This window comes from Natrix helvetica, assembly GCF_964273705.1.
Source record: "Natrix helvetica genome assembly, chromosome: 11".
Lineage (NCBI taxonomy): Eukaryota > Metazoa > Chordata > Lepidosauria > Squamata > Natricidae > Natrix > Natrix helvetica.
The window spans coordinates 569,092-641,180 of record NC_138562.1 but is presented as its reverse complement, the minus strand read 5'-3'; the positions used below and the strand labels follow the sequence as shown (position 1 = coordinate 641,180).

General features: G+C 44.9%; 1 protein-coding gene across 3 annotated transcripts; it reads left to right on the top strand.

The window, feature by feature from the left end:
* Positions 1–16,026: 16,026 nt before the first annotated feature.
* LOC309397695 (uncharacterized protein C8orf48) lies at positions 16,027–47,945 on the top strand. Of its 3 annotated transcripts, XM_081963947.1 has the most exons (7): positions 16,027–16,161; positions 24,062–24,311; positions 26,053–26,172; positions 40,254–40,486; positions 44,337–44,489; positions 45,924–46,125; positions 47,827–47,923. In XM_081963947.1, the coding sequence occupies exons 2-7, from the start codon at positions 24,143–24,145 to the stop codon at positions 47,856–47,858; spliced, it is 909 nt and encodes a 302-aa protein (XP_081820073.1). In that variant the 5' UTR covers positions 16,027–16,161; positions 24,062–24,142; the 3' UTR covers positions 47,859–47,923. The 3 variants fall into 3 exon arrangements, with proteins under 3 accessions (XP_081820073.1, XP_081820074.1, XP_081820072.1); XM_081963948.1 differs by lacking the exon at positions 45,924–46,125 and having other exon boundaries at positions 47,827–47,945; XM_081963946.1 differs by lacking the exon at positions 47,827–47,923 and having other exon boundaries at positions 45,924–46,306.
* The last annotated feature ends 24,144 nt before the right edge of the window (positions 47,946–72,089 follow it).

The following is a 72,089-nucleotide window of genomic DNA, read 5'->3' as shown; positions in this document are numbered from 1 at the left end:
CAGAATTTCATTGTAGTTTGTTGAAACCAGTAATTGGGTCTAACAGAAGAGCATCCACCCAAGCTCAATCTCCTCCTTTAGTGATGGAAGGGGAAACACAATCTGAGGTGGAAAAAAGTGTAGATTTCAGGCTGAATAGGGGTTGCTTACAGTACTTAGTGCATTGGAAGGGTTACCCTTGGTCTGAAGTTAATTGGGTAAACAGTGGGAACCTGAAAGTGGAGAAGTTAGTAAAGCAATTCAATGGGCAGTTTCCTGAGAAGTCAAGGGGTTCCCCTGGGTGGAGAAGAGGTGGTTAATTTTGTTATGTTAACTTTTATGTTATTCTCTTTGCAGGAAACGTTTTTCTTTTGAGGAGAGGCCGCCTGTCAGGCCTGTAATTATATTCTTTTTAGGATCTTTGGCCTGCCACACTTTCTTATAATTTTCTATGCTGTTTCATTAGTGTAGTAGTTGGGAGGGGGGAATAGAAAGGAGTAGGATTGTAGAATGGATTGTTGACATTCTTTTGTAGAAGCCAAGGCCATCTTTTGTCTCCGCACATCGACACCTGGCCGGAAGAAGATGGGTGTACATGCCAGCGTGGAAGATGATGATTGGAACATGTGATGGATTTGTGGGTGTGGGGAGAGATCATGAACTTTCAACTGGTTGAACTTAGAGAATGTACTTCCAGAGTTGAAATTTCCATAGCTGTACTAACATGCCTGTGGAATAAATTGCACCATTAAGGATGTTTTGCCTTGGACAATGATTTATTTCTGCATGGTATTTAGAACCCTAACAGTTAGCCTGTATGTATCCGAATCTACAATCTAAATGTTGGAGATGTGACTGTGCTGATGCCACGTACTACCATATTTGGTGGACTTGTAAAAAAGTTAAAGCATTTTGGATAAAAATATGGTGGGTTATTCAAAATATTTTGAAAAAGAGGATAAAGTTTACTCCCCAGTTGTTTTTGTTAGATATAGTTTCAGATTGTACTGTTATAGAGACTAATTTGATTTTGAGCCTAACAACGGCAGCAAGATTGTTGGTGGCGCAATACTGGAAGAAGGAAGAGTTGCCTACCATCCAAGAATGGACATTAAAAGTAGTAAACTTAGCAGATGGCCAAAATTTCAGCGTATCCGAAGGACCACTCAGATGAGAAGTACAAGCTGGACTGGAGAAGATGGATTGACTATATTCAAAACAAATACCAGACTAAAAAATTTCAGTTAGCTTATGAATGAAGGCATAAGGAATGCTACAATTTATTTAAAGTTAGTTTAATAAAGGGGGAGTTAAAGCACAAGAATGGTAGCATGTTAAAATTAGTTAGCTTATGTTAGCGTATGGTTGTTAAATGTTTATACCCTGTATTCTGCTCTGGGAGGTCAGGGGGAGATCGGGTGGGAAGAGGGGTAGGGTTGGGGGAAGAGGGAGGGAAAGGGGGGAAATAATTGTAAAACTTATTTTAAAAATTTAATAAAAAAAAAAAGAAGCCTTCCCTGGACCCAGCTTCTTTAGCCAACTATCGTCCGGTCTCCAACCTTCGCTTTGTAGCAAAGGTTGTCGAGAGTATGGTAGCACGTCAGCTTCCCCAGTACCTGGATGAAGCTGTCTACCTGTATCCGTTTCAGTCAGGTTTCAGGCCCGGGTACAGCACGGAGAAGGCATTGCTCGTTTTGGTCGATGATCTCTGGCGGGCCCAGGACAGGGGCTGCTCCTCTGTCCTGGTCCTATTAGACCTCTCGGTGGCTTTCAATACCATCGGCCATGGTATCCTACGGCGATGACTTGGAGGGTTGGGAGTGGGGGGCACCGTTTTATAGTGGTTCTCCTCCTACCTGTTGGATCGGTCGCAGTTCGTGTTGACTGGAGGGTAGGGATCGACCCCGAGGCGCGTCACTTGTGGGGTGCCCCAGGGGTCGGTTGATTCACCCCTCCTGTTCAAAATATATATATGAAACCGCTAGGCGAGATCATCCATGGTTTTGGGGTACGGTATTATCAACATGCTGATGATACCCAACTTTTCATCTCTACCCCAAACCACCCAAACGATGCCCTCGACGTGATGTCCCGATGCCTGGAGGCTGTGCAGATATGGATGAGGAGGAACAGGCTCAAGATCAATCCCTCCAAGACTGAGTGGCTGTGGTTTCCGTCATCCTGATTTGTGCATCTTGTTCCATCTTTGATGATAGGGGGAGAAATTTTAGCCCCCTCAGAGAGGGCCCGCAATCTGGGAGTCCTCCTGGACACACGGCTTAGTTTAGAAGAACACCTGACGGCCGTGACCAAGTTTGCCTGGTACGTCAGTTGCGCCCCTTCCTGGATTGGAATGCTCTATGCACAGTCACTCATGCCCTCGTCCTTTCTCACCTGGACTACTGCAATGCTCTCTACATGGGGTTGCCCTTGAAGAGCACCCAGAGGCTTCAGCTGGTCCAGAATGTGGCCACGTGGGTTATCATGGGGGTACCTAGGTGCTCCCATGTTACACCCCTTTTAGGCACCTGCACTGGTTGCCGGTTGTTTTCCGGGTGCGATTCAAGGTACTAATTATGACCTTTAAAGAGCTCCATGGCTTAGGCCCAGGGTACCTGCGAGACCACCTACTGCCACCAGTAGCCTCCCACCGTCCAGTACGATCTCACAGAGTTGGCCTCCTCAGGGTGCCATCGGCCAGACAGTGTCGGCTAGCAACCCCCAGGGGGAGAGCCTTCTCTGTGGGAGCGCCTTCCCTCTGGAATGAGCTGCCCCCGGAGCTTCATCTCTACCTCCTTCCGACGCGCCCTAAAAAGTTGGCTTTTCCTGACCTGTTAATTTTATCTAATTTTTAAAATGTTAAGTGTTATATTAATTCGGTTTGTTTCTTGGATTGTTTCTAATTTTCTTTTAAGTTTTGTAATATTGTTTTTTAATGCTGTACGCTGCCCTGAGTCCTTTGGGAGAAGGGCGGCATATAAATCCAATAAAATAAACAAACAAACTCATGGAACCTCTTTATTCTGGCCACTGCAGCCAAAGCCTCATGGTGCAACTGGCTATAGTTCCACTTGGCGGTGGACAAGGTCCTAGAGTAAAAGGCTATGGGGGCCTCAGTTCCGTTGGGCATGCGGTGGCTGAGGATGGCTCTGACGCCAAACGGGGAAGTGTCACAGATCAGCACCAATGGCAGGGTCTGGCTGTACTGCACCAGGAACGTGTCCGCTGAGAGAAGTTTTTTTACCATGGCAAACGCGGCAGCCTTGGCTCTGCCCCAGGACTACTTTGCATTCTTCGCCAGGAAACGATGTAAGGGCTCAGCAACAATGGTTTTCTGTTTAAGAAAGATACTATAGAAATTAAGGAGCCCAAGGAACGGCTGTAGCTCGGTTTGATTGCGAGGTGTAGGGGTGTCCTGAATTGCTTTAATTTTTCTCGTGGTCAGGTGAATCCCAGAGCCGTTGATTAGGTACCCTGCAAATTCAACCCTTGATACGTTAATTTGGCATTTTTCCCTTTTGAGACGGAGGCCTTTGTCTCTAATTCTAGCCAAAACAGTTCGTAAATGTTTGAAAAGTTGCGCCTCATTTGCAGCCAAAACCAAGCTGTCGTCAAAATAGGGGACGACTCCTGGAATCCCCTGCAAAAGCCGTTCCATGACGCTTTGTCCAGGGGCAAATACTAACTCCAGGGGCAATACTAACTCCAAATTGCAGGCGATGACATTTGAATGCACCCCTGTGCGTCACAATGGTTTGGGTCTCCACTGTAGCGCCATCTACAGGGAGGAGGAGCTTCCTGAGGGAATGGCGGTCTGCCTCTGAGCTCCGTATGCCTACGGGGGCTCTTTGACAAGGCAGGGATGCTGCAGGCCCTCTTTTCCATCTTGAGGGCCGGGAATCTAGTCAACGACCACCCTGGCTTTTTCTAGGACCCAAGTTGGTCCTCCAGGGTGGTCGGACAGCCAGGGAGAGGGAGGAGAACGTGCCGGCTGGAGTTGGAGGCTGGCGGTATGGGTCGGGAGCCCGAAGCGGCGAAGGCCCGAGCGGCGGAGGGACGGCGATGGCCCGAGTGGTGGAGGAATGGCGAAGGGAGCGGCAGCGGCGACCCGAGTGACCCGAGCGGCGACGGCACTCGACCCGGCGACCCGAGCGGCGACGGCGCTGGCGCTGGCGACGCCGAACGCCAAATTTCCGGCTGCTGTGAGTCATGAACCAGCGGGGATCCTGGCGAGGGCCGTATGAGGGCCGTGTGAGGGCTGAGCAAGGCCCGAGGCGCCGGAGGCCGACGGGAGGCCGGCAGGAGGATCGTAGGCCGGCCGGAGGGGCACTCGGGCCTGGAGCAGCGGCTGGGGGTCGCCGAGCATGGGGAGGACCACTTGTGGCGGAGGCAGGCCATGACGGGGACGAGGCGCTGGAGGTTTGCGCTGGAGGTTTGGCAGGAGGAGGGAGGCCTGTGGCACTGGGGACAGGGCAGGGACCAGGGGGTGCCCTGGTGACTGGCAGGAGGCCTAACGCCAGGTTTGGCAGAGGATTCATCAGCCTCCTGCCAGCTGCCTGCCTGGCTGTGTCCATCCGCTCCTCGCTGACTATTCACCAACTTTCTGCCTTGTTTACTATCTGGTTGTGTCCATCCGCTCCCAGCTGTCTGTGCGTGCCTGTTGGATCACCCCCCCCCATCTTTACCCCTGCTGTTTTACTGTCCATCTGCCTACTCTGCTCACTACCAACCACCAACTATGGGCTATCTGCCCCTTACCACCCACCACTGACTGCCTCCCAGTCCCCATCTATAGACCATCTGACCAGCTTACCATCTCTCCCATCTAGGATGTGGACTATTGCACTTGTTAACCTCTTTCGCATGGAACCCTGGCTTGCTAACTTATGCTAACATTGACAGCACCCAGTAACGAGCTTTGGCTGCAGTTATAAGTTCATCATATATCTGAGGTCAGACCTGCTCCTACTGCGGGAGTCCCCCCTCTCGCAGGTATGGCCCTCCGCCCTTTCAAGGGCCCACCTTGATGACGGATTCATTAATCCAGAGAGGTGGAGGAAGTGGAGACAGGGGGGTTTTAACTAGATGTTTTTAAACTGTTTTAGGGGGTTCCAGGGTGGGGGGGAGGGTTAACCAGGTCAGGAGTGGGATTTGTGCCAGGCGAACAGGTGTGGTCGGTAGGGGAGTGAGCGGAGTGGGGGAGGGGCGGGAGAATGATATTTCAGTAGAGGGCCTTTTCATTCCAACGGTCGTAGGGTGGGGTGGGTGCGAGGATAGACAAAAATCTTGTAGTCGGTTGGGAGACCGTGGCCGTTGGACACGCCCGGTCACTTGTACCAACCCCCGCACTCTAGGTGGCCAGGACCTACAGAGCCAGGGCCTGAGGCTGATGTTATGCAACGTGAGGTCCGTTGTCAATAAGGCCTCCCTCATTAATGATCTGATTTCGGAGGGGGAGCCGTACCTCGCAGGGATAACGGAGACCTGGTTGGGCCATGAGGGGGGTTTACCCCTCGCGGAAATGTGCCCACCGGGCTACCGTGCATTCCATCAGCCGCGGGCCCTGGGTAGGGGTGGTGGGGTAGCGGTGATTATACGGGAGGGTCTGGAACTGAGAGAGTTCACTGTGCCACAGATATCCGGGTGTGAGTCTCTTGGCGTGAAGTGGGGCCCAGGGAGACAGTTGGGCTTGCTGATTGTATACTTGGCTCCTCGCTATGCATCAGCGGCCCTGCCTGAGCTCCTCGAGCTGATCGCAGAGATAGAGGTTGAGACCCCCAAACTTTTGGTTATGGGGGATTTCAACCTGCCGTCGATGGGTGAAGCATCCAAGGTGGCTCGGGAGTTCATGGCTTCCATGACAGCCATGGACCTGACCCAAATAATTCAGGGCCCCACACACGAGGGAGGCCGCACGCTGGACCTTGTTTTTGTCTCTGGCCAGTGGACGAGTGATCTGGGAATTGGGGATTTAGTTATTACGACCCTGTCATGGTCAGATCACTCATCTCTCCGGCTTGACTTCCCTGGCGCTGCCCCCCACCGCGGGAAGGCGGAACCAGAACGTCCTAGATGGTTCCGCCCCAGGCGCCTGATGGAACCGGATAGGTTCCAGATGTCAGGCCTGTAATTCTGTTCCTTTTAGGATCTTTGGCCTGCCACATAATTAAAACATATATATATTATGCTGTTTCATTGGTATAGTAGTTGGGAGGGGGGAATAGAAAGGAGTAGGATTGTGGAATGTATTGTTATGAATTTCTTAGAAGCTCAAGGTCGTCTTTTGTCTCCGCACCTCGACACCTGGCCGGAAGAAGAGGGGTGTACATGCCAGCGTGGAAGATGAAGATTGGACCATGTGATGAATTATGGGGTGTGGGGAAAAATGATGAACTTTTAACTGGGTGAATTCACCGGATGTACATTAGAGTTGAAATTCACCAGCTTAATGCCAACATGCCTGTCTTATTAAATTGGAGTTTTAAGGACTACTTTGCCTTGGACAATGATTTAATTCTGCATGATATTTGGAACGCTGACATTATTTCAAGTCTCCCTTAAAAATTTTTTTCTTTCATCGGGGTACTGAATCCCAGCTCTGACCCAACCCTGGGCAGGACGAAATTTCAGTGAAGATGGAGGAAGGAAAGAATGCAGCAGAGAAAGCTAAGGATGATGGATCGCTTATTTTTGTCGAAACTATCTATGCACCTTCTAAAGAAATGGTTCAACAAGCAGAGGCGAAGCAAAGGGAGCTTCAGCAGGGCGCCTGGCGAAAGGAACCGAAACCAAGATATCCCTCACAGACGGAGTTTGATCTGCGGGAGGAAGGTTCGGGATTTATTGCTTCTCAGGAATGCCTGCTAGAAGGAGAGGGCCCCCCCAAGGGGGCTCTGACGGACGACTGGAGCATGGGGAGAAGAGCAAATGAATGGAGATCTCAGTCGCTCTCACGCAGCCAGTTTTTGATGGGCCTTCCGGACCAATTCCGACGCCTAAATGTGAGTGAACAAAAACCCCTGGGGTCCCCAGAACCACCCGGGTGGAGCCTAGCAAAGCCCACATTATCCTTTCCCAGCAGAGAAACTTACCAAAGCCCAAAATGTACTCTATGACGCCTAAAGAGATGATAGAATTGAGGAAGTACATCGACACCAATTTGAAAAGAGGGTTTATTGAACCAGCAAAATCAAAAGTAGCGGCCCCAGTGCTCTTCAGGGAAAAGAAAGATGGGGGGGTTCGCCTCTGTGTGGACTTACGAGCTTTGAATGCGGTATGCGAAAAGAATACCTATCCCCTCCCTCTCATGAAAGATATGTTGAACCACTTGGCTAAGGGCAAGATCTTCACCAAGCTGGATTTGAGAGAGGCGTATTACCGTATATGAATCCGGAAAGGGGATGAGTGGAAGACCGCTTTTAATACTCCCTTAGGCAGCTTCCAATATAAAGTCATGCCTTTCGGACTACAAGGAGCACCCGCAGTATTCATGCAGTACATAAATGAAGTGCTACACGACCACCTGTACCGCGGAGTACTCATTTATTTAGATGACATCTTGATCTTCTCTGAGACCACGGAAGAACATGTGAAACTGGTACGGCAAGTCCTGAAAAAACTTCTAGCTGCCAAACTTTATGCAAAATTGTCAAAGTGTGAATTCCACAAGACCTCGCTAGATTATCTGGGATATCGTATCTCCAATGAAGGAGTAGAAATGGACCCAGAAAAAGTGAAAGCGGTGTTAGATTGGAAACCTCCAAGCACTCGCAAACAATTACAAAGCTTCCTTGGATTTGCAAACTTTTATAGGCAGTTTATTCCAACCTTTGCTGAAATTGCCCTACCATTGACTGACCTATTAAGAACGGGGCCTTCTCCTACTAAACCAAAAGCAAACCAACCATTAAAATGGACAATCGACTGTCAAAAGGCTTTTGAGAAATTAAAACGGCTCTTTGCCCAAGAACCCATATTGCAACACCCCGATCCAGAGCGACCTTTCATAATCCAAACGGATGCCAGTGATGTCGCGATAGCCGCGGTGCTACTACAAAAGAATAAAGAAGGCCATCTCTTACCATGCGCTTATATCTCCAAGTAACTCACCACTACGGAAAGAAGGTGGCCCATTTGGGAGAAGGAGGCATTCGCGAACAGGTGGAGCATGCTCACCTGGAGGCATCTCCTGGAAGGGGGGGATATACCGTTCGAGGTATGGACTGATCATAAAAACCTCGAAACTCTCCTTGCCCATCGAAAGTTATCCCCCAAACAGGTCCGTTGGGCCCAATATTTCCAAAGGTTCAAATTTGAAATTAAACACATCCCCGCAGGGAAGAACTTGTTAGCAGATGCACTGTCGAGAAAACCCCAGTTTGACAGTAAGAAGGAAGAAATTTTCCACCCCATCATATCTCCTTCTCACCAAAAGGCAGCTCAAGTCACCAGTCGAAGCCAAGGTAAACTGAGAACCGAACTGAAAGCAGCCCTCCAGACAGACCCATGGTTCAACAACAACAAAGACATCCTAACGATTAATGATGGCGTAGCCTGGAAGGGATCCAAACTGTACGTCCCTGCAGAAATGAGATTGCAAGTGCTACAGCGGAGTCATGATGCGAAACTAGGAGGTCATTTCGGATTCCTGAAAACTCTCCACCTCGCTAGACGTCAATTTTGGTGGCCAACGATGAGGTCGGAGGTGGAAGATTATGTAAAAAGCTGTGCTACTTGTGCAACAATGAAAACCCGTCCGCGAAAGCCCCCTGGACTACTACAACAAGTGGCCAACCCTAGCCGACCATGGGAAGAGATAGCAATGGACTTCATTGTCGAACTTCCAGATAGCAGTGGTAATAAAGTAATCTGGACAGTTATTGATTTGTTTTCCAAGCAAGCACACTTTATCGCTTGTTCAAGCCTACCATCCGCAAAGAAATTAGCGAAAATGTTTGTGAAACACATTTATCGCCTACATGGAGTTCCAAAAAGGATCATTTCAGATCGTGGAGTTCAATTCACCGCCAAGTTCTGGAGAGAATTCCTAAAATCGATCGGGTCCACGCAGGGACTCAGCTCAGCATTTCATCCCAGCACAAATGGGGCAGCAGAGAGGGCCAATGCGATGGTGGAACAGTATATCCGGTGTTATGCGGACTATCAGCAAGACAATTGGTCGGACTTGCTACCTTTCGCTGAAGTAGCATATAATAATGCGGTTCACAGCAGTACCGGATTAACTCCTTTCCAGATTACCGGTGGCATGGAATTCGTTCCCATGCCTGAACTACCTAAGGAACCTCCCTCATCCATGTCCCTGAATGAATGGCTGGAGGCACTAAAGAAGGGATGGGAGAATACCAAAAAGGCGCTAACAGATGCGGCAGAAGCCTACAAGAAGCAAGCTGATAAACATCGTTCCCTACAACCCCCCTTTCGAGTGGGGGACAAAGTTTTTTTGTCTACTAAATACATAAGATTAAAGATGCCTAGTAAGAAATTAGGTCCAAAATTTCTAGGTCCTTTCCCAATAGAAAAGATAATTAACCCAGTTACAGTTCGACTCAGCCTACCCAGACTCTTAGGGAAAATTTACCCGGTATTCCATTGTAGCTTATTGAAGCCGGTAAGGGAGTATAGCACGAGACCATCCACCCAAACTCCACCTCCTCCCGTAGTGGTAGAAGGGGAAACACATTATGAAGTGAAAAAAATATTAGATTCCAGGCTGTATAGAGGTCGATTACAATATTTAGTGCATTGGAAGGGATACCCTTTGTCAGAAGCTACGTGGGTGAAAAGTTGGGATCTGAAAGCAGATAAATTAGTGAAGCAATTCCATGAGAAATTCCCTGATAAGCCAAAGGGTCCCCCTGGGGGAGGAAGAGGTGGTTAAAATTTGATGGTTAACATTTATGTTATTCTCTTTTCAGGAAACGTTTTTCTTTTGAAGAGAGGCCGCCTGTCAGGCCTGTAATTCTGTTCCTTTTAGGATCTTTGGCCTGCCACATAATTAAAACATATATATATTATGCTGTTTCATTGGTATAGTAGTTGGGAGGGGGGAATAGAAAGGAGTAGGATTGTGGAATATATTGTTATGAATTTCTTAGAAGCTCAAGGTCGTCTTTTGTCTCCGCACCTTGACACCTGGCCGGAAGAAGAGGGGTGTACATGCCAGCGTGGAAGATGAAGATTGGACCATGTGATGAATTATGGGGTGTGGGGAAAAATGATGAACTTTTAACTGGGTGAATTCACCGGATGTACATTAGAGTTGAAGTTCACCAGCTTAATGCCAACATGCCTGTCTTATTAAATTGGAGTTTTAAGGACTACTTTGCCTTGGACAATGATTTAATTCTGCATGATATTTGGAACGCTGACACCAGATGGAGCTTGGGCCACTTCCTGTAGCCCTGACCCGCTTCCGGATGGAGGACCTGGTGGCCGCATGGAATAGTGCGGCTGCCGGGGCCTTAGACCGGGTTGCGCCTTTGCGGCCTCTCCTGCGGCAACGAACCACCCTGGCCCCTTGGTTTACCGAGGAGCTAAGGGTGATGAAACGCCACAAGAGACGCCTAGAGAGCAGATGGAGATCTTCACGCTCCGAATCTGACCGAACACAGGTAAGAGCCTATTTACGGACCTACCTTGTGGCATTAAGAGTGGCCAAGCGTCGACACTGTGCCGCTCTTATTGCGTCCGCAGACAACCGCCCTGCTGCCCTGTTTCGGGTGATCCACTCCCTCCTGTCACAGAGGCCGCGGGAAGCCCCCTTGCAGGGCAGAGCAGAGGAATTTGGGGAATATCTGCAGGACAAAATCGCTCAAATCCGGAGTGAATGGGTCCCCCTCAGTGGGCTAGGGGGGACGTCGGAGGCGAGTCTTGAGGGACCACTCTGGGAGGAGTTTGACTCTGTTGCCGCCGATGATATGGACAGGTTGCGTGGGCGACTACAAGCCACTACATGTTTACTGGACCCGTGTCACTCCTGGCTTATACTGGCATCCTGGGAGGTCACACGAGGCTGGCTCCTGGGACTAGTGAACGCTTCATTGGGTGAGGGGTCCTTGCCGGCCGCCTTGAAAGAGGTGGTGGTGAGGCCCTTACTCAAGAAGCCTTCTCTGGACCCAGCCGAGTTAGCTAATTACCGTCCTGTCTCCAACCTTCCCTTTTTAGCGAAGGTTGTAGAGAGTGTAGTGGCACAACAGTTCCCACGTCACCTGGAGGAAATTGACTATCTAGACCCACGCCAGTCCGGTTTCCAGCCCGGTCACAGCACGGAGACGGCCTTGGTCGCGTTGGTGGATGATCTCTGGAGGGCCAGGGATAGGGGTTGTTCCTCCATCCTGGTCCTATTAGACCTCTCAGTGGCTTTTGATACCATCGACCATGGTATCCTATTGCGCCGTGTGGAGGGGCTGGGGGTGAGGGTCACCGTTTTGCGGTGGTTCCGCTCCTACCTCTCCGACCGGACGCAATGCGTGTTGGCAGGAGAGCAGAGGTCGACCCTGAGGCCGCTCACTTGTGGGGTGCCGCAGGGATCAGTCCTCTCGCCTCTCCTGTTCAACACATATATGAAGCCGCTGGGTGAGATCATTCGTGGTTTTGGGGTCGAATACCATCTGTACGCTGATGATACTCAGCTGTACATCTCCACCCTGAACCACCCCAACGAGGCCGTCGAAGTGATGTCCCGGTGCTTGGAAGCCATACAGGTCTGGATGGGAAGCAACAGACTCAAACTCAACCCCTCAAAGACGGAGTGGCTGTGGCTACCGGCGCCCGGTTCAACCAGTGAGCTCCATCGCTGGCCATTGGGGGCGAGCAACTGGCCCCCGTGGAGCGGGTGTGCAATTTGGGCATCCTCCTAGATGCCCGGCTGTCGATGGATGACCATGTGGCAGCCATGGCGAGGGGGGCGTTCCACCAGGTTCGCCTGGTGCACCAATTGCGTCCCCTATTGGACCGGGACGCCCTTCGCACAGTCACTCATGCGCTGGTGACGTCCCGTCTGGACTACTGCAGCACTCTCTACATGGGGCTCCCCTTGAGATGCACCTGAAGACTGCAGCTGGTCCAGAATGCGGCCGCGCGGGCAATCACGGGGAGTACTAGGTACTCCCATAGAACACCTCTCCTGTGCGAGCTGCACTGGCTACCTGTGGTTTTTCGGGTGCGTTTCAAGGTGTTGATCACCATCTTCAAAGCGCTCCATGGCACAGGACCTAGTTACCTGCGGGATCGCATCCTACCCCATACATCCCTGCGACCAATTCGCTCTCACAGGGAGGGACTCCTCCGGGTACTGTCCACTAAGCAATGCCAACGGGCGGTGCCCAGGAGTAGGGCCTTCTCTGCGATGGGCCCAGTCCTCTGGAATGACCTCCCCGCCGATATTAGAACCACCACTGATCTCCACTCCTTCCGCAAGAAACTCAAGACCCACCTGTTCCAATTAGCTGGCCTGGCCCAATTATAGTTGTATTCTTCAATCCTCCTGGCAGTTATTTTAAATTTTTGGGGTAGATTTTAATGTTGTTTTTAATTTCATTATCATTGTACAGACTTTTATGTAATTCGTTTTTACGGGATTTGGATGCCTCCTCTATGTATATGGTGTTTTAACTTTTGACTGTACACCGCCCCGCGTCCCTTCGGGGAGAGGGAGCGGTTTATAAATTGAATAAATAAATAATAAAAATAAATTGTTGGTATGCCTGCGCCATGTCCAATTTTGCGAATACTTTGCCGTGGCCTAAAGAATGTAATAGATGCTGTACAATAGGTACAGGGCAAGCGCTTTGTTGTAATGCTTTATTGATTGTGCATTTGTAGTCCACACAGATGTGGAGAGACCTGTCAGATTTGGCAGGTGTCACTATAGGGGTCTCCCAGGATGCATGATCAACCGGCTCTAGGATTCCCTGGCCTATGAGCTTGTCAATTTCCAGATCGATTTTGGGGCAGAGAGTGAAAGGTACTCTCCTGGGTTTTAGCCTTATGGGGGTATGTTGGGGTCCAAATTAAAAGAGATTGGAGTCCCCACATACTTACTCAGACCGGTGCTGAAGATATCATCAAACTCCTTAAAAATCACTTCAGCGCTCTTGTATTTCAAGGCATTGATACCGGTCACTTCTAGGCCCAGGGCTTCAAACCAGTCAAGCCCTAGGAGGCTCTGCAGGTCGCCGTTGACCACCGTCACTGGGAGCTGGCTGCTGTATTTAATGAATTGCACCTGGCAGGTGCCCTGGCCCCACGATGGGGACTTGGTTCCCCTGGTAATCACAGAGGCGGATGTCAGGGGCACGTAGATGCTGCTTCTTCAGGCTAGGGATAGCCCGCTTGAGTGTAGACCACGGCATGATGGTCAGTGGTGACCCTGTGTCAATCTCCTTCTCGCCTGGAGAGCCCTGGATGAGGACTGTGACCATCAGCTTTTTTTGGCCGCCTAGTGTGGACTTGGCCAATTGAGGTGTGGTAGGTGACTCTGGTGTCGCCCTCTGAGCACCGTGGTGGCTTCTGCCATGTCCCTTGGTTGGGCCTCTGCTGGCGGTTGGATCGGCTTCTTGGCTGCCAGGTCGTCGTGGGGTGCTCGCTTCTGCAAACTTTGGCGATGTGCCCCTTTCGCTCGCAGCGCTGGCAGATAGCGCCACGAAAACAGCAAGCCGATCAGGCATGGTCTCCTCCACAGCTAGCGCAAGGCAGCAAATGCTGTTGAATTTGCGCGCCGGCTTGGTGCGGCTACTGCGCATGCAGCAGCTGTCATTTTCTTCGCCTTCTTCGCTCTCAGCCTCTGCAGCCTCGCGATGAACGCATGTGTTCTTTCACACGTCTTGTGGAGTGCTTTGGCGCTGCAGGGTTTCTGTTGATTTGACGGCTGACTCTGATGCCCTAGCTTCGTCCAAGACAATTTGTAGAGTGAGGTTAGATTTGGCGAGTAACCTCCTCTGTAAATTAATGTCTTGCACACCGCATATGATGCGGTCAAGAATAAGCCCATCAAGGTCTCAGAACTTGCAGTATGCTGCGGCCTTTTGTAGCACCGCAACATACTTGTTGATTGATTCACCTTCCTTCTGGTTGCGAATATTAAATTCATGCCGGCGGATGTGCTTAGACGGCTTGGGAGCGTAGTGAGTCCTCAGCGTCTGCTGTAGCATGGACCAAGCGACCGATTGTAGCGGCGTTGGTTCTGACAGGTCTTTGGCAGTTTCGAACACTTCCCGTCCACAGTAACCGAGGAACATGTTCTTCTTGCGGCCTTCAGAAAGGCCCATGAGGTTGTTGGCTTCGAGGAAGCAGTTGAACCTCAGCATATACGAGTCCCAATGCTTAGTGACTGGGTCATATGGAGTTGGTGGGGCATGCATGGCCATTTTGTGTTCTGAGGGCATTTTGAGTTTGCCGCTCAAAAATGGTTGGTCGAAGCTGTGCTGAGCTCCAGGCTGGATTTACTTGCTGGATTGCTCCACTCTTTTTGGTTCGCCTAGTTGCCTTCCAATCCCATCCTCATCGCCAGTGTTAGATCGGGTAATGGAAAGGCAAACACAGGCTAACGGTAACAACAGCTCTTTATTAACTCAGTAGCAACTATGTACAATCCAGTGAAAGTTGAGTCTGGCAGCAGCCCTTTTATAGGGAGCTGTCAGACCCTTCGACCAGTGAGATTAAACCTCTGTTCCCGCCGGAACAGAGGACCTTGGTGGAAACCATCATAACTGAGGCTAGTATCTAACAACAAGCAATTCTCTTTGTCTAGAGAGTTAATTCAGCTACATTTCTACTATTGTTTTCCTGGTTTGTCTCTTAATATTAAATTTTGCTGGTGAACTAGGACGGCAATATCTTTGGTCAGCTGCACAATGAGGCTGAGAGCCAGGAAAATGCTTAATTAGCTATCTTTTCTCCAGAGATATTTTTACAGGTCTGGTGGCAGCAAAGAGGGTTGTGATTTTGGGGTAGTTTTCCAAGCCAATGTCCTCCACATATGTTGGACTTTATCCCTCATAATGCCCAGGCAAGGAATCATAGGTGTCCAAGCCAAACACACTTCAAGGATTTGAGTATAGAAAGGATAGTTTAGAAGTAGGAAGAGAGATGAAAATTTAAAGGCTGTTCTGCCAGGTTTAGCTTTGGGAGAAGTGTGAATTTTATTTGTTTGTACAGGCATCTGCAGAAGGTCAAGAGAGGCACAGCACAGCATCATATTTGACCTGAAAAAAATAGATGATCATTAGAGGGCATCAGAGACATTTTTCCTCCATCATTTTGCTGCCCTCTGGTGGTTGTTTGCAGGCCTACTTTGCTCCAAACCCTCTTTGTGATGGATAAATTAACTTCTTTAAATAACTTCTTTATTAGAGACAATAGATTTTACAGAATTTTGCATACCAGGAAAAAAAATCACATGATTTGTGGATTGATGATTAGAAAAAACTTTAAATAGAAAAAAGTGAACTTTCTTTTGTAATCATAGAGCTTCTACGGTTATTCTACTTTCCTGTCCAATCAGCTGCAGAAATTGGAAAGACAAATGCTTTGGATCGCAGATGGAATATCAAATGAAGAATAGTGGAATGAGGAATTTGCTTGCTAGCTAATGTAGCACAACCAACATGGGTTCTTTTTTTCTTTTTGTGAATGGAGCCTCTTTGCTTGCACAAAAGTTCAAGATGGAGGAGAGGGTCAAAAAATGCGTCTTGGAATTTGCAGAAGTCCTTTCAGGAGCACCAGCGAAACCTTTTCCTTCTGACCCCCAAACTTCCATCTCCCGACTGAGGGCTTTTTTCTAAGGAATGTAATTCAGTCTCCTCCCCCACCAGGCGGGAGAGCGCCTAGTCCCGTGATGGTTGGCCCAGGGAACTGGGGGAATTGAAGTGCTGTAACTTTCTTCGGACGGATCCGATTGAGATCTCAGCGGAACTCAAATGCGTCGGAAGCGGGAGCGGGAGGGACGGAAAAGCTGAAACTCCCGTCGGCGCTTTAGCCATGGCAACGGGAACGGCCGCGCTCGACTTGGATTCGAATCCGGGCATTTTTATTTAGAGTGAAATCCTCCTGGAAGGGGAAAAACGGACGTACCGTAGCACCCCCGTCTCTGTGAATGGACGACGCAACGACCTCTTCATTTCCCTCATTTTGGAAAAAGTATTAGTTTGGAGGCGGTGGAAGGTGGGTGGGAGCTCGTTCTTTTCGGTCTTCTTGACTCACCTGGCAGGGTTGTTGTATAACTATGAACCATTGCTGCTGTGCGAGCTTGCGCAGAATAGCAGGCGGTAAAACAAGCTAGTATTTGAACAAGAGAAGTGCCCACAGGTTCCCCTGTTGCTTAACAACACAACAGCCCTGCAAGGTAGGCTGCTGGCTTTTCTCTCCGCCTTTGCAAGAGAGGTCAGTAGGATAACGTCTCTGGGAAATTATTTGCTCTGCATTTGCTAGATTTGCAGGCCACCATTTCCCCAGGGACCCGAATGGGTCTTTCTCAGCCTTTCAACAGCCCTGTGAGGTAGGCCAGGCTGAGTGATAATTCTCCAAAAGGCTCCCCATGAGGTTCCATGGCTGAGAGTGGATTTGAACTAGGAACTCTTGTACCAGGATACCTCCCCGACATTTTCTATGAAAGTAAACTGATTTTAGGGAAGCTTACTCTAAGGGAAATGGGCATCAGATCATAATCTTAGCTGGGTGGGACATTTCCATGGTACTTATTCGTAGCTTAATGCATTTCCTTTTCTGCAACATCTCCCTGTCATGTAGCCTGTTGTTGGTTTATTTAATGTGGCATGAAAAATGAGTACATGTAGTCCTTGACTTATGGCCAAAATTGAGCCCAGTTGCTAAGCAAGACAGTTGTTAGGTGAGTTTTGCCCCATTTTATGACTTTTCTTGCCACGGTTGTTAAATGAATCAAGTTAGTAATATGGTTGTTAAGGGAATCTGGCTTCCCCATTGACTTTGCTTATCAGAAGGTCATAAAAAGTGATCACATGACCCTGGGATACTGTAAGTGTCACAAATATGAACCAGTTGCCAAGCATCTGGATTTTGATTATGTGATCATGGGGAGGCTGCAACAGTGGTGTGAAAAACAGTCATAAGTCACTTTTTTGGTGCCATTCGCTTTGAACGGTCACTAAACAAATTGTTGTAAGTTGAGGACTACCTGAAATTTATATTCCTGAAACTCCTTGCTGTCTGGGGAATTCTGGGAATTGAAATCCACCTATCTGAAAGTTGCCAAGTTTGAGAAATATTGTTTTTCACTAAATCAGTGCCATACTTTGGATTCTAAGGGGAAAAGGTGTTTAGAAGTATTTGTGTTGGAGTTCTTGGCTATTCTTTAAACCAGATTTATATTTTCCTGGGCGTGTGATTCCTCATTTGATTCCAGGGGGAAAATGTGGTGTGTCCAAAATATATGTACTGTTGGTTTTGAGGCTGGCTATAGTTTGGGGAAACTTAATATGTGTTTTACTACGTAAGCCTTTTAAAGCTTTAAAGTTATGCTCTATTAATTTTGACTATATGAGAATAATTTGTAAGTTGCCTAGAGCCAGTAAGTGAAAAGTTAATAACATTCACATTACTTCTTTTCAGAGGACCCTTTTGCTGCTAAAATGAAGCTGCTGGTACATAAGCAGACAGCAACAATCCAATGCCAATAGGTAATCCTCCATTTAACAACCATTTGTTTAGTGACTGCTTGAAGCTATAAATGCCCTGGAAAAAAAAAGATTTATTACCAGTCCTCACAATTACAACTGTGGCAGCATCTTCATGGTCATGTGATCAAAATTCAGGTCCTTGGCAAAGGCCAGTACTTGTGACAGTTGCTGCAAAGTCCCCAGGCCCTGATTAGTTTTTGTGACCTTCTAAGCAAGAAAAAGTCAATAGGGGAACAACCACATGAGTCACTTAACAACTGCAGTGAATCATTTACTGATGGCAAAAGGGTCATAAAAGTGAGTGTGACTCACTTAACAACCATTTTCCTTAGCAATGGAAATTTTGGTCCCACTTGTGGTTATAAGTTGAAGACTCTAGTTTTGTTTTGCTATGAAAATAAACCTACAGTCCTCAAATTAAGACTACAATTGAGCCCAAAATTTCTATTGCTAAACGAGACAATTGTTAAGGGAACTTTGCCGCATTTTACATTTTACAATATTTCTTGTCACAGAAGTGAAATTTATCACTGCTGTTGTTAAGTGAATTTGGCTTCCCCATTGAATTTGCTTCTCAGGTTCCAAAAGTGGATCACATGACATTGCAACCATCATAAAAATGAACCAATTATCAAGCTTCTGAATTTTGATCACGTGGCCATGATCAACAGTTGTAAGTGTGAAAAAGGTCATAAGTCACTTTTTTCAGTGCCATTGTAACTTTAAACAGTCACTAAATGAACAGTTGTAAATCGAGGACTATCTGTATTGTGGGCTTCAAATATTTCAGCAATTGCTCAGTTGCTGGGTGGGTGTGGCTGTGGTGGGCGTGGCCTAGTCAGCCTCCTGCACCATGGCCAGGGCGGGGGGGGGGGGGGGCATTTTTGCCTGTCAAAAGCTGGCTGGGAAGATCTCAAAGGGCGATTACATGACCAGGATACTGCAATTATTGTAAATATATGCCAGGTGCCCAAATCTTAATCATGTGACCATGGGGATGCTGCAATATATGTGCAAGGAGCAGTTGTAAGTCACTTTATTCAGTGGTGGTGTAACTTTGAATGGTTGCTAAACAAATGGTCATAAATTGCGGATTACCTACTCAAGAGCTGGATCTGTAGTCTGTTCTGCAAAACTCGAAATCCAAACTTATAATATAAAGCACAAATTTAGCTCTTATTTTGAGGTAAACACAGTTAGAATCAAAGCTTCATTCTGCAATCATATGTACTTGTCTACCAAAGCTGCTGAAATTTCCTTCAGCATTGGGGCTTAGGAAATTTTGTTTGCAAGTGAACCTCTAGGTCAGGGGTGTCAAACTCAAGGCCCACATCCGCCCTGCGGGGTGCTTTGATCTGGCCTGCAGGCCCACCCTGGAAAGATGAAGGACTGGCCCTCAGTGCCTCTGCCAGTGAAAATAGAGCTGGGGAGAGCTGCATCCGTTTTCACTGGCAGATGGTTTCAGGAGGCCGTCACAACTGGAAAGGGAGCTCGTGAAGGCCCCATGTGGCCCTCCCAAGTTCCGTTTTCGCTGGCAGAGAGTTGCAGGAGGCCATCTCAGCCAGAAGCAGAGCTCTAGCAGAGTGCTCAGACTACCACTGGCACCCCAGACATGAGTCATGCCGAGCTGGCCATGCCCCCCGGCCCAAGATCAAACACAATCCTGATGCGGCCCTCAATGAAATCGAGTTTGACACCCCTGCTCTAGGTGCTGCAGCATTATTTTAATGTTTTTGCAAGAGAGAGAGGACGGAGAAATTTTGGAACAATTCCATTTTAGCATTATATGCAAGCCCTAAACTGATTAGTCTTAATTGTGCACACTTGAAAAATAAAATTATCGTTCTGAGTTGGCTTCTTTCCATTTGTTTGTGGTTGATGTAACCACAAAGAAGTGAGAAGTAAGTCATCTTCACAATAATAATATATTGAATAACCATGAGGCCTTCTCAGAACCTATCTATCTATCTATCTATCTATCTATCTATCTATCTATCTATCTATCTATCTATCATCTATCTCTCTCTCAAAGCGAAATGCCACTCATGCAGCATCACAAAATCTCCAGAGCCGCATAGCCTACAAACTTAAAATTTGGCACATATGTTCCTCTTGATTTTTAGATGCTTACTAAGAAAGGATTTTTCAAAATGACCATCAGATCACTAGTATTTCTTATATTATTATTAACACGCTCTGATGCTAAGGAGTTAGATGTTATACTCTCCCTCCCTACTTGAAAAGAACTCTGTTGCAACTGCCACTTGGGCAGTGCCAGCGCGTGACTCATCCGGTGTCAGGTGTGCAGTTATATTCCTTTTAGGATCTTTGGCCTGCCACACACTCTATGCTGTTTCATTAGTGTAGTAATTGGGAGTGGGGAATAGTAAGGAGTAGAATTGTAGAATGTGTTGTCATTCCTTTCTAGAAATCAAGGTCATTCTTTGTCTCTGCACCTCTGCATCTGACCGTAACTAGATGGGTGGAAATGCCAGCGTGGCAGAGGAAGATTGGACCATGTGATGAACTTGTGAGTGTGGGGGCAAGGTTTTGAACTTTAAACTGGGTGGTAACCCAGGAAGCTTTCAGATTCGGGATTGCCACAGATGTACCAACATGTCTCTCTCATTAATTGTCAGTTTTAGGATAGTTCTGCCTTGGATTCTGATTTATTTCTGGATGATATTTGGAACCCTGACATCTGGCCTGCAGGCTGGGAGTTTGGAGAGGAGCCAGAGGGAGAGAAGGGGATAGGAGAGGCCTCTGTGGGGCAGTCCTGAGGAGAGAAGGGGAGAGAAGAGGCTGATCATAACTACTCATTAATTTTCAAGCTGTAAGTGTCGATTTATCGAGCCCAATCACATACTTTCGTAGCGGAGCACGATTATTCAGCTAGTACAAAATATAGGTACCGTAGTCTTCAACTTGTGATACAGCTGAGCACAAAATTTCCATTGTTAAACAAGAAAGTTGTTTAGTGAGTTTTGCCCCATGATATAACTGTTTTTGTTATAGTTGTTAAGTGAATCACTGCAATTGTTATGTTAATCATATGAAGGAATCTGGCTTCCTTCATTGACTGTTTTGTTGGAAGCCAGCTGGGAAAGTTACAAATGGTGATCACGTGACCCCAGGACAGTGAAACCATTATAAATATATGCCAGTTGCCTATGCCTGAATTAGAGTGGGAGTGGGAATAGAATGGAATAGAATAGAACAGAACAGAACAGAACAGAACAGAATAGAATAGAATTCTTCATTGGCCAAGTGTGATCGTACACACAAGAAATTTGTCTCAATTGTGGTGCATAAGCTCACTGTACACACATACAACAATAAAGTGACAGGGCATAGATCATAATCATACTTACAATCAATAATCATAAGATATAAACAACAATTGATAAATCATAAGAAACCAATGAAGAGAATAGGTAAGATGAGGAGTGAGACAGTGCTGTGGGAATGAGATGTTCAGCAGAGGGAGGGCATGGGGAAAGAAACCCATATTTAGAGGCTGTTTTGGCCCTATAGCCGCGTCCTGAGGGGAGAAATTGATGTCCAGGATGTGAGGGGTCTGTACATATTTTCCAGCCCTATTTCTGGTTCGTGCAATATACAGATCTTCAATGGAAGGCAGGCTGGTTGCAATCCATTTTATTTTTTTGCAGTTCTAACTATCCGCTGAAGTCTGAGTCTCTCTTATTTGGTTGCTGTGCCAAACCAGGCAGTTATGATCCCAGAACCATGGGGATGCTGCAACAGTCTAAATGTGAAAACTGGTCCTAAGTCATTTTTTCCTGTGCTGTTGTAACTTTGAACGGTCACTAAACAAATGGCTGTAAGTTGAGGACTATCTGTACAAGACCATAATAAGGCTGTAGAGTTCTGGGAGTTGGTCCACGCATCTGAAAGTTGTCACGGTTGAAAAGCAATGGATTAGATTCCCCCTGCAAATGCCCCCTTGCCTGAAGCCTCCATCATCAACCCTTGTAGATCCGGAGTCCAATCTTGGCAACGGCCCAGATTCTTGGCAGCATTTTAAGAAGTCGTTTGTCATTGCCTTTGCCTTCTTCCTAGGGCTGAGAAAGAGGGACTGGTCTAAAATCAATCAGCTGGTGTTTGTCCCTAAGTCAGAGCTGGAAATTAAGTTTGCTGCTTCTAGTTTAGCACCTTAAGATATGCAGGCTCTTTGGAGTGGCATAAAAGCCTTGTAAAATGAATAAATAATAAATGAAATTTTGAAGGGCTATTCTGCAGAGGAAATTCTACTTTATGATACAGATCATTGTAACTGATTTATTTCCTTAAACAGGTTCACCACTTTGTATCACTGTGATTTTAGGTATGCCTTGCAAGAATTAAAAGAATTCAAAATAAAGTGACAGAGAGCACAGTCTGCCTTTTCGAAAACAAAAGCCCCTGCTTGTAACTCTGCTGTTTGAGCCTGGGAATTGAACAAATTTGAATTTCAGTGTATCTGTATATTGCAGTTATCTGGGGTGGTTCCACAGTATGGAATCTCCTCCATTCTTTCTTTTTTCCTTAATATTCTTAAGTCCCAAACTGGAAGGCATGGGCATGTGCGCCAGTGGGGGTTCCGGATCCTGGTGCAACCGGTACGGTGCAACGGGGCTGGGTGTCCACCATATGCATGTGCGCAGTGTGCGCATGTGTACTTACCGCCCGTGACGGCTCCACGACGCTCCAGCTGCTCAGTGGAACGTTGCGCAGGCGCCGTACGCTCGCTGCGCAGAAGCCCCGATCAGCCCAAATACAGGTAAGGGCAGTGGACCCTCCAGAGCACCATACTGGAACGGTACCTGGTGCTCCCATCAGGCCACGCTACGCCCGTACCAAGGTGTACCGGTCGTATCCCACCACTCACGTGCGTGTGTCGGAGCACCAAAAACCTGAAGATCAGCTGTCTGGCGTGCCTGTTTTTTGGCCATTTTGGGGGCTGTTTTCAGGCTGGTTTTCAGGCCCAAAACAGCCTGAAAATGACCCTGAAAATGTCCTGGGGTTTTTGGCCATTTTCAAGCTGTTTCCTGGTGCTCCGGTGCCTGCAAAGACCAGCTGGAAACCAGAAGAGCACCTGGAGATGGTGTATGTGCCCCCAGAGAGGGCCCTGACACCTGTGCCATAGGTTCCCTATCACGGGCTTAGACCACCTTGACTCTATTATGGTGCAATCGTATTATCAGGATTTCAGTTAAATGGTTCCTAACTTACATACATTGGTCTAAATAAATGCTGCATGTCTCACATGTAATTTCATCACAGGCATTATTATTATTCACAACCATGCAGTTCCACCTCCCTGAGATTTAAAAGCATAATATATTTTTAACAGTAGCTACATTTTAAACAATCTCTGAAATGTAACTATGAGTCCCTTCTTCCATAAACTGTTAACATTTAAAACTGTTTGCTTGTCTGGTAGTCTGCAAAACGCCTGGAGACGATACAGTAGTCCACAGTTGTCCAGCATGTCCTTCCCCTAAGTCAAGAGTGGGAAACCATTTTAAGACTCGTGGACTTCAAATCCCAGAAATCCTGGCATGGGAGTTAAAATTCACAAGCCATGAAATGGCCATGGTTCCCCACACCTGCCCTAAATGTGCCCCTTAGATTGCAGTTCAGTGTTGATTTATGTTCACTTGTGTCCAATACTTGGAGATTGCCTAGAAAAGTCCCCGCAGTTTTCTTGAGAAGGTTTTTCTCATGTGCTTTGCCATTGCCTGAAATGAAATGGCTGCCCAAGGTGACCCAGCTTCATCCCTAAGGCAGAACTATAGCTTGCATTCTCCTGGTTTCTAGCTCAGTGCCTTGTCTATTACACCAAATTGGTTGTCTGTCTGTGTGTGTGAGAGAGAGAGAGAGAGAGATTCTTCTGCCTGGACAAGTCCCTGCCATTTTCTTGGCAACGATTTCAGATGTAGTTTGCCATTGGCTTCTTTCTGGGACTGAGAGAAAGTGACTGGCACAAGGTCACCCAGTTGGCTTCATGTCTAAGGCAAGACAATTATAGCAATGCAGTTTTGGTTCTTAAGGTCTCACATAAATTGTCACAAAATCCCCCAACTTTTTTTATTTTTTGCTTTGCAGACTGAAATGGTAGGCATTTGGAATTTAACTGCATAATTTAATAAATAGAATAGAAACTGTTGATTTAGTCATTTTACCATGTCAAAAGGTAACTTAAAGATAACAAAGATTATATTACTGTCCCCCTCCTGCGTTGGATGTTAGTTTTAAATTTTGGCATTGTGATATTCCGGTGGCTGGTTTTTAGAAAACTTGCTCCAAAGGTATTCTCATCTTGGGAACAGATAGCGGACAGGTTGGTTGTTATTTTAATCTCATGCTTCTATGTTTATAATTAATTTTGCCCTGGTTATTTTTAGTTAAAGGGTGTCATGACCAGCTGGGGAGACGAGTCGGGGACATCTGTTGCGGAGCAGATGGGGCCAAACTGAAACTGCAGCATGTCTCTTCCCAACAACTCAGAGGATACATTTACCTCCATGACTGAAGAAGAGAGGCAGTACGAGGATGACTCCTTTGAATCTTACGACTCAGCAGATGAGTGGAAAGAGCCAACGGCCTCTGACCTGATGGAGAACACTTGGCAATCCTCATGTCAAAAGGATGGAGGTTGGTTAGGATCCACAAGGATTTGGTTCAGTTCCTTCTGCAGGCTTACAAGTGGTGAGGGAGGGAGACTTAGGTCAGCAAAAATAGGAAAAAAAGCACAAGGGGAGAAAAAGGCAAAAGAGAAACTTGCCAATTTTGTGTTGAACAACAAGTTATTTTAATTTTTTTTTTGCTAACTCAGAAAACTTAGAAATATTACAGAAATAGTAATTATATTTAAGTTATTATTAATAATAAAATATTAAGATTTTTTAAATAAATTAAATGAATTATACAATTTAAAATAAAAATAATTAAAAATTAAACAATATTACAGAAATAAAGAAATATATGCCATGCAAAAGAAGGAAATGTCTGTGTGTAGCATTTAGCACAATGGGGGCAGTCAATTTGTAGAGCATCAGTGAGATCTGTTAGCTCTGTAAAAGCAGCAAGATACTGGATGCCCAAAATTCATAAGGGCTGATCATTTTTAATGTTTTATGTTTTTAACTGCTTTAATTGTATAATTAGTGACAGCCATGGACAAAAGAAACTCTATCTTTGGCCTATGATGACATTAATCAAGGAGAAAATCCCAGATGGTAGGAAACCATAAGAGGAGAAAATGACAACCCTTCCACTCTTATAAGATTCTGTGCTTAGTGCACCCTTTAACCAGGACTTGTCAGGCCTGAGCCCCAAAAACGACACAGTGAGATCCACTTAAGTGTGCTTCTTCATTTGCTTACATCCATTAGACAGAATCTTGTCCGACTAAAGCTACAAGCTTCTAATGTAACATATACACCATGATGGCGAACCTATGACATGCATGCCAGAAGTGGAATGCAGAGCTACCTCTCCGGGCACTCCAGCTGTTACCTGTTGCTCTTCCGGGTTCTGGCATGGCAACCAGCTGGTCTTTGCACATGCAGGAGTGCTGGAAACCGGAAGAGCAGCTTGCTGGCGTGCTCCCTAAGCTTCCGGTTTCTGGTGGACGCATGCGCATTGGCCAGATGGTCTTTGTGCCAGAAACCAGAAGACCCAGTGACTGGTGTGCATGCACATGCCAGAAACCGGAAGCTCAGCCTCCCAGCACGCACATGCATGTTGGGGAACTGCTCTTCCGGTTTCCAGTGCTCCCACTCGTGCGTGCCGAGGAGCTCTTCTTCCAGTTTCTAGTGCTTTCCCCCTCCCACCCCCCCCCCGGCACGCTACCATTTTGGCAATCAGTGCTGAAAAGGTTTGCCAACACTGTTCTAGGGTGTGGCTACCCTGAATCTCTTCCTCCTTCCCCTTCCAGGTCTGGACCATGCAGTCTTTTGTCTTGGGTCTCATTCTGGAATGTGCTGCCTCCTCCCTGGGAAACTGCTGGGCTGCTACTGTTGACATTCCCAATTCTTCTCCTTCAGTTGCAGACTCCCATCATAGCACTTTAATAACTACTTGATTAAGAAAAACCAGAAGGTTTTACACAATTTTGTTTCTACATATACAGTACATACATACACACTTATCATATTCTAAGATTTCCTCCAAAAAATCTTTGAAGGTTAAAGTTACCGAGAACTGCACCTGGACATAAGGAAGACTATATGTTTTTAACAGTGCTAGCCCATGCTCGTGAATTAAACAGCTTCACATGTCTTTTATGGGTGTCTGAGGAGTTTAGATTATACATCATACATGAGTTCCGCATGTATGAATCGATTTGTCATTTGGTTGACCACTGTGTTTTTTCCTCCTCCCTCCCTGTTAGAATTGTTAGATTATGCGTTTGTTGTAGGAGAGTCCTTAACTAGGAAATGGATCAATCTTCTGAAAGTCAACAGAAGAACTATCACTGAGAGAGCCAAACCTTCCATAGAACCAGATACTGGTAAGTCAATTTTCAGGTCTGAAACTTCTTAACCTTAACCATGGTAATGGCGATACCTATTGAGTGCCATTAGACACAGTGTGGTGATACTATAATGTCAGATTTTGGGGCATTCTCCCATTTTTCATGTTTTTTTCAAACATATACGCCTTTCAAAGCTAAATGCAATTAGAATACTTTAGAATAGACTTGGAAGGGACATTGGAGGTCTTCTAGTCCAGCCCTCTGATCAAGCAGAACCTACACCATTTCAGACAAGTGACTGTCTAGTCTCTTCTTAAAAACCTCCGTTGATGAAGCATCCATGATTTCTGATTGGGACTGTTGGGACATTTCTCCTTAATTCCAGGTTGCTTCTCTCTTTGATTAGTTTTCAACCTTTGTTTCTTGTCCTGCCCTCTGGTGCTTTGGAGATTATATTTTTAAAATATAATTTTTTATTTTTGAATAAACACAAACAGACAAAACACAACAAACGCCACAAAAATATCTTCCATTACAAATTGTAATAATTGTGTCAATTGGTTACGAAGAGCTTTCGTGCATCCCTTCCATAGTCCTCACCTACAATTCATATCAAGTTATATATTTTAAATCAAGTATATTTATATATATTACTATCATCATACCTCAATCTTCATATGACTATAATTGTTTTGCGTCCCTTTATAGAAAATATTCCAAAATTTAAAGCAAAACCACATAATGGCATTCCGTTATCTATTTTCAATATCATCCAGCAACATCTTTATAACACTTTCTAAATAAAAATTAATTATGTTTAATAACAAAGTTTCTAAACCTCCTTTCTTAATCACTGTTTACAATTTATATCCAATTTCCCTTTTATCATGTCAATACAAATATTACATTATCATCATTATCAATCATTTATTTAACATTATCCATCATCATTTCATATATATTTTTTGGTCTTAGTTTAACTAAATTTAACTTACTCTTTTTAAAAAAATATTATAAGCTTTCAAACATAACAGAGTTTCTAAACTTCCTTTCATGATCACCATTTAGAATTTATACCAAATTTCCTCTTATCAAACCAATACATATGTGTACATTGTTATCATTATCAATTTATCTATTTATCTAACTATATCCATATCACTTCATTTTTAACATAATGCTCTAATTTTAACTAAATTTGATTAATATTTTGTTACTAGTTTTCATATCTCAACCTGTGTCTTTCCAGTAATAGTGCAGTCTTATGTCTTTTGCCATTTGTGAAATTAATCTTCTGATTATTTCCTTAATCAAATTTGTGTGCACTTCTCTTCGCAACTTGTTGCTTTTTACATATCTTGTAAAATCTTGAGATCCTCCGTCAGCTTCTTTAATCAGCTTATCTTTGGTTATCAGTAGTGCTTTTGACAAAGTTTCTCTCCTTGAATCCATCAATCCTTCTCTTTTTTTCTTCTTCTATACCTTGAAACCTGGGGTAAAGCTCCTTTTTATCTATCTTCCCTTTCCATGTTCCACTCTTTCCATCTCCAACCACACTCAGTTCGCCGTCAATATCCACAATTATCTTGCCTCTTTGTTCATTTCTCCCCTGGGTTTTTAGGACGCTAACCTCCACTTTTTCCATTTGCTGGATATCTTCAACTCTTCCATCAAATTTCACTGCATTACAATCTAGATTTTCCAATCTCTTCTCAATTCTCTCTGTTGTTTCTAATAATTTTTGAATTTCAAACATAATCTGTTGTAATATTAATGGTTTCTTTTTGGAGCTGTGCCATTCTTCCAAATAGTAAACACTGCCACTCTAGTTTCAAAACAAGGTTTTGTTTTCACTTCTCTCCAGCTGCCAAAGAAGCATCCAAAGAGCACCTGCATAAACAACCCATGCTCTTCTCCTGATCTCTTCTGTAAACAAGCTGAAGCCTTTGAAGTGCAAAGTCAAAATGATCAAAGAGAAAAAAGAGAAAGCAATATTTCCAGGACTCAACCTCCAACCTCCAAATGGCAGTGTAACTTCTTTTCCCTCTGATATTACTGCCCTTTTATATCTTCTTTTATTCCAGACTTAAAAGAAACAAAATTCCTAAGTGGAGCAAAATAAAGAGAAAAAACCCATCCAAACCAAATGTCAGCGTTCCAAATATCATGCAGAATTAAATCATTGTCCAAGGCAAACAACAGCTTTTGGCTGCGCTTTTATCGCCAGCAAGAAGAGATTCTCTTGGATCAATCAGGGACTTTGCGATGTCCCTGAGATCTACAAGACATACTCTTCCCTGTCACCTTCCTGTCAGGACCTTCGGGACGGTTTAGGTCCAAAAGGACCGTCCAGCAGCAAAAAAAATCGACTGCCATCTCGGAGCTCCGAGATCGCACGTCTTACCATTGCAATGTCAGTTCCTGTTCCCGTTTTGGAGAATAATTTGACCCCCTCTTCCTTGAGGCAGCCCCTCAAATACTGCTATCATGTCTTCCCTGACCCCAAACCTGCAGCTGTTCTATGTATGTGTTAGTCTCCAGGCCTTTGATCATCTTAGTTGCTCTTCTCTGAACTTTTTCCCAAATCTTAACATAATAATAATAATAATAATAATAATAAAATTTTATTTGTTAGCCGCACCCTCTCCCGAAGGACTCGGGGCAGCGTACAATAAAAACATATAAAATACAAATATGGACAATACATACACAAAATAGACATATATGTGGAGGAGGTAGACAGATGGATGGAAACAATTAAAATCACAGTTTAAAATCCCCTAAATAAAATCACAAAATTAAAAAACCCGTCAGGAGCGATATCATCAAACTATGGTTGAGCCAGGCCAGCTACTTGGAATAGGTGGGTCTTGAGCTTTACACGAAAGGCGCGGAGGTCAGAGGTAATCCTAATATCCGGGGGGAGGTCATTCCACAGGGCTGGGCCCGCCACAGAGAAGGCTCTGCTCCTAGGCGCCGCCCCCCGGCACAGTCTGGTGGACGGCACCTGGAGAAGTCCCTCTCTGTGTGAGCGAATTGGTCGCAGGGATGTATGGGGCAGAATATGATCCCGCAGGTATCTAGGTCCTGAGCCATGGAGCGCTTTGAAGATCGTTATCAAGACCTTGAAACGCACCCGATAGACCACAGGAAGCCAGTGCAGCTCGCGCAGGAAAGGTGTCACATGGGAGTACCTTGTACTCCCCATAATTACCCGCGCGGCCGCATTCTGGACCAACTGCAGTCTCCGAGTGCATTTCAAGGGAAGCCCCATGTAGAGAGCGTTACAGTAGTCCAGGCGAGACGTCAACAGTGCATGAGTGACTGTGCGCAAGGCGTCCCGGTCCAGTAGGGGGCGCAATTGGCGCACCAGGCGAACCTGGTGGAACGCCCCCCTTGCCACGGCTGTCACATGGTCATCCATGGACAGCCGGGCATCCAGGAGGACGCCCAAATTGCGCGCCCGCTCCACGGGGGCAAGTTGTACGCCCCCGATGGCCAGGGATGGGATTAGCTGGTTGAACCGGGGGGCCGGAACCCACAGCCACTCCGTCTTGGAGGGGTTGAGCTTGAGTCGGTTGTCATCCATCCAGACCCGTACGGCTTCCACACACCGGGACATCACTTCGACGGCGTCGTTGGGGTGGTTCGGGGTGGAAATGTACAGCTGAGTATCATCAGCGTACAGATGGTATCCCACCCCGAACCCATGGATGATCTCCCCCAGCGGCTTCATGTATGTGTTGAACAGGAGTGGCGAGAGGACCAACCCCTGTGGCACCCCACAAGTAAGGGGGGTTAGGGTCGACCTCTGCTCCCCTGCCAACACATGTTGCGTCCAGCCAGAAAGGTAGGAGCCGAACCACCGCAAAACGGTGCCCCGGACCCCCAACCCCTCCAGCCGGTGCAACAGGATACCATGGTCGATGGTATCAAAAGCCGCCGAGAGGTCTAATAGGACCAGGATAGAGGAACAACCCCTATCTCTGGCCCTCCAGAGATCATCCACCAACGCGACCAAGGCCGTCTCCGTGCTGTGCCCGGGGCGAAAGCCGGACTGGCGCGGGTCTAGATAATCATTTTCCTCCAGATGTCGTGGAAACTGATAAGCCACCACACTCTCTACAACCTTCGCCAAAAAGGGAAGGTTGGAGACAGGACGATAATTGGCCAGCTCTGTAGGGTCCAGGGAAGGCTTCTTGAGCAAGGGCCTCACCACCGCCTCTTTCAAGGCGGCCGGAAGAGACCCCTCACTCAACAAAGCGTTCACTAGGCCCAGGAGCCAGTCACATGTAACCTCCCAGGATGCCAGTACAAGCCAGGAGAGGCACGGGTCCAGTAAACATGTGGTAGGTCGCAGTCGTCCACGCATTCTGTCCAAATCCTCGATGGCAACCAAGTCAAACTCCTCCCAGATTGATTTCTCAAGACTCGCCACGGACGTCTCCACTGGGCCACTGAAAGGGACCCAATCCTTCCAGATTTGAGCGATTTTATCCTGCAGGTATTTCCCAAATTCCTCTGCCCTACCCTGTAAAGGGGTCTCCCGCGGCCTCTGAAACAGGAGGGAGCGGGACACCCGAAACAGGGCGGCAGGGCGGTTTTCTGCGGATGCAATGAGAGCGGCACAATATTGACGTTTGGCCGCTCTCAGTGCCACAAGGTACGTCCTTAAATGGGCTCGTACCTGTGTTCGGTCAAATTCGGAACGGGAGGATCTCCAACGACTCTCTAGGCATCTCTTGCGGCGCTTCATCACCCTTAGCTCCTCGGTAAACCAAGGGGCCAGGGTGGATCGTTGCTGCCGGAGAGGCCGCAAAGGCGCCACCCGGTTCAAGGCCCCGGTAGTCGCATTGTTCCACGCGACCACCAGGTCCTCTACCCAAGGGCGGGTCAGGGCTACAGAAGGTGGCCCAAGCTCCATCTGGAACCTCTCTGGTTCCATTAGGCTCCTGGGGCGGAACCATCTAGTGTTTTCCGGTTCCGCCTCCCCGCAGCGGGGGGTAGCACCAGGGAAGTCAAGTCGGAGGAGTGAGTGATCTGACCATGACAGGGGAGTGATGGTTAAGTCCCCTCCTCCCAGATCACTCAACCACTGGCCAGAGACAAAAACAAGGTCCAAGGTGTGACCACCCTCGTGTGTCGGGCCCTGAATCAATTGTGTCAGGTCCATGGCTGTCATGGAAGCCATGAACTCCCGAACCCCCTCAGATGCTTCTCCCACCGATGGCAGGTTAAAATCCCCCATCACTAAGAGTTTGGGGGTCTCAACCGCCACCGATGCGATCAGCTCGAGGAGTTCAGGCAGGGCCGCTAATGTATAGCGAGGAGCCAGGTATACTATCAGCAGGCCCAACTGTCTCCCAGGGACCCATTTCACGACAAGGGATTCACACCCGGACGTCTGTGGCACAGTGGACTCCCTCGGCTCTAAATCCTCCCGAATAATCGCTGCTACCCCACCGCCCCTTCCCTGGGCCCGGGGCTGGTGAAATGCTCAGTAACCTGGTGGGCACATTTCCACGAGGGGTAAACCTCCCTCGTGGCCCAACCAGGTCTCCGTTATTCCCGCAAGGTCCGGCTCCCCCTCCAAGATTAGATCGTAAATGAGGGGGGCCTTATTAACAACGGACCTCGCGTTGCATAGCAACAGCCTCAGGCCCTTGGTCTGCAGCTCCTGACCACCTAGAACGCGGGGGTTGGTACAAGCGACCGGGTGTAACCAGCACCCACGGTCTCCCAACCTACTGCGAGATCTTAATCTGTCTTCGTATCTGCCCCTCCCTACGACCGTTGGAATCAAAGAGCCCTGTATTGGAACGATATCCTCCCCCTCCTCCTCCCTTCCGCTCCTTCTGCTCGTGACCACACCTGGGGACCTGGCTCTGTCATCGGTCCTGACCTGACCCACCCACCCCCCAACCCCTAAACCCCTAAAAGATTTTAAAAAACATTTAACTAAAAAACCCCTGAGCCTCCGTTTCTTCCACCTCTCGGGGTCTATAAACCCGTCATCAAGGCGGGCCCTTGCAAGCGTCAAGGGCCATGCCTGCGAGAGGGGGGTCTCCCGCAGGCGGAGCAGGTCAAACCTCGAATAAATAATCTTCAGAATCTTAAAAACACGATGGGGTCAAAATGTTATAGATGGTAAGTGGTCAGTCATAGAAAAAAAGGGGGGGAAAGAGTTCTTAGATGACCAAATGGTGGTCTGGGTGGAGGAGAGATGGTCTAAGGGTAGATGATCCTAAGTAGTCCCAATGTCCTAGTGATGTTACTGGCATCCATGACAGCTGTTTCAGCGGCTGCTGTTGGAACCAGCCTCTCACCTTCCAGTGTCCTTCCAACTCCTTCTTTTTCCTCTCTCTCCATTTTTCCTCGCTCTCCTTCCAGTCTCTCCTTCTCTCCTTCCAAACCTCTCAGCTCACCAGCTCACTCCTTCCAATCCTCTCAGTTCACCCATTCACCAGTCTCTTTCCTTCCAACCTCACATTCCTCCTTCCTGCCGTTCTCACATTCTTCCTTCCTGTCGCTCTCTGCAAAACGTTCCAAAACGCTCCAAAACGCTGTCACAAACGTCGCCATTTCCAGCTCACCAACCTCTTTCCTCGCCAGCGGAACAGCCTCTTCCCTTTCAGCCTCACGTTCCAAAACGCTCCAGCCTCCAGCCTCACGTTCCAAAACGCTCCAGCCTCCAGCCTCACGTTCCAAAACGCTCCAGCCTCCAGCCTCACGTTCAGCCTCTTCCCTTCGAGCCTCACGTTCCAAAACACTCCAAAACGCTGTCACAAACGTCGCCATTTCCAGCTCACCAGCCTCTTTCCAGCCTCTTTCCTCGCCAGCGCAGCAGCCTCTTTCCTTCCAGCCTCTCCTCAAAATTCCTCCTTCTAAACACTCTCTCCAAAACGCTCCACAACGCTCCAAACGTTGCCATTTCCACACACGCCTATTGGACCGGGACGCCTTACGCACAGTCACTCATGCGCTGGTGACGTCTCGCCTGGACTACTGTAACGCTCTCTACATGGGGCTTCCCTTGAAATGCACTCGGAGACTGCAGCTGGTCCAGAATGCGGCCGCGTGGGTAATTATGGGGAGTACAAGGTACTCCCATGTGACACCTCTCCTGCGCGAGCTGCACTGGCTTCCTGTGGCCTATCGGGTGAGTTTCAAGGTCCTGATTACGATCTTTAAAGCGCTCCATGGCTCAGGACCTAGTTACTTGCGGGATCGTATTCTGCCCCATACATCCCTGCGACCCATCTGCTCACACAGAGAGGGACTTCTCCAGGTGTCGTCCACCAGACAGTGCCGAGGGGCGGCGCCTAGGAGCAGAGCCTTCTCTGTGGCGGGCCCAGCCCTGTGGAATGACCTCCCTCCGGATATTAGGACCACCACTGACCTCCGCTCCTTCCGTGTAAAGCTCAAGACCCACCTATTCCAAATAGCTGGCCTGGCTCAACCATAACTTCATATCGCTCCTGACGGGTTTTTAATTTTGTAATTTTATTCAATGGGATTTTAAATTGTGTTTTTTAATTGTTTTCACTCATCAGTCTACCTCCTCCATGCACATGTATATGTCTTTGTTCTTATGTATGTTTGTCTTTATCTGTATTTTATTTGTTTTGATTGTACGCCGCCCCGAGTCCTTCGGGAGAGGGCTGCGGCTAACAAATATTATTATTATTATTATTATTATTATTATTATTATTATTATTATTGTTATTATTATTATTATTATTATTATTATTTCCGATGCCTGTCTCTCTCCCCCATTCCACAGATCATTCGCTCTTTATCCTTCCCTCCAGTCTTCTGATTCACCCTAGCGGACCCAAATGGGTCGAAAATGGGCCAGGGTGGTCATGCTAACTGACTCCCGACCCTCAGATGGAAATGAGGGTCGGAAATAACCTTTTCGCCCATCGCTGAGCTCCGTGGTATTCTGGAGCTTCAGGAGGCTTCAGGAGGCAACCGCCATCGCCGGAAGCTCCTCCTCCTTCTTCTTTTTTGTAATGACCACCAAAATTGGTTGCAGTATTATATAAGCTGGAAGTTGCTTCCCTCTGAGTGCTTTTTTTTTGGCCAACCTGTGGTCGTTCTGTTTCTCTTTTAGGTTAGTAAGTATCTGAAATGAGGACCCAACGAGGCACAGATTTTCTAGTATTTGAACAGGATGCCAGTGACTTGGCATTAGCACCATTGATGTTACTAGAAAATAGAAACTGTGCAACTGTGCTTATTGGCCCTAAAAGATAATTTAGCCCTGACATGACAGGAATGGCAGCTCAGCAATTAATGCAAAATATAATGACTAGGTTATTAATTGGAATTGTAATAGCACCTTCCTAAGGTTAGGATCAATTTCCTTCTCATCATCCATTCTTCCACAAATGGTTTCTATTTCTAAAATGTTTTCCAAGAGCTGGGTAAAAAGAACTCTTTAAAAAACGTTTTGGGGTGGTTTCCCAAATCCGTAGCATATATTCCCTGTGAGATTATTACATTTAAATCAAGCAGCATGTTCTTAAACACACCCGTTGCATCTTAAAATGTACCTCTCTGGGCAGAACAATACAGCAATTGCCACTGTCTAAAAATGTATATGTTGAATTTAATGCTTGCTTGCTGGAGACCTCAGCTGTGAGAGCCTTTTACAATTTTCTTTATCTCCTTGAAAGAAGTAGGGAGAACAGCTTAATTTTTTAAATGCATATTTGAAGATCAGCTGCAGGACAATTAAGACCTTCTCGGTAAACTTAAGAAAAAGTCTAAATCTATCTGCTTTGAAGTATTCCTCCTCAGGTAAATGCTATTAAGAATGAACTAAAAAGCAAGCATACATTAACAAAACATATTTTTTTTGCTCAGCTTTTTCCTTATTGAGATTTTATCCTGATAAATTGTGTAACCCCATTGAAAAAAACTCTTGTTATAAGATGCTGAATAAAACCAGATCATTATGGTTTAGGTTTAGGTTTAGATATATTTGGATTTATATGCCGCCCTTCTCCAAAAGGACTCAGGGCGGCGTACAACATTAAAAAACACACATCCCAAAAGTTAAAAAAGATTAAATCCATATCCAAAAAAACAAACTGAATTTTTAAAAAAACAATACATTTAAAATAAGTTAAAATTAAAATTAACAGGCCAGGCCGGCTTGCTGGAAACGCCAACTTTTTAGGGCGCGTCGGAAGGACCGGAGGTCAGGGATTATGCGAAGTTCCTGGGGGAGCTCATTCCAGAGGGAAGGCGCTCCCACAGAGAAGGCTCTCCCCCTGGGGGTCACCAGCCGACACTGCCTGGCCGACGGCACCCTGAGGAGGCCAACTCTGTGAGATCGTACTGGACGGTGGGAGGCTACTGGTGGCAGTAGGTGGTCTCGCAGGTACCCTGGGCCTAAGCCATGGAGTGCTTTAAAGGTCATAATTAGTACCTTGAATCGCACCCGGAAGACAACCGGTAACCAGTGCAGGCCGCCTAGAAGAGGTGTAACATAGGAGCACCTAGGTACCCCCATGATAACCCGCGCGGCCGCATTCTGGACCAGCTGAAGCCTCCGGGTGCTCTTCAAGGGCAGCCCCATGTAGAGAGCGTTGCAGTAGTCCAGGCGAGAAAGGACGAGGGCATGAGTGACTGTGCACAGAGCATCCCGATCCAGGAAGGGGCGCAACTGACGTACCAGGCGAACCTGGTAAAAGGCCCCCCTGGTCACGGCCGTCAGGTGTTCTTCTAAACTAAGCCGCATATCCAGGAGGACTCCCAGATTGCGAGCCTTCTCTGAGGGGGCTAAAATTTCTCCCCCTATCGTCAAAGATGGAACAAGATGCACAAATTGGGATGACGGAAACCACATCCACTCAGTCTTGGAGGGATTGAGCTTGAGCCTGTTCCTCCCCATCCAGATCCGCACAGCCTCCAGGCATCGGGACATCACGTCAAGAGCATCATTTGGGTGGTTTGGGGTAGAGATGAAAAGTTGGGTATCATCAGCATATTGATGATACGGTACCGCAAAACCACGGATGATCTCGCCCAGCGGTTTCATGTATATGTTGAACAGGAAGGGTGAGAGAACCGACCCCTGGGGCACCCCACAAGTGACGCGCCTGGGGATCAATCTCTGCCCTCCAGTCAACACAAACTGTGACCGATCTGACAGGTAGGAGGAGAACCACCGTAAAACGTTGCCCCCCACTCCCAACCCCCCGAGTCGTTGCAGTGGGATACCATGGTCGATGGTATCGAAAGCCGCCGAGAGGTCTAATAGGACCAGGACAGAGGAACAGCCCCTGTCCCGGGCCCGCCAGAGATCATCGACCAACGCGACCAATGCCGTCTCTGTGCTATACCTGAGCCTGAAACCCGACTGAAACGGATCCAGGTAGACAGCTTCATCCAGGTACTGGGGAAGCTGACGTGCTACCACACTCTCGACAACCTTTGCTACAAATCGAAGGTTGGAGACCGGACGATAGTTGGCTAAAGAAGCTGGGTCCAGGGAAGGCTTCTTAAGGAGGGGCCTCACCACCACCTCCTTCAAGGCGGTGGGAAACAACCCCTCTCTCAATGAAGCGTTGGTAGTCGCCTGGAGCCAGCCTCGTGTCACCTCCCGGGAAGCCAAAACTAACCAAGAGGGACACGGGTCCAGCACACAAGTGGCAGCACTGAGTCTCCCCATAATCCTATCCATGCCTTCGGGGGTCACAGGGTCAAACCCATCCCAGATTGTCTCCTCAAGATTCATCCCTGTCGACTCACCCGAATCTACCCAGTCAGAGTCCAAGCCTGTCCGGATCTGAGCGATTTTATCCTGCAGATACTGAACATATTCTTCAGCCCTACCTTGCAAGGGGTCTTCCCCAGTTCCTTGGTTAAGTAAGGAGCGGGTCACTCTAAACAGGGCGGCTGGGCGGTTATCTGTGGACGCGATAAGAGCGAAAAAATATTGCCGTTTTGCCGCTTTTATCGCCACTAAGTAGGATTTAATATGAATTCTTACTAGTGTTCGATCAGATTTGGACCGCTGGCCCTCCAGCCACTCTCTAGGCGTCTTTTCCGGCGTTTCATCTCCCGGAGCTCTTCGGTAAACCAGGGAGCCACCCGGGATCGACACCGGGTCAGAGGCCGGAAAGGCACAACACGATCCAAAGCCCCAGCGGCAGCCCTATCCCAGGCTTCCACTAGGGCTTCGGTCGAGTTGTGAGCAAGGGATTCAGGAAAAGTCCCAAGCTCCATCAGGAACCTTTCAGGGTCCATCAGGTGCCTGGGGCGGAACCGACTAGTCGGTTCCGCCTCCCTGTGGCGAGGGGTAGCGGTATGGAAGTCAAGCCTGATGAGGAAATGATCAGACCATGACAAGGGTTGAATAGAAATATCCCCTAAATCTAGATCATTCATCCACTGCCCAGAGACAAAAATCAGGTCGAGCGTGTGTCCCCCATTATGGGTGGGGTCTTGAATTAACTGAGTTAGGTCCATAGCTGTTATGGAAGCCATGAACTCCCGAGCTGACTCGGATGTCTCGCCAATGGAAGGCAGATTGAAATCCCCAAGGACCATAAGCCTGGGGAAATCAACCACCAATCCAGCTAAGGTATCCAGCAGCTCCGGCAGGGCCGATGAAACATAGCAGGGAGACAGGTATGTAACAAAAAGGCCCACCTGAGCTCCAAGGCCCCACTTCACAAAGAGGGACTCATACCCGCCTATCTGAGGCACAGTGACCTCATGAGGTCTGAGACTTTCCCTGATAACCCCCACCCCCACCCCGCCCCTGCCCTGGGCTCTCGGCTGGTGAAACGCCCAGAAGCCTGGTGGGCATAGTTCGCTAAGGGGCACACCCCCCTCATGGCCCAACCAGGTCTCTGTAATGCACGCCAGGTCCGCTCTACCCTCTTGTATGAGGTCGTAAATTATGGCTTGTTTCATAAATCATAGTTTTTGGCCTAGTGGTGAAGACAACCTAGTGGTTGCGACTTCAATCCTAGGTAGCGGCAGGTGTTTATCTCCTAGGGTGGAAAGAAAAAAATATCTGCTGCAAACTCTGCAAAGGTGTTTGGAAGGGCATCCGGGCAGTAAACGCTCAGCTCCATTGTCGCCCCCAAAATTAAGGGATTAAAGGGCCACAAAAGAGAAGTGGGGGAGAGAGAATGTATTTGTCTATCCTACTTTTCTGATTCTAGATGACTTCAAGCCACTACATATTAAAACAAAACCATTAAAGACCAGATAAAGCCCTTCTTACATCAGACCAGTTTCATGGCTAAGGTGGGATTAGAACTCAGTATCTCCTAGCCTAAGGCAGGACTAGAACTCACTACCCCCTTGTTAAAGTGGCTCAAAGTCACCTAACTGGCTTTTATGCCTAAAATGGGACTAGAACTCCCAGTTCTAGAACTCCCAGCACGTTGTGGTCTAGAAAGCAAAGTGGCTAGTAAGCAAAATAAGCTCATGCTCAGGGCACTAAGGAAGTGGGGGGACATCAGACTCTCCCCCGCCCCAAATCTAGCATGCCCTGAATTCTTCCATTGCCACTCACAGCTTTAGTTTTCAATATTTTTTTGCATTTGCATTTTTCCCTTATAACAATTTTATTTAAAAAAACATTAAAAAGTGATGAAAAATTGCATTTTTTCCTATTGCCCTAGTTATAAGTAAATACTTTTCTCAAATTGCTTGCTGAGGTTTGATGTTAAAAACATAAATTTTTAAAAAGTTTACATTTAATATAGTTGCAGGGGCTCAATGGCCTGGAATTACACTGAATTTTAATCACTTATTTCCTCTTCAGCACTTGAACGTAATGCCTGGCCAATGAAGCAATGGAAGAGCTGAGAGGCACCATTTCTGGGCTGTGCTTAGGGCATCAGGGGGCCTTAATTGGACCTGCCCCTTTCCTACCGCTACTTGGCTGGAATACAGATCTAGTTTCATAATACTGCTTTTTTAGCATTTCCATTATTTTAATTTGACCATTTTGTTAACATACAAAGCCTTGAGAGCTTTCAAAGTGAAAAGCTGGGAGGTTCACTAAGACCTACTGTTTGGTCTCCAGCTCAGTGCTTCTCAGCTTGAAGATGTGTAGACTTCCCAACACCCAGAATTCCCCAGCTAGAGTGGATTGAGAAACATTTTAAAACATCTTGCTTGGGGAGTCCAGAGTCTGGAGACATGGTCCAAAGTAGTTCAAGTTTCCCCATGTTGTCCCACATCCAAATTGCTTCTCTATGTTCTGGCCTTCCTGTACCAAAGAGTTTGATGAAAAAATTTGAAGGAAGTCTTGCTGGTCCTCAAAAGTAGGATGATCAGCCATCTGAAGGGGCAAGGGAGGTAGGTCCCAACTTGCTCTATTCAGACTAATTTTTGGACCAGGTAGAATCGGTTTCCTAATAACAAATAACCTTGCCCACAGCACCTGGGATTTAAAAAGCTGAGTTTCTAAACCCTTTTCATCTATGTGGTTTAAGGTAGAAGCGTTTAAGTAAAAAGGAAGCCTTTGACTGAAATTGCTCCAGCATCTGCATTCTATTTTCTCTTTATTATCTGTAATCAAATCCTTTTTATTCTTCCAAAAGTCTAACTTTTCTTTTTGGCAAAGAGGCTATTTGCTGTTATGCTGTTGAAGGGGTTTCTTGTTTTGTCCTTGATTGTTGTAAACATTGCTGACTCCAAAGGCACTATTCAATAAGTAATGCTAGTGTAAGTTTCAATAAAGGTAATCCTTGACTTACAACAGTTCATTTAGTAGTCATTCAACATTACAACATCATTGAAAAATGGGACTTACGACTGTTTTTCATACTTACGAATGTTGCTGCATCTCCATGGTCATGAGATCAATGTTAACATGCTTGGCAACTGATTCATATTTATGACGGTGGCAGTGTCCCGGGGTCATGTAATCCCCTTTTGCAACCTTCTCACAAGCAAAGTCAATGAAGAAACCAGATTCATTTAACAACTGTGGCATGAAAGGTCATAAAGTGGGGCAAAACTCACAACAAATGTCACCACCATGATATTCCTAGTAACTGGAAATAAGACTATAAGCTTTTTCATCCCTAGATAGTACCTGATATTTTGTTCTGTTTCTCCCCCTCCCTCCAATGAAGCATTACCAGGAATTTCTGAAGAAGAACTGGGGGCTCTGCAGTCTTTCTGTGCCAGCAAAATCAACCACCTCCATCATCAGAGGATCTCAGAGCCATTGAGAAGAAATAGCCATAAGGAACAGAGGCCTAGGATGGTTTCACGGAGGCAGCAGACGGGAGGTTGCGACTCTCCTGTCCCTTCTGAGCTAGTAAACAGGCTTCATCTGAAAAGTCTCAAGGAGATGATGCAAAAGGTGCTGAAATCATGACCTTTTTTCAAATGACTGGGAGGGTGGGGAAAAGCCAGTTGCTACTTGTTATTCACCGACTTACAAGTAGTCCTAAAATTACAACCATTTGTTTAATGACCAACGTTAAAACAGCACTGAAAAAAGGTGACTTATAACTGTTTTTCACACTTATGATTATTGCAACATCCCCATGGTCACACAATCAAAATTCAGATCTTGGCAACTGGCATGTATTTATGACGGTTGTAGTGTCCCAGGGTCACATGATCACCTTCTGTAGCCTTCTGATAAGCAAAGTCAACAAGGAAGTCAGGTTTACTTAACAAATGTGTTACTAACTTAACTGCACTGATTTTTTTAGCAACTGTGGCAAGAACTGTCATAAAATGAGGTAAGACTCACTTAATAACCACCTCAGTTAACAGAAACTTTGTTTTCTCCCTACAAGATTCTGTGCTATTTTGTAATAGAAGATTAGCCTCAGTATATTTAAAAATTGCAAAAATTAAACTAAAAATTGAATGTTTGTTGTACATGCATATTTCATGCAAGTAAGCTCTTCTGTCAGCCAAGTTATTTTTGTTAATTGTGACATGATTTTGCATAGTACAGTTAGGTTCTCACATGCAGTTAAGAATCTCTCTGTTAGTTCGGGGCCGAAGTCGCAACGATATAGCATGCGATCTCAATGCTCTTGAGATCGCAGTTGACACTTTTGCCACGGGTGTGTGTGTGTCCAAATGGACCTAAACCGTCCCGCAGAGACAGTGAACAGGAAGAATACGTCTTGCTGATCTCAGGGACATCGTAAAGTCCCTGACTGATCAAAGAGAAAGTCTTCAAGCCGGTGACAAAAAATCCAGCCATTTGGCTGACGAAGTCGGGGCGGCTCCAAAACGGGAGGATTTGGAAAGAGAAAGTGTTTCCAGCTGGTGAGGAATTGTTTTTTTGTTTTAAGAGTGACTGCCTATAAAAAACTTAAAATAAATTTAAATTGGAGAACAGAAGAAATAAGCGGTGGAATTAAATTTGGAATGGTTTTTGACAGGGGGTTATCTTTTTTCTTTCTCAATGCTATCTTCACGGACGGAATTTATTTAAGACCTTTAAAACAAACGGACTAAGCTTTCTTCTGCTATTTTCCTTTTTTTCATTACTCTCTGTAACCTATGGTCATTACTGTGGATGTTTTTTTAACTCATTTAAAATTGGACTTTCTCTTCAACTTGAAATACAAAAAAGACACTTTCTTTTTAAAAAGGAAAGAATTTGCGGCATTGTGGCTAAACTGCGGAAGTTAGGCTTTGTGTATTGGAAACAAAACACCTTTACTTTTTTTCACGGTCTATCTCGGCTGGTACCTCAAGGTCTTATTGCTTGTTTACAGAGAGAGATAAGAAGAAACAGATGTTCCTTTGAGGTATTTCTAACTAGAGAGAGGTGATTAAAAGCTACTAAATTAGAATAACAGTGTTTACATAGTTGACAACAATGGCGCTATCACAGCAGGAGAAAGAGGCTTTAAGTCTGCAAAAGATATTTTCAGAAATACAGAAGCTATCAAATACATGCGAGACGATTGAGAAGAAGTTGGATGATTTAATCCATTTAACAGCAAAATATGACGAGGAAGTTGAAGATGTTCATCAAATGGAGAAAGTGGCAGTTAAAATTTAAAAAAAATGAAGAGGAAAATGATTATAAAGAAATTAAAACTGCTGATACTTATGATGATGGGTTCGTCTCTGAAAATGGAAAGAGTGGAATATTGAAAGAGGAATTAAATGGAGGGGAAACTTACTCCAGATGGCAAGATACCAAGAAAAAACAAAAGAATGTATGGACCTAAAGAGAGAAATCTTTTTAGCAATAGTTTTGATAACACCACTGACAATTATAGATAAGCTGATTGAGGAAAACAGAAGAAGGGCATCGAAATTATAAGAGAGACCGTATAAGCAAAGAGCTGCTAAGAGGAGTCCATGCAAAGTTGATTAAAGAGAAGATAAGAGGACTGATACCACAAACAGCAGAACATCTGAGATTGCTTCATTGGAAAGATACAGGTTGAAGATGGAAGAATATAACTTAAAACTAGCTAAACTTAGTGAAATTTAGCGATAATAGATATAGTTAAACAAATAATTGATAATGATAATAATGTATACTATGTGTAGTGTCATAATAAATAATAATGGGATATGAATATTGAATGACACCATGAAAGGAAGATTAGAAACCATCTTGGATTATATATAAAGATTAATAAATAAATAAATAAATAAAGAACTAAGTTAGATGTAGTTAAGTTTTGAATATTAGTGGGGAAATGTAATAATATACGATATAGTTAAATAAAGGAGGGATAATAATAACAAGGTATATATAGGCATGGGTACAACATAAGGAAATTGAATGTAAATTGCAAATAATGATTTGGAAAGAAGGATTAGAAAATTTTGTTATTGAATATTATGGATGTTTAGCTAGAATAGGATATAAAGATTCAGTGTTATTGGAGGATTTTAGAAAAAGTAAATGAAATGCTAGTATGTGGTTATGTATTAAATTTTGCCATATTTTATGATGAAGGACGTTTAAACAATTATAGTCAAATGTAAATGGAGGTATGATGATGGTAACATGTATAAATATCTGAGTTAAAATACTTGAGTTAATATGAATTATGCTTGATGACTGTGGAAGAGATGCACGAAAACCTTTTGTAACCAACTGATATACTTTCTACAGTTTGCAAAAAAAGATTTTATGTGTTGTGTTTGTTTTGAAAACAAAAAAATTAAAATTTTATTTTAAAAAAAGAATCTATCTGTTAGTTTTAGCTGAAACCATCGTGATTATAATGAAGATTTAATGTACATTTTCACTTGCACAAGGAAGACATCTACTAATGAGGAAGCCCAGGTTGAGAAAGGGCAATTGGCCTTGAAAAGAAAGTAAAAAATAGTCTCACCATAATTTTCTAAGCCCTGCTCTTTAACTAATTAACCCTGAGGGGAAATGCTTACGTTTAGTTATAGATGATGGAATATCCTTAGAAGGTAGTTTATCTTCCTTCACAGTAGCTTGTTCATAGCGACAAGATAGAATCAATGAGATGAGTAATATGCACCTCTCCCCTTCTCTCAATCTAAAATAATTTAAGCACTATAGCTATAATGTGATGCTCTTCCAATGTAATCTGATGCATATTTATTCAGAAGTGAACCCTATTACATTTAATGAAGCTTGCTCCTGATAAGTGCATCTAAGACGGGAACCTTAATAAAGTTTGTTGCCGGAGTTCTTTACATTATTTTCTCTTTTTAAGAAGCTGAGTGTTAAAATAACTTGACAGAAGGAACAAATTGCAGTATGATGATTTCAAATGATATGGCTAAGTAAATTTATGATATTGCTGCTAGAGAAGCTATTGCAAGAGAGAAATAAAGGCTATCTCCTGGGGAAAATAATAATTGGTTTCTTTATTTAGCTCATTTTAGAAGAAAGCCTATCTGGTTTTAAAGTCTGCCTTCCTCTTCTATACACTTGCATGTTAGCCATGCTCTTGTTTTTAAGGAAGACAGTGTGGTGGGATGTAATCTGGAGTCCCAGGAGGGAGAGCTGCCTCCCAGGGGGCAAAGAGGCAAGAGAGCTTGGAATGTGTGGTAGGCAGGAAAAGGGCAAACACAGAATCTATAGTTATGCAGATAGCTGCTTTAGTCTGGCAAGATTCTGTATGTAGGCAAACAACAATAAAGAAACTACTTAGAAGTAACTTGACATATTATTATTTGTTTTTAGGGCCTAACAAATATATTTTTAAAAAATTCTATCTCTCTTTGCCTTTAAGATAGCAGAAATGGAAATGCACCAACCTTCACAATGCCCCTTTTGCATGAAGAAAAGAACAGGTTTTGCAAAAGTTGAATTTCTCCGTCGAAAGAAAACTATATTAGATAATGTTTTACTTCAAGAGAAACTGGAAGACTATATTTACACTAAAGTAAGCAAAAAGCAGAATATATGTACCAAAAGTAGATGTATTGTATTGTATTGTATTGTGCTGCACTGTGCTGTTTTATACTACACTACATGAGCCATAGTGGCACAGTGGTTAGAATGCAGTATTGTAGGCTAATTCTGCTGAATGCCAGCTGCCAACAATTCGGCAGTTCGATTCTCACCAGCTCAAGGTTGACTCAGACTTCCATCCTTCTGAGGTTGGTAAAATGAGGCCCCAGAGCAATAGGCTGACCCTGTAAACTGCTTAGAGAGAGCTGTAGAGCACTATGAAGCAGCATATAAGTCTAAGTGCTGTTGCTATCTGCATATCTCCAAATTGCTACTAATATTTTAGTAGGATTCAGAATTGGATTAGAGTACATATATTTTTTCCTCAAAAAAAGAGTTCATGAAATTTGTGTATCTGATTTTTTTTTAACTTTGGAAATTAAAGTTTGGAATCCAAAGATTTATAATACAGATAGTCCTCGACTAACAACAGTTAATTTAGTGACCCTTTGACATTACAACGGCACTGAAACAAGTGACTTATGACTGTTTTTCACATTGATGACTTGCAACATCCCCATGGTCATGTGATTTACATTCAGATGCTTGACAACTGACTCACATTTATGACAGTTGAAGTGTGCCGGGGTCATGTGGTCCCCTTTTGCAATCTTCTGACAAAGTCAACAGGGAAGCCTGATTCACTGAACAATCATGTCACCAACTTAACTATCGTGAAATGGGGCAAAATTCACTTAACAAATTTCTCACTCAGCATCATAAATTTTGGGCTCAGTTGGGGTCATAAGTTGAGGACTACCTGTATTTGAGTGAAATCAAGACTGTAGCAATGAATGCAGAGACATTTTGCAATGCATTTTTTCTTCTGACTGGTAGTCAGTTTTGTGTAATGGGTGAGTCCAGTTGCTTAAGCAAGTGTTTCTCAACTCTGGCAACTTTAAGATGGGTAGACTTCAAGTCCCAGAATTCCCCAGCCAGCCAGCCGGGGTCTGTGTCCATGTTCTGTATTCTATCTCATTGTTCATGATAATGTAATAACAATCGGAGCTAAACTCTTACACATGCATTTATAAATGGCTGAGAGTTTATTGGGTTTTACTAACTTAGGCGTCATTTCTAGCACAATTTAATATCATTTATATGTTGCCTTCATCTACAATCTGATGTCCTCTAATCTGTGACACCTTTGTTTTTATATAAATACTAGCTGATGACCCGGCGTTGCCTGGGTATTTATAGACGTCAAAGCATTTGTCTGACAGGGAGCCATTAAGAGGGGCCTTTCTTCCCCCTATTCCCATGCCAATCATCCCTGCCCTCTCCCTTCCCCCTCCCATGCACTCCTCTTTCCTTCCCTGTCTACGATCAAGACACTTCCAGGCGCTTCCCCATTGGTCCACTGCAGGGCAAACGTCACGGCTGGCTTTCCAGAGGAAGCTGCGAAGGAATTGACATCACAAACAATTGCCACTCTAGGACGCCGCACTCACTCTCCTTAATGGGCAAGGCTTTCCAGAGTTATGCTGGAACACAAATACACACAGACACAGAAACACACCAGGTGTGTCTTACCCCCCACCGCCACCTTCAGTATTTGTTTCCAGAGGGTAAGTCACCTGTGTACCAAGTTTGGTTGAAATTGCTCGAGGTACTCTAACAGCTTTTTAAATACCGTATATACTTGAGTATAAGCCGAATTTTTCAGCCCACTTTTTGGGCTGAAAAATCCACTTCGGCTTATACTCCAGTGAACAAAAAATCCGCGCGACCACCGGCTGCCCCACTCCTCGGCTCCCCCGAACCGTCTCACTAAAGCTTCGCAAAATGAACCGGAAACCGACGGACGCACATGACCCCGCTAGAGTGAAACGCCGCCCACGCTTTCCCTTCCTGGCGTTTTTCCCCCCTCCCGTAGCTCTCGCAATCCGTGACGGAACTGATCGCCGAAACCAGGTTTTGCAAGCGGAGGAGGAGGAGGAGTGCCTCAGGAGCGGGTGTCCTGGTCAGCGGGGGAGGATCCAAGGGTGCTGGTAGGGGGTTTACAGCAAAGAAGCGGGATGGAGTGTCAGGGGAGCCGAGTCGGCAGAGGGGAGGGTGGCGCTGGAAGCGCGTTGTGTATCGCGGTGATTGCGGTAAATATATATATAGATAGATTTATGTTAAAAAAGTACCGGTTTTCTATTCGTGTTTATGTGTATACAGTCCCATCGCACTCCTCTTTTCCACATGCCTCAATTAAAGCAATTTTATTGTTATCTAGCTGCTGCATTTCCCAGCCTCGGCTTATACTCGAGTCAATAACTTTTTCCAGTTTTTTGGGGTAAAATTAGGGGTCTCGGCTTATACTCGAGTCGGCTTATACTCAAGTATATTATTATTGTGTTATTGTTTTGTTGTGGTTATTGTTATTATTAAATATTCTATTCTATTCTTTATTCCTTAAACATGAAACTCAGTCAAATGAACATCCAAAAATGCATAACAAATACCAGTGACTGGTGCTAATGGTTGATAACAGGTTGCTGCCGGTATCAACCAAGTACCTTCTTAAAATATAAGATGTTCCAAGTAGCGCAGTTTTTTGCAGTTCCGCTGGTGTTATTGCAGGAAGTTGCAATTTCTTGATGTATTTTATAAAATTCTTGGACATGGTACCAAGTGCCCCAATGACAAGGGGTATCACCGTTACATGCTTCATCCATAGCCATGTAGTTTCAATGGCCAGGTCGCGATATCTGGCTTATTGTGTTCCAAATGACAATCTGTCTGTATTCGGAAGGCCCACAAGATCTTCACCGTCCCATTTTTGGTGACTTTTTCCATTTTGTGCTCCCATGACTTTTTAGATTCAGGTGTGTTGTATTTTTTACATAATGACCAGTGGACTAATTTAGCAACTCCATCATGTCTAGCTTTGTAGTCAGTTTGCGTGATTTTGCTGCACTTACATATTAAGTGTGAAACAATTTCAACTTTGTCGTTGCAAAGTCGGCAGTTTGGGTTGTCAGTGGATTTTTGTATCTTTGCTTTTATGGCATTTGTTTGTAGTGCTTGTTCTTGAGCAGCCAGTATTAAACCTTCCATTTCTTTCTTGAGGGTTCCTCTCTTAAGCCATATATAAAATAATAATAGAATAGAATAGAATATTGTTTTTGCTGGTAAAATAGGAGGAGGAAGGAATATTTGTATGTTCTCCCCTATGAGTTATTTATACAGGCAACAAAAATCAAATAAACTAATTTGTTAACAGTAATAATGGCAAATAGTCTGAATGGGAAGTCTCTCACCATATTTTCTTCTTCTTTCAGGATTCTCTCACGCTCATTGGAGAAATACATAAAAGTCTTCCTAAGTTTTCTGAAGATCCCAGCAATATATGGCAGGAACTGAATAAAAGAGTTTGGCAAGAATAGCGTTTGCTTGTAGGGATATTGGAGCAAATAAACACAACCATAAATAGCATCTCTATAGGCTGAGCAATAACAGTATTGAGAATAATGACAATTTGGATTCCAGAGTCAATTTTTACCTTCTGTCCCAGGGAGAGCAGAGCTGTATGTGGTTCTTGAACTAAATAATATATTTTCAAATAGCAGAAAATATTTTTTTCTTATTGTGGGAATGTCATAAATATCAACTTTTTTTTTGAGTAAAATTCTTTTTGAAATTTGGAAACGTGCTTGCAAAGAAACAACAGAAGTTGTAAAATTGAATATATTTTTATAGTGCTGAAATCCATGACAAATCTGAAGTGAAGTTAGGCCACCACTCTTGACAGTTCCAAGGAAGAAGCTGCAATGTTGCTTTAGAAAGGGAAATATACTTGTGGATGTTGAAGCAGAGAAGAGAATAAAATACCTACTGCAACCCAACTGAAATGCTGGAGCACTTCTGAAGGCCATGGACTTGGGGAAATAGATTATATAGGGATGATTGTCTGTTTTGGGTACAGTTGCTGAAAATTTGAAAGCCCAGATTTGTTCTATTACGATAAAAAGAGATGAGAACTGAACTTTAAGCCTTAAAATAGGCATAGTTTGAGTAAGCAAATCCAGACACACCTCTAAGAGTTCTCTGACGAAACCCACCCATATATGTGATACATGACCCTCATGTCTACAGCCCTCATCCTTTCATCCAAATGATGCTACTTGTGTCCTGTGGCCACACTAAAGTGCTCAGCCTTTGGGTGACTGCAGTCTCCACTGACCCTGTTTCTTGCCCTGCTTGGAACTTTTGGGATTTGGTCTTCAGTCTAGTAAGTTCTGGCCTTCAGAGTCCCAATTTGAATTATGAACTTTTGAAGGCTCAAAGTTCTAATCAGGGCTTCAGTCATTTCATGGCATGGGAGAAAAGGACTACGGGCTTTCTGGAAGGATCAAGTCTCAACCCATGCCACCTTTTGTTGATAAAGGACTGGATGGCAGGTGATGGAATGATGAGACCCAGGAAGCTGATGATGACCAGAGGAAACCACATTAAGTGTGATCAGGGCTATAGAATTTAAGGGTTATCCTGGCCCAGGAGACGATTGCTGCAATGGAATTTAATGCAAATTTATTATACATATTAAACAGTGTCATATGACTTGAGAACTTTCCATCTCCATGGAAAAGTAGAATTTGGTAGCATTTTTGCAAAGTCTTTACAGGCCAGTGGGACTTTGGGGAACCAAGGATGGCTCTGGTGCTCCAGTTGGCTTGATGGAGAAATGACCTGAATCAGGATAGGGAAGTTGTGAAAGAGAAGTTCATAGAAGGAACCACTGCTTACCCTACCCTAGGTTGGTTGTCCCTGTAATACCCAATTGAAACCTGCTTTCTTTCAGCATGATATAGGTGGCCCTCGGCTTATGACCACAATTGAGCCCAAAAATTAAAGTTGCTAAGTAAGACAGTTGTTAAATGCATTTTGCCCTATTTTAGGATCTTTCTTGCCATAGCTGTTAAGTGAATCACTGCAGTTGTTAAGTTAGTTACACGGTTGTTAAGCAAATCTGGCTTTCCCATTGACTTTGCTTGTCAGGAGATCACAAAACAGGATCATATGACACTGGGACACTGCAACCGTCATAAATATGAGTCAGTTGCTAAGTGTCTGAATTTTTATTATGTGATCATGGGGATACTGCCATGGTTGTAAGTGTGAAAAAAGGTCATGTCACGTTTTTAATGTCACTGTGATTTTGAATGGTCACTAAATGAACTGTTGTAAATCGAGGACTACTTGTAATTTCTGTGAATTTCTTGGAAAATTCCATGCTTTATTGAAAGCTCTCAATAATATGTTCCTTCCAAGAATAGCTCCCTAGTCTTCCGCTTACGGTCATTCTTGGTCTTTTGGGAGAAGGTTGGGTATATTCTGGAGGGCAAGAGCCCGAGAACCCTTTGCCTCATGCATTTCCAGAGAGACGGTCATTCTTTAGGTCCACCAAAGAGGCTCACTAAACAATTCAGAAGGATCTCTCACAAAAAAGGCATGAAAATTCACCGCTTCTTTGATTTATTAAATAATAAAGTTATACTGTTTTGTTCCTGCATAGAATCATCCGGATGATCCATAAATACATTTTTCAAAGCCTCTCTGTAGCAATCAAACGGGATGTTAAGGCTCTTCCATGATTTCCTCTTTGTGGCATTCTTAAGAAACTTGCTCTGCTCTCAAGCTCCTTCAGCAGTTTTTTCACTTAACCCTTCCCTCACAAAACGGGAAACTTCCTCCCCTCTCTGGGAGAAAAGGTGTAACGTTTTCCCACAGTTTTACAAGTTATTGAAAAATGTGCATTACATTGGCAAATGGCAATTGCAAGCAAGCTATATACTTTAGCAGGATGATTGCAGGTTTATATATGCATGCTACTTACTTAAAAACAACAACAAACAGTCATTTTCATGATATATCTCACATTCTGGTTAAAAGGGATTACTTTTAATATGCTACCTATCAAATTATTGTCCTTGGTATGAAGTCAGTAGGCCATGAAAATAGAAACGTGCTATTATAATTAAGCTCAGTTAAAAGGCATTGTAAACATGGGTAGGCAAGAAAAGAAGAATATAAAAAAATTAATTGGTTAATCATAAGGGCTTCCGTTGATTATATTTGCATGTGAATAAGAGTGCTGCCCCTTGGGAATTCTCTCCACTGCTATGAATGCAAAGCCATTGCTTTTGTCAAGGTCATATCTCCCTTGCATATTCTTTTAAGTTTTCATATTAAAAATAGCATTTTTAAAAAAACCAGCCTTACTTAACCGAGAACATCATTTTTTAAAGGTTTTACTTGGCATCATCTAACTAATTAATGGGCTCAATGTTGTATCCATCCATCAGATCTTTCTTTACCAGCCATACTGATTCCCTTGCTATACCAGAACAGCTGAAGGTGATGTCTCTCTGTGTTTCTCTCTCCCTCCCTCCCTCCCTCTCATCCATCCATCCATTCACCCACCCACCCACCTACCTTATCATCAATCTATATCCATATCTCTTTTTATTTGGATGGTAGATTCAGGTGGCCTCTTAATAACTGCCTTTGTATTTCTGTTTAAAAATTTGTTTTCTGTGTGCACCATATCTATAAATATATTGGCACCAAATCCCTTTGTGAGTATTGTTGCCTTTTTCTTTGTATTCAGCCATAGGATGTTGAGAAGAAGCTTATTAATGCTCCTCTTGAGGCTCCTTTTCTGCTCAGCTAGGGGGCCATTATTATAATCATGGGCTTTATACTAGATTTCTACCACAGATTGGGTTCTCTGACTTTTTCCATAATTATTACAAACGTAGGGAAACAAAGCAAAAATAAAATAAAATAGAAAGGTTTTATATTAGAGTACAGATTTCATTCTCTTACTGGTACTATGTAGACACACGCCCCCTCCCCCCAATGAGGAAAGAATAACTATATTTCACCCTCTAGTAAGTATTTCCTAGGAGAAATATTTTACCTCGCCTTTATCTTACCATTTGCAGTGAAATCTGTAACTGGCACCTATGTATAAAGTTGTTCCTATTATTTTAAAAGTGAAATTCCAATCAATTGAAATGAAACTTGCAAGAGAAAGCATTTGTGGTAAGTATTTGATGGGATGGAAATGCCACAGCCTTTGATCAGGCTGCCTTCTATTGTTTTAAAAAATTAGGATTTTCTTTGAAGTTGTTACATCAGAGGATTTATATGGATTACAGAGTTGCGCTGCCCTTTTTTCAGCAGCTCAGATTTAAGCTATCTGATACCAGTGGAAAATCTGGATAAAAGAAAAGAGATTACTTTCAAACTGGCTTTTCCAGAGTAGCCATTATTGTGTAGACAAATAATGAAGTGATGCTTTTATATGTTTGAATATTGCTTCCTGGAGATTGTGCTAGTAGCTTTACAGTCCAATCATGGTATGATCTTAAATAGAGAATGAAAAAGTAGGAAAAATCTCAATTAATGACAGATCCATATTAGGAAAGCAATATGCTATATCATTGAATCAATAATTTCCAAAGTTATCTTCTATCTTTCTTATTAATGCAGAAATATAATAGTTAGCTTAGGTTGATGTCTTTGCTTTGAGTTTTGTTCCCTCTTGTTAAACAAGTCTTGACGTGATGCGGTGCCCACTGTTTTCATAGTCCTTCTGATACTCTTCATGAGCTTTCTGTAATCTTTTGCTCCTCAGCTTCCATTTATGAAAGCAGTAGGTCACCAGGGACACAGAGACCAGGCAGAAGAGGAGGATCAGCACCACAAGCAATGCCACAGCTGACGAAAGGGATTCCTCTGTCTTTTGGGCTTCAGCTTCTTGTGTGGTATTCAATAAGGTCTCACGCACCTTGGCTGTTAGAGAAGGGGGGACCGAAGTGTCTCTAAACTTGGGCCTCATTGGACTGTTTAGGATAGATAACGTTTTAGACAGAGATGTTTTCAGAGGAAGGGTAAAGAGAACACAGCTTGCTTCTAGTTATGTCCATGAAGTTACATGGTCCACAGGAGACGTTTAACAGCTGGCAGTGAAAGACATATCTTTCCAAGCTCTTTGAAAATCAATGGAAGACTGACCACTTTATTTTCCAATTCTCTATCTTTCCTTGTGTGGTTAATCAGGGCAATTGACAAATTTCATGATAGGAAGGGATCACCCACTGAGCTAAGAGAGTCATCACGACAATAATAGATTCCTTATGAGTTTGTTTCACTTTGAGTTTGGTAATCAACCCTCATTCCAGAAGCTATTGGGCAGAAACTGGTCCATCCAAAAATGGTTGGTGCAATGAAATCTAGTAATGTTTTCATTCCTAGTTTAGTCGATGTGTGCTGTATTCGCTTGCTTTTGCTTTTCTCTTCCAAACGGTAGCCACTTTTTCATCCCAAGTCTCACAGTGTAGAGAGTAAGAATTATCCAAGTAGTTTGTGACTCTGGAAAAGTGATCTGGATAAAAGAAGAATAGCAAACAGGTCAGTCTATGATACAGAGCAAGGCAGCTGCTTATCTGCCCAACTTAGCATGTACTTGGTCTATACATTTCAAGTCCGTGAAATGAATATGTCATTCCTTAAAATAACTTGCTAGGGGAAAGTTTCAATTGGCTGGCCTGGGATTTACATTTATTAATCCAGTATTTGCTTTGAAAGCAGAAAGATTTAGGAGGGAAAAACAAGAAACAGCCTGCAGCAGCTCTGCATCAATTAAATCAATTTCTTTGAGGAGAGATGGGTGATTCAGAAATGTGGAATGAATTGAATGAATGAATATAAAAAAGAGAAATAAAAGAGATACTTATTTAATACCTACTCACTGACTTACTTTCCTGCTACCATTATATTTGAGGGGTCCTTGGTGCTCCCTGAGCTTCGTTGTTTTCTTGCAGATGCTACATTACCAAACTAGGTAACATCATCAGCGCTAGGTTTGATGAGCTGACTAGCACTGATGTTACTATGTTAATCTGTATCTGTACTTTGTCTCAACTCTGAGCTACAAATATTCTCTTTGATTGATATTGTTGTATTCTCCCAAGGATTATTATTTCAAAGGAGATCCTCTTATGGTTCAAACTTGTAGGCATGGGTGACTGGTAGAAGACATCATGACATGATGTTTGTTACGACATCATCTCCTACTGCTTAGTCCTCCTCCTCCTAGGACACTTATCCTGTAGCTTGATTCACACAACAGTGCTAAGCTTGGTTTGAACTGACTTAATATACCTTAGTATTCCATTATGGCTTGGTTCAGTGGTGAGTTTCAAAAATTTTGACTACCGATTCTGTGGATGTGGCTTATTTTGTGGGTGTGGCTTGGCAGTCGTGACTGGGTGGGAGTGGCTTGGCAGCTTGGCGGTCATGTGGCTGGATGGGCGTGGCCAATTTAGCCATCCATTTTGCCAATTTAGCAATCCATTAAACAATACACAGCCCCCTTTTCTATTCTTTTTAAGACTGCATGAAGTTTTTGCTCTAGGTTTTCTTTTACTAGGGGGGAGAGATTGGCAATGGCTGGGTAGAATTTCTGGGAATTTCTCCTCTGTATTAGAGGCACTAAAATAACCAAGGTGATATAAGGTCTCCTGTTGGAGTAGGGGGTTGGACTAAATGACCTCTGAGGTCCTTTCCAGCCCTGGATTGCTGTGCTGTTTCAAAGCATCCTCTGAAGCTGCATCTAGTGCCAGGTTTGTGGTCCTTCCTCTCCTTTTTCTCTCCCTCCCTTCCTCCATCCATCCATATCTCGTTCATTTCCCCCCCTTTTCCCCCTCCCTCTCTCTCTCCTTCCTTCCTTCCTTCCTTCCTTCCTTCCTTCCTTCCTTCCTTCCTTCCTTCAATGAACCCCAGGTGGTCTTTGGTAGGAGGACGAAAAGGCAGACGTTTTGAAACTGAGAACATGCCCATTGATCATCTGGCATTCTTAGAGCTCCACTATTGATTAGCTTAGCCTGAGCATGGATAAGCTCTCAATAAGCTCTCAACTCAAGCTCCATGACAGAAGTCTTCAAACTTGGCCGCTTTAAGATTTGTGAACTTCAACTCCCAGAATTCTCCAGCCAGCAGAACTGAATTCTGGGAGTTGAAGTCCACAAGTCTTAAAAGTTCCCAAGGTGTGCTCTATGCTCCATGCACTTGGGGATCCCCAAATGGTGGGGATTTCTTTCTGTCTTTGTTTCTCTCTTGAAGCCCCCACCCCACCCTCACCCCAGTTTTTGCTCCCAGGGAGCTGCAGGGAGACTTGCTAGCCTCCCCCGCATGCCCTATTTTGGGCCTAGCAGGCCCCCCTGAAGCCTGATGGGACCCAAAATGGGGCTTGTGGGGACCCTGGAAGGGGCGGGGGAAGGGAAGGTTGCGAGCCAGGTGTGGACGGAGCGGTGGTGTAGCAAGACCTGTAGGCAGGAGGAGGAGGCAGCTCAGTTGGGCGCAGGGCATGTACCACTTGGCAGCTTAGGCAGGGAAGCCACCTGGGAGGTGAGAAGTGACTGGGTGCGGTGGGTAGACGGGGCATGCGCACAACATTAAAAAAGAAAAAAATTACATTTTTTCAATGTTCTGTGCATGTGCAGAACAGAAAACCACGATGGCGCCGCCAAGGATAGAACTGGTACAGCCACGTGTCCATTGGAGTGACTACCTCTTTGGCCGAACCACACCGCAGCCCCCTCTGGCTTGGCTCCACAAATTGTGAGGCCCATTTTACAGGAGAAAGTAGCTGCTGCTTAGGACTCTCCCAAATAAGTATAATAGCCAAAAATAATTGGAAACTTTCATTTTGTCTTAAATCAAACTCATGTTTGTTTATCCCTTTAGTGTATGAATCATAAAACCAGGAGCTCCAATTGCTATACGTTCTCTCCCTTTGTAGAACCACAAACCTCTGCAAACGGTGTTAGATATTTTTAATTTTTAATGCGAGAGAAGGGGGGGACTATTAGAAACATCGGTAATCATATTAACTTTAATTAAAGTACTGTTAACTAGAATTATGTTGAAAATAGCTTTAGATTTAATTTTAACCCAGTTGTCACCCTTGGTGTGAAAAAGGTTGCACATCATGGACCTGCTGGCAGAATTGTTTTGACGTGCAAAAGCCTTGTGTGAAGGCGACACAAAATCGCCCATTTCTTGATTTTACTTCTAAAGCTCTATAATTGCTTTGCAGCTTTATGAAGCTGTTGAAACAACTAATTAGAAGGATTTGCAGTCCTTAATCCTTTGTGCTCATTACACCAGATACAGTATCAAAGGCATTACTTCAGTTTCAAGGTTGATCTGGTAGCTGTGCTGTTGAGGTCTGAGTTGCGTGTGTTAGTTCTTTCCATCAAAATGCTCTTTTCATTTGTTTTTGTTTTTTAAAGGACTTACCTGTTTTCTGCCTCCCATTTGCCAAAATCTCCATGTTTATTCTTGCTAATTAATTTTCCGTTTGCCTACATGTCTGTTTTTGTAATCCATACAGTAACCCCCGGATGTGTTACAAAACTGCTAATTTTTATGATTAAGTTGAGGGAGAAGGGAAGAACATCAAAACAGGAAAAGGGAAAAAACAGTGACGTGATATAAAACATCAGATTTGGAAAATGCTTGGAAGAAGTGGAATAGCAATGTCAATAGCAACAGCACTTAGATTGATATATAGTGCTTTACAGCCATTCCTGAGTAGTTTGTAGAGTTAGCATTTGGCCCCCAACAATCTCTGTGCTCATTTCACCAACCTTGGAAGGATGGAAGGTTGAGTCAACCTTGAGCTGGTCAGGATCAAATTCTTGGCAGTGAGCTGAATTAGCCTGCAATCCTGCATTCAAACTACGGCACCACCACGGCTCCTACCACTGGGCCACCACGGAGTAGCCTAGAGCTGAGGAGGATCAGTGTGAAAGTGAGCAACAAAGATGTTTAGGAATCTGGAGGCTAAATCAAAGAATGAATGGTTGAGGGAACTAGGTAGGTCTACTCTAGCCTAATGAAGAGATGGATGGAGGGCAGACATGATAGCTGTTTTCCAGTACTTGAAGGACTGTCACAAAGAAGATGGGATCAACCTATTCTTCAAAGTACCTGAGGGAAAGGCAAGAATAGAATAGAATAACAGCGTTGGAAGGGACTGCTTAGGCAGGAAACCCTGCACCACTTCAGACAAATGGCTATCCAACAGCTTCTTAAAGACATCCAGTGTTGGGGCATTCACAACTTCTGGAGGCAACTTCTGTTCCACTGATTAATGGTTCTAACTGTCAGGAAGTTTCTCCTCAGTTCTAAGTTGCTTCTCTCTTTGATTAGTTTCCACTTCTTGTCCTGCCCTCAGGTGCTTTGGAGAATAGTTTGACTCCCTCTTCTTTGGGGCAGCCCCTGAGATATTGGAACACTGCTAGTCCTTCTTTTCATTAAACTAGACATACCCAGTTCCTGTAACAGTTCTTCATGTGTTTTAGTCTCCAGTCCCCTAATCCTCTTTGTTGCTCTTCTCTACACTCTTTCTAGAGTCTCCACATCTTTTTTACATCATGGCGACCAGAACTGAATGCAGTATTCTAAGTGTGGCCTTACCAAGGCATTATAAAGTGGTATTAACACTTCATGTGATCTTGATTCTATCCCTCTGTTGTTGCAGCCTAGGACTGTGTTGGCTTTTTTGGCAGCTGCTGCACACTGCTGGCTCATATTTAAATGGTTGTCCACTAGGACTCCAAAATCCCTCTCACAGTTACTACTATTGAGCAAGGTACCACATATACTGTATCTGTGCATTTGGCTTTTCTTGCCTAAATGTAGAACCTTACTTTTTTCACCATTGCATTTCATTTTTTTAGATTATTATTATTATTTATTTCTTTGCACTTCTAGACCGCCCCCTCTCCCAAAAGGGACTCGGGGCGGTGTACAGTCCACACAGCAAATACATCATCCACAGTAAAATTCATTAAATAGATAAACAGATGAATAAATAAATAAATATGGAGGAGGTTAAAAGAATTAAAAGAACTGTACAGCAAGAATATAAATATGGCTTTAAAACCCCTAAAATCAATTAAATTTAAAACAATACCCTTAAAATACCAGTTAAAAATATATTTCCAGGAGGTAACAGTTATAACAGTTATAATTATGCCAGGCCAGCTAATCGGAACAGGTGAGTCATTGCGCCCAATGTTCAGGTTTGTCAAGATCCTTCTGTATCTTAAGCCTGTCTTCTGAAGTGTTGACTATTCCTGCCAGCTTGGTATCATCTGCAAATTTGATGAGTTCCCCATTTATCCCCTCATCCAGATTATTGATGAAGATGTTGAAGGGTACTGGGCCTAAAACAGAGCCTTGGAGTATCCATCCATGTGGATGCAGTTTCATTGAGGACTACACATTGAGTGCAGTTGGTCACCTAGTTATGAATCCATCTGGTGGTGATGCTGTCTAACCCACATTTTTCTACTTTATCTAGCAGTAGGATATGGTCTACTTTATCAAATGCCTTACTGAAGTCCAAGTAAATTATATCAACATTATTCCTCTCCATTAATTTTGTCACTCGCAATAGAATGAATGAATGAATGAATATTTATTTCTTAGCCGCACCCTCTCCCGAAGGACTCGGGGCGGCGTACAATAAAACATATAAAATACATATCTGGACAAAACATACATATAACATAGACGTGTACAAGGAGGAGGTGGGCTGATGGATAAAAACAATTAAAATCACAATATTTAAAATCCTCTAAATAAATAAATAAATAAAATTACAAAAATAAAAAACCCGTCAGGAGCGATGTAGTTAGATCATGGTTGAGCCAGGCCAGCTACTTGGAATAGGTGGGTCTTGAGCTTTATACGAAAGGAGCGGAGGTCAGAGGTAGTCCTAATAGAATGCAATAAGATTAGTCTGGCATGATTTGTTTTTGACAAACCCGTTGGCTTTTGGCTATTATTTTGAAGAAGTAATGGATGGAAGATTATCAGAGAGAGAGAGAGAGAGAGAGAGAGAGAGAGAGAGAGAGAGAGAGAGAGAGAGAGAGAAAGAGAATAGCTTACTTTCTCAGGTTGTGGGTGCTCCATCACTGAAGGTTTAAAAAAAAGACGGGATAACCATTTGACTGGGATATTATAAGGATTCATGCCTTGAGCACCGCAGTGAATTAGATAGAAGACCTCCATGGTTGCTTCCAGCCCTGTGATTCTTAAGTTTTATGTAAGACCTTGTGTGTTCTTCAAACAACATGCTAATCAGAACAGGCTCCTTGCTTGAGGAGATCTTGGAAAAGAAATCTAGAGGCCAGGGTGCAGGTATGGATGGAGGCATTCCTTGAAATACTCCAAGACAGACTGTTTTCCTCGGTCCTCAACAGTTTTACTAGTCATTGGTCTACTTAAACAGCCTTTCTACATTTGGTAGAATGTCCCAATTTATTCATTTATTTATCAAATTTATCTCCTGCCCACCTCACTGTTGTGCAACTCTAAGTGGCTTAAAACATTAAAAGCAGTAATATAGAATAGCAGCAAAAAAGAACACTTAAACATTTAAAAAAACATTAAACATCAAAAGTTACAAAAAGCTAGGTAAAAAAATTAATGCATTTTGTGGGATGGTACACTAGGTGCGCACAAACCACATTGCTTTGAGTTGTCTGTATTTCTGTCCACATTGAAAAATGGAGACTAAACTGCCCACAACCTCTGACGGAGCCCATTAACTGAGCATCTAAAGAAGTGGGTGTTCCAATTAAAATTATTTTATTGGTGGGAAAAGCTGCAGATGAACAGTGTATAGTCAGTCAGAAACAATGGAGTGGGGAAGAAAGGCAGTGTTGGGTTTTGTGCGATTTAGTGGGTTTTTGTGCGGTGTCAGAGGCTGAACTGAACTTACAAAGCTTATGAGGAGATCACATTTCATTAGTGGAGATTATGGACTAAGGTAAAGCAGAATGGCTTATACCAACAATGACCATATATGATTTGATCTTAGGCTTAATTATCACTACCTATAATTACCTATATGATTATTTTTCACTTAATAATTTCCCATTGGTTTGACTTTTAGGTAAAATTTGAAGAATAGTTTCAAATTCAAATAGTTTGAATTTGATCATTTTTGATTAGTAGAGATTATGGACAAAGGTAAGCCCAAATAGTTTCTGCCAAGGATGACCATATTTGATTTGATTTTAGGCTTAATTATCATTAATTACCTATATGATTATTCTTCATTTAATAATTTCTCATAGCTTTGACTTTTAGGTAGAATGTCAAGGATGTCAAGAATTTCTGCGATGCACTAATAATGAAGCCTTTTTTCTTTTGATCCACATTAGTGAAATGTCCCAAAAAACACTCAACTGATTTTGTAAAAAAGGAACAAAGTGAATACCAGCATTTTTCTTAAACTCACCCTATAGAGCAGGATTCCCCAAGCTGGGTCCTTCAGAGACATTGTGATTACAGCTGTGAACAATTTTTCAGTCAGCTTTTTCAGTCAGTCAATGAATTTGTAGTGCCAACTAATCTGTGGGTTGCCAAATTTTAGAAGCTGATTATTAGCCACAAACAATATTAGTTATGTTATTCGATTCCTTACTTATCTCTAACCCTTTCCATTTCTCATTCCATTTTAATTTTTAATTTTCTAGGGCAGTGTTTCTCAACCTTCTCAATATTAAAACCTGTGGACTTCAACTCCCAGAATTCCCCAGCCAGCACAACACAGCTGGCTGGGGAATTCTGGGTGTTGAAATCAATACTTCTTAAAGTTACCAAGGTTGAGATATAGTGTCCTAAGATGATGTTCCTTCTTATCTGTCTGATTCAATCTGAAACAAACACAGATGTCTTTTTCAGCAACTCCACTGTGGTCTAAAAAGATAAGACTGATGATAAGATAATGATTAAAACTCCTTTCCTTCTGTATCTTTTTGCACTATTCAAAGATGCAATGTATTTGTTATTCACCGTTAAGCTAACAATTCTAGTTTAAGCTGACATTTTTCACTAAGTCCAAATATTCCATATTTAAAAGAACTATAAATAATTCCAAATCTTGATGGAAATATGAGTACAGTATTCTTAAAAATTTCCAGGCCATTTGAAAAACACTGGACTGCACTTTATGTTGACAATAGAAGCATTTTACTACTCAGATTCAACAACTTGTCAGAGAAGATTTTAAAATGCATGATAACGGCAAATTCATTCGTCAGAATACACTTTAAATACTATGGGAGAAGCCTGCAATGTTTAAGATATAATGTATAGTGTATATAATGCAAAACTATATCCACAAAAAATATCTTTTATTCTGCTAGTAAAACTACCCAACACTTAGCTTTCCTATTTCTTATTTTGATGTTATTAAATAAAATATATCTCTGTTTTCTGTCAAAATACATTGAACGTAAAAGGTTACTTGCTATCTCTAATTCTTTCCAAACTGTGTTTTCTATAGTTTCAGTACCCTGCATTCTGAAATTTGAAACTGTTTTTCAATCCCTTGTCAATCACGTTTTTGAAAATCCTTTTTCAGACTGTTGGAATTAAGCTAGGCATTCAAGAGACTAAACTGTTCACCCAATGAGATCAATTGACAGATCAATAGAGTCAAATTGATTCCTGGAGAGGATCTGTTAAAAAAAAAAACACCACCATCTACAGTTCAAATTACTCAAGTATATATTCATAAGTTCCAATGCAACCTGGACAGTGATGCTCTCTCTGAAGTCCTGGGTGGCCAATCCATAGGTGCATACAGACAACTGCCAAGCTGAACCTAACCCACCCAACCTGAAACAGATTTCTACAAGCAACAACAGAGCAATGATGCTCACATGGGAACCGGATCCTGCAGCAGATGCAGATGGATCTTTTGCCCCATGTATACATCCACAGAACCATCATGGGACCCCAACAACTTTACACAAAAAATTAGAGATGACTTCATAAGCTCTTTTTCTAAGAGGTTACCTGCCATCATTGGCCAACAATACCCTTCCAAATGTTATGTTGGACAAAGAGACCAATTTTGCCCTAAAGAATTAATGGACATTTAAAGTTCGTCCTCAGGACTCAAAATGAGATAAAGCAATATGAGAGGATTCTGACCTTCCAAGGCCCTCTATTACAGATCACAAGGTAGCTGTTTTGGCACAAAGAAATATTAGCAGTTCCATTGAGTAAGAGAGAACAAAATTTACATATATGAAAAGATTTCAGGCTATTTCAGAAGTTCTCAATAAGCACAATGAGTTCTTAATGCATTACAACTGCTAGTTGATAAGATACTGGCACAGTTGCATTGGCCTAACCACCCTGTTATGTGTTAGAGATGTATGGTGTGCTCCGCCAGGATCTCAAGTCAACATTATTAATTCCTCCTGTGAGAGGATGAGCTTAAAAAAATTGACTGCCCTACCCAATTCAATACAGGGCCTGAAGATGAACTTCTGTAGAACTAGGTCTTCTGCTTGTAGTCTAACACATCACACATTACTCCGGCACTCATCCTTTCTCACACCACTCAGTAATCCCATGCACCAGAATTTAGAAATCTGTACAGTGTTTCTGAATGTCAACAACTTTAAGACGTATGGACTTCAGCTCCCAGAATTCCCCAGCCAGCCAGAATGCTGATCTACATCTCTTAGCATCCATGGCGTTGGCTGGTTTTTCTGTAAGTTCTATTTTAGTGCTATCTCAATAGTTAGTTACCTTTCTAGGCATATTGACCAAGAAAAGAGGTTCCTTGGCCCTTCTTTATAGTGGAAGCTGCTTCTCTCCTGTGCTTTAATACCATGTTGGCATGATGGCCAGAGACAATCAGGATTAGTGAAAATGAACACTGTATTCAGGTTCCTAAATTGCAGGAATACTAAAAGCTATCTTGCCTCTCAACTTCCATCTTACCTCAACTGCACTAGCTTCTGCCATAGAACAAAATTGGGATATTCAATTGTGAATATTTAACACACCTTTGAGCTCATCCAAGAAGCTGAGAATGTTCTGAAAACTTGGAGACATTAATGCCAGCTGTGGAAGAAGCACATTTTCTTGCAATAGGTAGTGTTGTGATTCCTCTCCAAGAACATGAATAAAGTGAGTTTGGGTTATCTGCTTTTTCAGTTTAAGAATAAAAGAAGGGAACTGCAACAAAATCTTGCAGCCTGGGAACCTCTTGTGATTCAGCTTCGAAATATCACCACCTGTGCAGTTTTGAAGACTGCAGATCATTGCATCAGAAGGAATTACATACACATCATCGTAGAGAAAAAAAGTTTATAAAGTAATACCAACATACATTATTATTATCGATTCTTCTTTTTTAATATGCATCTTTTATAGACAGTACAGGTAGTCCTCAGCTTACAACCATTCAATTAGTAACTGTTCAGGTTACAATGGCATTGAAAAAATTGACATCACCGGTTTTCACAATTACAGTTGCAGCATCCCCAAAGATCAAAATTCAGATGCTTGGCAAATGGTTCATATTTATGGTGGTTTTCAGTGTCCTGGGATCATGTGATAATATTCTGTGGCCTTCTGACAAGCAAAGTCAACGGGGAAGGCAGACTGACTTAACAACTGCGTTAACTTAATAGCTGATTCCCTTAACAACTGAGGCAAGAAAGGTTGCAAAATGAGGCAAAACTCACTTAATAATTGTCTTGCTTAGCAACAGAAATTTTGGGGTGATTTGTGGTCATAAGTTGAGAACTTCTTGTGCATCATTTTCTCCCTCCTTCTGGAAACTGTCATTGCTTGAACCCATGGATAAATTAGCTCCTTTTAATGTTGTAGACTATAGACACATTTCTGCTATGGAATTGGGCACATTGAGCAGACTGGCAGATGGGAAGCCAAGGCTATCTTAAATAATGTTGAATAATCTTGAATAAGCTGCCATTGGCAGATTTCATGCCAACCATGGTTTATAAAAGGCATAGGCTGCCATAAAACTAACCCCAAAGCCGACAAACCACAGTGTATTTTAGCATGAGGTATGAATCTAGCCTGTATGTTTGTAAAGAGGACAGAAGGAGCAATGGGCAGTAGACTTATGTGCAGTTGGGGATAGAATTATATAAAGCTTGAGGCCAATTACACACACACACACAAATGAGAGAAATGATTTTTTTAACATTAATATGTCCCTTCTCAGCTTTATCTACTCTCCCTCCCTCCCTCTCTTCCTTCCTTCCAATTAGCAGTTCTCGGAGACTGCCTGGACAAGTCCCTGCAGTTTTGCTAAAGTTTTTCAAAAGTGTCTGCCATTTCCTCCTTCCTAGGGCTGAGAGAAAATGACTGGCCCAAGGTCACCCACCTGGCATTTTACCCAATCTGGGACTAGAACTCCTACTCTTCTGGTTTCAAGCTTGGAAAGCTCAGTTAAGAAGCAGACTGAAATCTCATGGAGAACTTCCATCACTTGTAGTTGTTTTTTCTTCTTCTGAGTCTTGCATAAAGATGCTTTTAAATGACAGCATCAGCTACTTACGCAGTCTCAGTGATGGATACTCTTACTTATGTAAGAGATCAAGCAACAAAGTTGATAAAAAATTAAGGACTTCTCTTCAGGGTAAGTCAAGGCATAGCCACCCTATCATATGGAATGGCAGTCCAGAATATGACCTCTCCCCATACATAGTCTTTCTGTCTTGGCTTTTCGTTTTCTTCCACAGATATTATGTAGTTGCTTTACTGCCCAGGTATATAGGACCTCTTGCTGCAAATACAGGCATTGGGTACAGGCCTGCAAATGTACAATTGCTGCAGGGATAAAGGTTTTCTCCCAACCTTCCCCCCCCCCCCCCCCGGACATTGTCTCATGGAGTGAACACAAATGTGGTTAGCTGTGGAGCAGTGATGCACAGGGGTTGGACTAAAGAGTCCCTAGCGGAATAACAGAATATCAGAGTTGGAAGGGACCTTGGAGGTCTTTTAATCCAACCCCCTGCTGCTAGCTCAAATGGGAGACCCTATACCAGTGGTCGGCAAGCCGTGGCTCACGAGCCACATGCGGCTCTTTACACACTTTAATGTGGCTCTTCTGTGTGCCGGGCGCCCCCTCCCCTCCCTCCTCTCGGGCACTTCAAAACAAGCGCCTCTTTCCCTTTTTTCTTTTCGACCCACAATGATTAGGGAGGATCCTGAAGTCGGGCGGGGACGAGAAGCGAGGAGGCAGAAAAAGAAATGGAGGCTAAGGAGCTTCCCCCCCCGCCTCCTCCCAACAAAAATCTAACCGGGGAGCCGGGCAGGCAGTAGCAAATTAGCCGATCATGCTGCGTGATCAGCTAATTTGCTACTGCCCGCCGGCTCCCTGATAAGATTTTTGCGGGGGGGGGGAGAAGTTCCTTGGCCTCCGTCTCTTTTTCTCCCTCCTCGCTTCCTGGGGCTCCACCAATGGGGGAGCAAGGCCCGCCCAGCGCCAGGCTTTGGGCTAACACAGAGGTCTGCAAAGTTGGCTGTTTTAAGACTGGTGGACTTCAATTCTCAGAATTCTGGGAGTTGAAGTCCACCAGTCTTAAGAGCCAATTTTGCAGATCCCTGGGCTAATATGATTGATGCCCTTGGTAATAATAATAATAATAATAATAATAATAATAATAATAATAATAATAATAATAATAATAATAATAATAATAATAATAGTAATAATAATATTTATTTCTTAGCCGCACCCTCTCCCGAGGGACTCGGGGCGGCGTACAATAAAACATATGAAATAAATATATAGACAAGACATACATATTACAAAAACATATACCAAGACATGTACAACTACCGGGGCCTTGAACCGGATGGCGCCTTTGCGGCCTCTCCGGCGGCAACGATCCACCCTAGCCCCTTGGTTTACCGAGGAGCTGAGGGTGATGAAATGCCGCAAGAGACGTCTAGAGAGTCGTTGGAGATCCTCTCGCTCCGAATTTGATCGAACACAGGTACGAGCCCATTTAAGGACGTACCTTGTGGCATTGAGAGCGGCCAAACGTCAATATTGTGCCACTCTCATTGCGTCCGCGGAGAACCGCCCTGCCGCCCTGTTTCAGGTGTCCCGCTCCCTCTTGTTTCAGAGGCCGCGGGAGGCCCCTTTACAGGGCAGGGCAGAGGAATTTGGTAAATATCTGCAGGATAAAATCGCTCAAATCCGGAGAGACTGGGTTCCAGTCAGTGGTCCAGTGGAGACGCCTACGGCGAGTCTTGAGGTTTCGATCTGGGAGGAGTTTGACTTGGTTGCCATCGAGGATTTGGACAGATTGCGTGGACGACTGCGACCCACCACATGTTTATTGGACCCGTGTCCCTCCTGGCTTGTACTGGCATCCTGGGAGGTTACACGAGACTGGCTCCTGGGCCTAGTGAATGCTTCGTTGGGCGAGGGGTCCCTCCCGGCCGCCTTGAAAGAGGCGGTAGTGAGACCCTTGCTCAAGAAGCCTTCCCTGGACCCTTTGGAGCTAGCCAATTATCGTCCTGTCTCCAACCTTCCCTTTTTGGCGAAGGTTGTAGAGAGTGTGGTGGCCTACCAGTTCCCACGACATCTGGAGGAAAATGATTATCTAGACCCGCGCCAGTCCGGCTTCCGCCCCGGTCACAGCACGGAGACGGCCTTGGTCGCGTTGGTGGATGATCTCTGGAGGGCCAGAGACAGAGGTTGTTCCTCTATCCTGGTCCTATTAGACCTCTCGGCGGCTTTTGATACCATCGACCATGGTATCCTGCTGCGCCGGCTCGAGGGGCTGGGGGTCCGGGGCACCGTCTTGCGGTGGTTCGGCTCCTTCCTTTCTGACCGGACGCAGCGTGTGTTGACAGGAGAAGAGAGGTCGACCCTACGCCCCCTTACTTGTGGGGTGCCACAGGGGTCGGTCCTCTCGCCACTCCTGTTCAACACATATATGAAGCCGCTGGGTGAGATCATACGCGGTTTCGGGGTGGGATACCATCTGTACGCTGATGATACTCAGCTGTACTTTTCCACCCCGAACCACCCCAACGAGGCCATCGAAGTGATGTCCCGGTGTGTGGAAGCCGTACGGATCTGGATGGATGACAACCGACTCAAGCTCAACCCTTCCAAGACGGAGTGGCTGTGGGTACCAGCCCCCCGGTTCAGCCAATTAATTCCATCATTGGCCATTGGGGGCATTCATCTTGCCCCCGTGGAGCGGGCGCGCAATTTGGGCGTCCTCCTGGATGCCCGGCTGTCCATGGATGACCATGTGACAGCCGTGGCAAGGGGGGCGTTCCACCAGGTTCGCCTGGTGCGCCAATTGCGCCCCCTACTGGACCGGGATGCCTTGCGCACAGTCACTCAAGCGCTGGTGACGTCTCGCTTGGACTACTGTAACGCTCTCTACATGGGGCTTCCCTTGAAATGCACCCGGAGGCTTCAGTTGGTCCAGAATGCAGCCGCGCGGGTAATTATGGGGAGTACTAGGTACTCCCATGTGACACCGCTCCTGCGCGAGCTGCACTGGCTTCCTGTGGTCTATCGGGTGCGTTTCAAGGTTTTGATAACTATCTTTAAAGCGCTCCATGGCTTAGGACCTAGTTACTTGCGGGATCGTATTCTGCCCCATACATCCCTGCGACCAATTCGCTCGCACAGAGAGGGGCTCCTCCAGGTGCCGTCCGCTAGACAATGTCGTGGGGCGGCGCCTAGGAGTAGAGCCTTCTCTGTGGCGGGCCCAGCCCTGTGGAATGACCTCCCCCCGGATATTAGGAATACCTCTGACCTCCGCTCCTTCCGTATTAAGCTTAAGACCCACCTATTCCAAGCAGCTGGCCTGGCTCAACTTTGATCTAACCATATCGCTCCTGACGGGTTTTTAACTGGGTATTTTAATTATATTTAATTTCTAGGGGTTTTATATTCTGTATTTTAATTGTTTTTATCAATCGACCTCCTCCTTGTGTATGTCTCAGTGTATGTTTTTGCTTTATGTTTGCTTTGTTTACATATTTATTTCGTATGTTTTGTTGTACGCCGCCCCGAGTCCTTCGGGAGAGGGTGCGGCTAAGAAATAAATATATTATTACAAGGAGGAGGTCGGCTAATGAATAAAAACAATAAAATACAATGTTTAGAAACCCCTAAGTAATTGAATGCAATTAAAATACCCAAATAAAAACCCATCAGGAGCGATATAGTTAGATCAAAGTTGAGCCAGGCCAGCTACTTGGAATAGGTGGGTCTTGAGCTTTATACGAAAGGAGCGGAGGTCAGAGGTATTCCTAATATCTGGAGGGAGGTCATTCCACAGGGCTGGGCCCACCACAGAGAAGGCTCTACTCCAAGGCGCCGCCCCTCGACACTGTCTGGTGGACGGCACCTGGAGGAGGCCCTCCCTGTGCGAGCGGATGTATGGGGCAGAATACGATCCCGCAAGTAACTAGGTCCTGAGCCATGGAGCGCTTTAAAGATTGTTATCAAAACCTTGAAACGCACCCGATAGACCACAGGAAGCCAGTGCAGCTCGCGCAGGAACGGTGTCACATGGGAGTACCTAGTACTCCCCATAATTACCCGCGTGGCTGCGTTCTGGACCAACTGTAGCCTCCGGGTGCATTTCAAGGGAAGCCCCATGTAGAGAGTGTTACAGTACAAGCGAGACGTCACCAGCGCATGAGTGACTGTGCGTAAGGCGTCCCGGTCCAGTAGGGGGTGCAATTGGCGCACCAGGCGAACCTGGTGGAACGCCCCCCTTGCCACGGCTGTCACATGGTCATCCATGGACAGCCGGGCATCCAGGAGGACGCCCAAATTGCGTGCCCGCTCCACGGGGGCAAGTTGAATGCCCCCGATGGCCAATGATGGAATTAATTGGCTGAACCGGGGAGCCGGTACCCACAGCCACTCCGTCTTGGAGGGGTTGAGTTTGAGTCGGTTGTCATCCCTGTGCTTCCACACACCGGGACATCACTTCGATGGCCTCGTTGGGGTGGTTCGGGGTGGAAAAGTACAGCTGAGTATCATCAGCGTACAGATGGTATCCCACCCCGAAACCACGGATGATCTCACCCAGCGGCTTCATATATGTGTTGAACAGGAGTGGCGAGAGGAACGACCCCTGTGGTACCCCACAAGTAAGGGGGCGTAGGGTCGACCTCTCCTCTCCTGCCAACACATGCTGCGTCCGGCCAGAAAGGTAGGAGCCGAACCACCGCAAAACAGTGCCCCGGACCCCCAACCCCTCCAGCCGGCGCAGCAGGATACCATGGTCGATGGTATCAAAAGCCGCCGAGAGGTCTAATAGGACCAGGATAGAGGAACAACCTCTATCTCTGGCCCTCCAGAGATCATCCACCAACACGACCAAGGCCGTCTCCATGCTGTGACCGGGGCGGAAGCCGGACTGGTGCGGGTCTAGATAATCATTTTCCTCCAGATGCCGTGGAAACTGGTAGGCCACCACACTCTCTACAACCTTCGCCAAAAAAGGAAGGTTGGAGACAGGACGATAATTGGCCAGCTCCAAAGGATCCAGGGAAGGCTTCTTGAGCAAGGGTCTCACCACCGCCTCTTTCAAGGCGGCCGGGAGAGACCCCTCGCTCAGCAAAGCGTTCACTAGGTCCAGGAGCCAGTCTCGTGTAACCTCCCAGGATGCCAGTACAAGCCAGGAGGGGCACGGGTCCAATAAACATGTGGTGGGTCGCAGTTGTCCACGCATTCTGTCCAAATCCTCGATGGCAACCAAGTCAAACTCCTCCCAGGTCGATTCCTCAAGACTCGCCACGTACGTCTCCATTGGACCACTAACAGGGACCCAATCCTTCCGGATTTGAGCGATTTTATCCTGCAGATATTTCCCAAATTCCTCTGCTCTGCCCTGTAGAGGGGCCTCCCGCGGCCTCTGAAACAAGAGGGAGCGGGACACCCGAAACAGGGCGGCAGGGCGGTTCTCTGCGGATGCAATGAGAGTGGCACAATATTGGCATTTGGCCACTCTCAATGCCACAAGGTACGTCCTTAAATGGGCTCGTGCCTGTGTTCGATCAAGTTCGGAACGAGAGGATCTCCAACGACTCTCTAGACGTCTCTTGCAGCACTTCATCACCCTCAGCTCCTCGGTAAACCAAGGAGCCAGGGTGGATCGTTGCCGCCGGAGAGGCCGCAAAGGCGCCACCCGGTTCAAGGCCCCGGTAGTCGCATTATTCCACGCGACCACCAGGTCCTCTACCCGGGGGCGGGTCAAGGTTACAGGAGGTGGCCCAAGCTCCGTCTGGAACCTATCTGGTTCCATCAGGCGCCTGGGGCGGAACCATCTAGTGCTTTCCGGTTCCGCCTCCACGCAGCGGGAGGTAGCACCAGGGAAGTCAAGACGAAGGAGTGAGTGATCTGACCATGACAGGGGAGTGATGGTTAAGTCCCCTCCTCCCAGATCACTCAACCACTGGCCAGAGACAAAAACGAGGTCCAGAGTGTGTCCTCCCTCGTGTGTCGGGCCCTGAATCATTTGAGTCAGGTCCATGGCTGTCATGGAAGCCATGAACTCCCGAACCCCCTCTGATGCCTCTCCCATCTATGGCAGGTTAAAATCCCCCATCACTAAAAGTTTGGGGGTCTCGACCGCCACCGATGCGATCAGCTCGAGGAGTTCAGGCAGGGCCGCTGATGTATAGCGAGGAGCCAGGTATACTATCAGCAGGCCCAACTGTCTCCCAGGGCCCCATTTCACAACAAGGGATTCACATCCGGACGTCTGTGGCACAGTAGACTCCCTCGGCTCTAAGTCCTCCCGAATAATTGCTGCCACCCCACCGCCCCTTCCCTGGGCCCGGGGCTGGTGAAATGCTCGGTAGCCTGGTGGGCACATTTCCACGAGGGGAAGACCTCCCTCGTGGCCCAACCAGGTCTCCGTTATTCCCGCGAGGTCCGGCTCCCCCTCTAAAATTAGATCGTGAATGAGGGGGGCCTTGTTAACAACAGACCTCGCATTGCATAACAACAGCCTCAGGCCCTGGGTCTGTAACTCTTGACCACCTAGACCGCGGGGGTTGGTACAAGCGACCGGGTGTAACCAGCAACCACGGTCTCCCAACCAACTGTAAGTTCTTAATCTGTCCTCGTATCTGCCCCTCCCTGCAACCGTTGGAATTAAAGAGCCCTGTATAGGAATGATATCCTCCCCCTCCTCCTCCCTTCCGCTCCTTTTGCTCTCAGAATTCTGGGAGTTGAAGTCCACAAGTCTTCAAGCTGTCAGGTTTGAAGACCCCTGGGGTTTTTTTTTCTAAAGGGTTAGGGGTGCAAGGGTCTTGCAACTTGACAGTTTTAAGACTTGCATGCTTCAATGCGAGAGTTCCTGAGCCAACATGACTGGAGGAGGAATTCTGGGAGTTGAAGTCCACAAGTCTTAAAGCTGTCAGGTTTGAAGACCCCTTGGGTTTTTTTTCCTAAAGGGTTAGGGATGCAAGGATCTTATAACTTGACAGCTTTAAGACTTGCGTGCTTCAAATGCCAGAGTTTATTGAAACTAAAAACAGTGTACCATCCTATGTATTTTCGGTTTTAAAAATGTGGCTCTCAAAATAAATTTCAATTGTGGTTTTGGCGAGATTTGGCTCAGTTGAAAAAAAAGGTTGCCCACCACTGCCCTATACCATTCCAGACAAATGGCTGTCCAGTCTCTTCCTAAAGACTTCTAGTGATGAACCTACAACTTCTGGAGGCAAGCCGTTGCACTGGTTAATTGTTTTCACTGTTAAAAAATTAGTTCTTAGTTCTAGTTCTTAGTTACTTCTCTTCTTGATTAGTTTCCATTCTTTGTTTCTTGTCTTGTCTTCCGGTGCTTTGGAAAATGGGTTGACCTCCCTCTTCTTTGTGGGAGCCCCTCAAATATTGGAACACTGCTATCATGTCACCACTAATCCTTCTTTTCACTAGATCTTTTCACTATCCAGTTCCTGCAACCATTCTTCATATGTTTTAGCCTCCAACCCCCTAATAATCTTTGCTTCCCTTTACTGCACTCTTTCCATAGCAGATCTTGGGCTGTCCAGTGATCCATTGTAGGAAGAGATTGAAACATTGCAGTATCCAGGTGGCTGGTGCTCTCTGAGGTTGATTGTGTTCTTGCAAATGTTTCATTACCCAACCAGGTACCATCATCAGTGCTAGCGTGATAATATTAGCACCGATGATGTTATTTAGTTTGGATAATGCATCGTCTGCAAGAAAATAACCAAGCTCAGAGAACAACAAGGACCCCTCAAATCCCAGACTGCTGGACCTTGCCTGTTGTCCCCCAGTAGAAGAGGAAGTAAAGAAACCCAAAATTCTATTGGGCAATAGCAAAAGTGCAAATTTAGTTTGCAAAAGTGTAAGTACCTTCAGAGCAATTATCCTGATTAAATGTAATTTGAAATATAGAGGATTCTGTGATACGTCCACACCCCACCTCCAAAATAACTGCTGACTTGCATATATTCCAGTCCATAGGATCCTTGGTACATAGGTAGAAGAAATTCTTACTGGAAGCACAATTTCCTCTCCTGAAGGTGAGAGGATAAGGCAGCTGCAGCACACACATCTTATAGTTTAATTGCAGTTCAGCCTTTATGCCTATTTTAATTCATAGATCAACAGCACAAAAGTTATAGGCTCATTTGGCTCAGTGCATGT

Bases quoted from the DNA above. Each gene is read 5' to 3' on its own strand.
- LOC309397695 (XM_081963946.1), top strand. From the start codon at position 24,143: ATGTCTCTTCCCAACAACTCAGAGGATACATTTACCTCCATGACTGAA. The intron at 24,312-26,052 runs GTTGGTTAGGAT...CCTCCCTGTTAG, and splicing joins CTCATGTCAAAAGGATGGAG to AATTGTTAGATTATGCGTTT. The intron at 44,490-45,923 runs GTAAGCAAAAAG...GGTCCACTGCAG, and splicing joins AAGACTATATTTACACTAAA to GGCAAACGTCACGGCTGGCT.